This window comes from Pocillopora verrucosa, chromosome 3 (genome assembly GCF_036669915.1).
Source record: "Pocillopora verrucosa isolate sample1 chromosome 3, ASM3666991v2, whole genome shotgun sequence".
Taxonomy (NCBI): domain Eukaryota; kingdom Metazoa; phylum Cnidaria; class Anthozoa; order Scleractinia; family Pocilloporidae; genus Pocillopora; species Pocillopora verrucosa.
Window position 1 is genome coordinate 21,714,539 of NC_089314.1, and position 71,336 is coordinate 21,785,874.

Sequence of the window (71,336 nt, forward strand, 5' to 3'; positions counted from 1 at the left end):
AGGGACTCGGTCCGGTGACCCTTTCAGTGAATATTAATCTCTATTAATATGAATCTGGACATCGATAACTGAGAGGCATGCACTGGGTACAGGCAGGGTGCATGTTAATATTTTTCTTTTTCTTTAAGATTGAGCGATTTGTTCAGCATGTAAGTCATAAGACTTGGGTAGAGCCAATGGCTATTCACCACGCTAATGCGTTTTAATTGCGAAATTACTTTAGTATCACCGCTTAGGTATCTGTGCACGTGTTATTAGTAATCATCTAGCAAGCAAGCAAGCAACAAGTTTATTTTTGCTTTAAGAAAGTTTTAGTTTCCCTCCAACCCACACCATAGACAGTTTTGATTGCATCTTAATCTCATTCGTGTTTGTAATTTATTCTTGATTACTGAACCGTTGGTTTAGAATATACGTCCAATTAACAAATAGATTCCAAGTTGCCGTGCGTCTGTTCAGTAATAGATCACAGATGACGTCAAAATATGGTAAGAACAAAAAAGTGGCACACGAGGCGCAGCCTTATTATATAATATATTTTATGTAATAGTCTAGTGTGTTATTTACGTAGGATATATACATTTAATTAACTGTCTGGTCCCAAAACAAGCCTCTGTTATGGTGTTTAGTTTAACCTTAACCTGAGACATATTTTATGCTTCTCTACAGTTTTCTAGAAACGGGCCTCTTACTCATAACGCAAAGCTATTGTTGTTCACGACACGGTGTTACCTCCTGAGATTGGTAGATTTTTCGGTTCGAGCGAAATGTGTGCCGTTGTTTATTTATTACCGCCTTCCTCACTGAATGGACGTCAGTTTCTGACTACGAGATATCTTAGCAAGGTAACGCACACTTTTAGCTAAATATTTGGTTTAGTGGCATGACTGATTTTTTTCCAGCACAGAAACTCTCAGTTTCAGGAATGCTGTGATTTCACATATGGCAACAGATTGTGACGAGAGTTTGCACTTTCACTTGCTGCGAATCGATTGTCAACTACGTGTGCATTTTGTTGTTTTAGACAACTCAATATTGTGCAAACAATATTGCTGAGAATTACTCACTGCTGAGAATTACGAATTGTATATATGGCAACAGATTGTGACGAGAGTTTGCACTTTCACTTGCTGCGAATCGATTGTCAACTACGTTTGCATTTTGTTGTTTTAGACAACTCAATATTGTGCAAACAAAGCACGGCGTATTTTGCGAGGAAAAAAAACAAAACAAAGGGAGCTAAAATTATAATTTGAGCAGAACATTCCATAACAATAATTAAATCGCGGATGTTATATTTGTTATGATGATTTCACAGGTACAACCCTGAAATTTGTGTCGTTATCAAGATTATTCTGTGTTGTTGAGCGGTAAATGATAGGCAGACACTTCTAACTTGTCATAGGGGTGTTTCTTATTACTTTTGCTCCCACTGCTGAGAATTACGAATTGTACATATGGCAACAGATTGTGACGAGAGTTTGCACTTTCACTTGCTGTGAATCGATTGTCAACTACGTGTGCATTTTGTTGTTTTAGACAACTCAATATTGTGCAAACAAAGCACGGCGTATTTTGCGAGAGAAGTGATTTTGTTGTTTCTGGCATTTTCAGGTGGATCAGGGATACCGGTGTAATCATTGAAGAAGATATGGATGAAGCAAGCACTCGAGGTTATTGAACATGGACCCTACTTCTGGGGGCCTCCCGCTATCTACAATCAGAAGTTCGAAACGGTAGTCGAAAAATTCGAAGATTTATACTTAGCAGTTATCTTCTTTCAGATTACCTTAACTACAGATATATCTATTTATTGCCCTTATTTCCGTAAATTGTTCAGTATTTACTGAAATAGAATCATAAACCTTTCCTCCACGAATCTTGATAGTAAATACGCGTTTATGAATATATTGGCTTTGTTGAAGAGTTGAAATTATTCCTATGTGTCCATATTCTAAGCTTTTTTCTTGAGCTGTGGTTTGGGAGAACATTACATTTCCTTTTTTGGTGAGTCAATACTACTTCTGGATAAAATGTTGATAGGGTAAACACAAAGAAATCTGCTGGACGTGAGAATTTTTATGGATGATTGAGTTTTTACCTCGTCTTTCCTTTCGAAGCGTTTACCAAAGGTTAAAGCTATGAAATTATCACATCAAAATAATTTACTCTGTTATCATATTTACGTGAAATAAATGTTTATCAAGTCGCCTCATAAAATGTGCTCTATTCGGCTTTGCTGCAAAACACAGACTTTCGTTGCTAAACCTTTTAAAACAAAAGAATCTGGGAAAAAAAAACAGAAAAAGGGAGCTAAAATTATAATTTGAACAGAACATTCCATAACAATAATTAAATCGCAGATGTTATTTTTGTTATGATGATTTCACAGGTACAACCCTGAAATCTGTGTCGTTATCAAGATTATTCTGTGTTGTTGAGCAGTAAATGATAGGCAGACACTTCTAATTTGTCATAGGGGTGTTTCTTATTACTTTTGCTCCCACTGCTGAGAATTACGAATTGTATATGATTTCTTGAGATTACATAACATTCCTACTCATGTTATTGTGGATGTTGCACCAAATCATCTAACAATGAAGTAAGAGAGTGTCTTTGGTTTAAAGAAATTTCACATTGTAATTACAAGTGGTGGACATGTTTTGACACATAAAATAGACGTTGATTGAGACTCAGCTGAGTTTTCTCAATTGCATTGATTTCAGTGATATATCTTTTATCATATATCTCACTTTCTTATATTTTGCCTTCTCTTGTTTGGTGCCTTTTCCTTCATGCATGAGGTTACACAACAAGCGGAGTTAATATGATATGCAAGTGAAAAATTTTGCTGATTAGCTATTTGTCAGGATGTTACACCGAGCTGTTTCTAATTGAGTTTATTTGTAGATAAACAGTTCTTAACTACACTGAAACGAACAGCTTCTACTTGGAGCGAGAGAGCACTACTGTTGAAACAACCAGAAAGGAAGGTAAGCTAAAAGTAAGATTTGAAACGCTTTAAATGAAAACAATTCCATCTAAAGTCTTTCAAACATAAGTGTAGTATCGTAGTTATCCAAGATATAGACTGAAACGTGTTTAGAACAACTGAACAAAACTATAGCGAGGATTTTTATCATGGAGAACAGATATCGAATGTTTGAGAATCAGCTATCCCGTCGAAACACATCGAAGCATCATACTGAGGTAAAGATTGTAAGTTCATCTTGCTGATCTATGTCTTATGCCCATGATGTATGTCCGGAGTACATGAAAGGAGACATAAACATCGTCAGAAATCAAGGACATTTCGAGCCCGCTAACGATTATCAGTGGTATATCGTATTACAATCCGGAACATTAGAATATCAAGAGAATTCAATACAGCGACGATCACGGCTCGATCTGCAAAGTAGAGTGTTTCGTACCATGACTTATACAATTTGAGCACCGCAGCGGCCTGCCTTTTGGTGGAGCGTCGAGGGCCGAGGGTTACATGTCGAGGGTAAGGGTGATATGTCGATAATTAAATAAGAAATATTAAAATAAAAATATATTGAAATAGAAAATGGCCACGTGCATGGTTCAATCCAGGGGTTGTCTTATCTAGACTGTCTTCAGAGTCACTCTTGCGTCTCTAAAATTAAAATTGATAAGGGCTACGCAATAAAGGCCATTAAATTGTGCAGTCAATATTTTACAGCAGTCGAGTATTTTGCCCAATTTTACGGAATAATTTCGTTTTTCGCCCTTCGAAAATGGTACAGAAATAGGTGTTCTGTTTGAGATTTATCAACACTTGTCAAGGCACAATGTGGTCGGTTTTCCATAAATAGAAATAGGTGCTTTGTTTGAGATTTATCAACATTTGTCAAGGCACAATGTGGTCGGTTTTCCAAGTATGTCCAATTACCTTGACAACAAAGGCTTTTACCGGAAATCCGCATGCCGGATCAACACCAGAGTTTTCTCTTCCAGAGATGTTTCTCCCGTACGAACATGGTAGTCGAAAGTTGTTTTGTTTTAAATTATATTCTCAGTCGAACAACAATTGTTGGGTGAAGGTACAGTATTCTTGCTTAAAGTATCTAGTTTTTGAATCCGAAACGAGTCGGAAACGTAGGTATGTAGTTCAAATTCCAGAATAGGTCACACGCCGGTTAGCGCTTAAGGCCACACGATAAAGGCAATTATTGTGCAGTCAATATTTTTACAGCGGTCGGGTGTTTCGCTTAATTTTACAAAATAATTTCGTTTTTCGCCCTCCGAAATGGTGCAGTAATCTGTTCTTTCTTTCGATCTATCCTGCAGTTAACTAGGATGTCACGCAACGCTCCCCCAAAGACATGCCCAAAAAATGCTGCGTAGAATACTAGCATTATTTAATTATTAATTTATTATTTATACTTCATTTTTAACTTTAATATTTATTAATATTTCTTATTTTGTGTATATTTATATTTTTTATTTTTATTTTAACATTTTTTATTTTATTATTTCTTATTTAATTATTGATTTATTATTTGTAGTGTTTTTGGACCCTTGACATATTACCCTCACCCTCGACATGTAACCCTCGACCCTCGACGCTCCACCAAAAGGCAGACTCCAATTCAATTGAGGGGCAGCTCAGTTGGCGACGGTATACTGAGGGATCAATAACGTAGAGGGGAGAAAGTTGGAAGAAAACCGCGACAAACTCTTCAAAATAAAATGTTCAACTATGTTTACTAAAAGTGTGAGGCATAGCTACGCCGCCAGGCACTTTCGGGGGATCACCCCTATGACTACGTTCAATTTTGTTGTCCAATTGAATTTGTCACAGTTCACTTCACAATTCCGCGGTCACTACAGTATGTCCTTTGAGGAATTTTAGAAAAAATAAGAGTAAAATCGTGGAACGTTTGGTCAGTTTCAAAGACTGAAAAGGTGGTGCACTCGCATGAAATAGATTCTTCGCAACAGATATAATAAACTCTATGTGTCGGGTTTCATCGATGCTTTGTGCTGACACGACACTCAGGAGAAAGGTTACATACATGTGGTGAGGACAGGCGTGGTTACGAAAGTGTGGCATGGAAGATACTTTCGTAGATGTGTCACGTGTTTCATTTAATGAAAGCACCATTACCAAATCAAAGCGGAATTCTAACGCTATCAGGATGGCTACCTGAAACGTTGATTATCATTCAACTTAAAATAGAACGGTGCCAATTAAAATGACTCATTTCAACACTTATCATATGCTACAAGGAACGAACAAATGTTTCTTAACTTTCTATCGTTAATTTACAGATGGTAATTAGCATGACACAATGGACTTGTATTGTAAAACAAATCGACAAGGACATTTTATTCGATATGCAAATTTGACAGCGCTAGTAGACTGCTGCTGATAATTTTTTTTCCTCCAAACAATGCAGCTCAGAGTAAGGTTTCAGTCCCAAAGAACAAAATCTTAATTCTTGATTATCGAAAGACTATTACCTTAGGGTAATTTAGTAATCTCAACTGAGTTGATAACTTAAATTGGCCACGGGTTTCAATGCTGACGTTTCGAGCGTTAGCCCTTCATCAGAGCTATCACTATTACCTCATCTAATACCTCATCCTCTCATAAAAACTGATCAATTTCTCGATTTTGAATAATGACTAACCGTTCAAAAAAAAGAACTAGGTTCCCTATGATACGTAAGTTGTCACTTTGTTTAACGAGAAATCCTCTCGTGTCGTTCACATGTGCTTTTTGAGTCAATTTTGAAACACGGATACAAAAAACCCTCCTTGACTGCGGTAGGGCTTAACTGCGCATGCTCATTTTTCAGGTACATTTTGCATGCACCTTTTGACTGCGACCTACATGTAGAGGCTTCGCTGCTTGTCATGCAACTTCCTGTTTTCTACGTCGAACCAAAAACCTTTTAGTTATCCAATATATAGATTGACACCGAGCTGTTTTTAAGTGAGTTTATTTATAAATAAACAGTTCTTAACTACAGTGAAACGAATGGCTTCTACTTGGAGCGAGAGAGCACCACTGTTGAAACAACCAGAAAGCAAGGTGCAGTACAGCTCACGAATACGTTAACCGAAAAACGCGAATTATTGGCGATTTATTGTTTTAAAGAATAAGCTACAATTCCATATCACTAAAATACTACACGGCTACCAACGACAAGCAAACTTGTTCGTTGCAATTGCCGTTCGAACCGACCTTCCCAAAATGCTATTACCAATGCGACTTCGTAATCGGAATAAATGAGTGACTTATCATTTTCCAAAGGAATTCATTTGTCAAGGAATTCATTTGTCAAGCTATTTCTCACTTCGTATATAGAAACATCCGTCGCAACGGCTTGGGAATCTGTTCAAAATAAATCTATCCTCAGTGTATTGTAATTCGGTAGAATCAGCTAAGGCGCCCATTTGTAACAAGTTGTCGCGTTCTGAATGCAAACCCACGCACGAATGCTTATTTCATAGCTTTTATCATCGGTGAACATACTGTTCTCACAAACTGGTTCATTCATCTCGCCATTCATACAAAAACTGATAAGTGCTACTCGCTTAATTTAATAGTGTTGTGTTACAGTATAATGATTACCTGTCACGACTACGTCTTGCTCTGACTCGTGTGCATATTTTTTAAGAGAAACTGGATTCGCTTTTTGTTCCGATATTTGTCGAATCATCGATCAATGTTCACCAAATTGCTCGAAAAAATGGAGTGGAAAAATTAACTACAGGATAGATGTAGTTCAAGTTTGCTTGAGACTTGCCGGCGCGTTCAATGAAACTGTTACATTCCGGTGCGTGAACACTGAAGCAGGCGCACCTAAACTCACCGAAGATGGTTGAGGTAGGTTTGCAGTTTCGAAGAAATCATCACCTGCGATTCAAACACCAAATTGTTTAAATTCCGCTGCATAAACATATAAGGGAGCGCCGATTGCAGTAAATAAATTGAGAAGCATATTAGTGAGTATTTATTTCATTACTCGCTCAATGAAACTCGTGTTACGATGCCTCGAGTAACTGACATTTTCCTTCCCAGTGTGTGTAACGTGTCTGTTAATAAAGTTCAGTTAGCCTTTGGCAATGAAAGAGAGAGAGTCTCTTTGTGTCTGAATGATGACACTACTTGTCCAGTCCATTTCATGGGGCAGTACAAGTAAAAATATCTCTTCCAAGTTGATGTCCTTAGTTTTGTAGCTATGCTCTGATTAAACGTTTAACAGAGGAAATAGTATCATGACTATCATCGATACTATGATTAATCATGGTGGAAATTGGAAACAAGTTCTTGGAAATCTAGAGGGAAAACCTGAGACATGGTTGGGTATTTCACTTGTTGACTTGGTTAAAGGGATGAATCCAGGAAGGTAAAACTGTTGCTTAAGGGATAGGGATTTAATATTACTGATTGAATAAAACTGAAACTCAAATACAGTACTTTGTATTAGACTAACTGTATACCCATTTCCCGTAAAACTTTAAGGCAGTCTTATGTCTAAAGGCCATGATGGGTTCATGGTTGTGTGTGAGACAATTTGCACACAACTTAAAGGCAAATTTACTTAGTTTGTGCTTAATGGCATTAATCCAAGGCGTTCTTACTTTTCTTGTTGTGCATTGGATTACAATTAAAGTTTACACATATTGATGCTTCTGGTGATAAATTTGAATTATTTTTTTTCATTTCTTGTTATCAAGGAAATGGGAACCAGTGGAGAAGGAACCAAATTTCAGTGCAAGGTCTGATTTCGTCAATTTATGAGTCTAATTCCCCCTTTTCCTTAATTTTTTGAAATAGTTTTGACACTGTTTTCTTTACTTTTAATTCAAAGCTTGTGGGGATAACAGATGTCATTAGCCCAGAGGGTGTAGATATGTGTGCTGAAGCTTTTGGGAAATTAAAGGTGCAGTGTACCTGTTCATGAGTCATGTTAATTCATGAACTTGATCATGAATCAAAGCTCAAATTGATTTTTTGCCACAATGGCAATTATAAGTGGTGTTATATCCTAAAACATGACAATTATAGGCTGTGTTATTCCTTGAACATGCCAACATAAAACTGCCTGAGTTGCATTATTATAACCTACCAGTAAGTACTAAAAACTTCTCAGTGTACTTACCACAGGCAAGTCTGCCAATATGACAAATTGATACTGCCTATAGTTGATCATGAAAGCTTGTCATAAACTGCCATTCATTCAGCCCAATTTGGTACCAAGCCTCTTCTCTACTGCCTTACCCCAATGCACAGCAACATCTTTTCACTTTTCCCTCTGGTAACATAATAATCTTCTCAGTCCTGGAATGCCAGCAAGTAATAATGTGTGTGGTTTTCATTATTATTATTATTATTATTATTATAATTATTATTATTTTTAATATTTAAACTGGGCTCAGGCAAAGAAAAAGTGGCGGCACAAGGAGAGGGTGACACTGACTATTAGTTGGGAAGGTATCAGGATAGAAGATGAGACTACTCAAGTAAGTGTGCAACTCAGATATTGGAAAAAAGATTTTTTTTCCAGAAGATTAGGAAATCAGAATGCCAAGTAAAACTATGCAGTATATTTCTATCTATACATCTTATACACTATTTTATATTATATTTTTTTATCAAAAAAAAAAAAAGAAATAAGTTAACTCTTAAATGCCATCCAAATATTGTTTTCATTTTTTTCATCTAATCACTAAAGAATATTTTCAAGGGGCAATATATAGTTCAAATGTTTTGTTACATGTTACATTACATTTTCTTTATCAATTTACCCAATGACTTATCCATTCATTTACTTATTTATTCATTTATCCACTCAAGTCAAAAATAGCTAAAGAGTACTGAATAAAGGAGGGGGTGAACAGCAGAAGGGAAAGATAAAATAAAATCTCCAGGTGCCCCTTCTATCTCGGTGCTTTTTTTGTGTTTTTTCAGATTTTACTGATTTATTTATTTTGTTTAGAAAGTGCAGCATACGCACCCTGTCAAGAGAATATTATTTGTGACTCCTGACCCAGATGATAAGAAAATATTTGGTTATGTTTGCAGTCAGCCTGATTGTTCCACTGGATATGAATTGTATGCCCTGAAGTCAGAAAATGTAAGAGGAACTAAAGAAATTATTTGCTTTGTTAAATGAAATACAGGAAATGCTAAATTGCTAATTGTAGGAGACATGATGCATGGTCCTGGTTTGAGACATGTCTTGTTTGCCATGTTTTGTTACTAATGGGATCTGATGTCTCACACTCGCAATACCTCTCTCTGTTAAGGAACATATGGAGCTATTAGAAAACTGCTAAAGAATGAACTTAGCATTAATCCTTACCCTGGTTGAATTCACATTCAAACAGGGTAAGGATGCATGCAGTGCCTCTGGTTATGTCATATGCTCATGAAAGTGGAATGAGCATCTGGCCATGGATCAAGCTCCAGAAGCAAGGGCCATGAGCTTGACAGCAAACTCATCTTATAACCAGTAGCTAATAGTTGGTCTCAGCTATACATATGTCATCACCCTTTATAAGGAAAAGGTATGCAAGTCTACTTTCTACTGTTCAAAGAGATACACAAGGGAATGTATTTTATATCAAATTAAGGCAATACAAATGGACATACAAATTAATCCTGAGTCATCCAAAAATGAACTGATCTCCTTTTCCTACATTCTCTTTTCTGTATGACATTTGGATTAAATTTTTTAGCCATTCAAGGGAATTTCTAAGTTAGCAAAAAAATGTTTTAAAAATTGAGCTCCCCAAAAATTTCCTGTTTCAGTTAATTTATTGTATGTGTTTTTGTGCCTCTGTGAGAGTAGCATTTCCTGTTGAAAGAAATCATTGAGGAGGAACATTTTTGTCAGGGAGCTATGCAAATTGTATCTTGTTCAAGAGGAAAAATACCTTAAATCTACTTTACAATAGTGCACTTTGATTTGAAGGCTTGCAAGACTCAGCTGCAAATTTTTAGTCTCCAATTCATATATGCAAATAAAAATTGTCATAATATTTAATCTCAATTATTTCCCATAAGCACTTGCAAGTATTAATTATTCTAAGCATGTGTTATTAGTTCTTTCAGGCAAAGATCATAATCGATGCCATTACTGTACTTTTGGTGGAATCAGTAAATCTTAGACGAAGGACTGGATCAGCAAAGAAGCAGGTTCCCAGCAATTCATCAAATGGTACTGACTGCAGACCATTGATTTTGTTGAATGATTATAATTACTGTAAGAAGACTGTTCCACAAAAGGAAGCGTTTTGAAATAACTCGTATGTACTGGTCCCAACTTTATATTTTTATTTTAAAGCTACCATGGTGTGTTCATGAGAAAGTAAATTTGTTATTGACTGACAATGACTGATAAGTTAAGGGAATTCCACTCTTCCAACGATCTTACTGATCATTACTTTCTCTTTTGAAGAATGAAGTGATTATTAGGCAAGTACTCCACTCGACTTAGCTCAGAAAGTCCTGCCTCATTTGCATCTGAGTGACGTCATCTGTATCATAATCACTAGTGGTTAAGTGTAATTTTTTTTCCAATGAAGAACTCCACTCTTTTCTACTTTTCCGGTCTGCTCTCCTTAGCTTGTAACACGAACTAAACGTGCGAGAGATTTCCGTTATCTTACTGTCGTAAACTATACCTTTTCGTTAGAGGAAAGTACGCCTGATTAACAACTCGTGTCTCTACTATGTGGAACTTTTTTCAAAAATGGTAAACTAGTGAGCAGCACTGCACGAGCTACAATAGGAATAACTTGCTTCTTGTTGTAATTCGCACTCTTGTCACAACTTTGCACTCGTATTACAGAAGTAAAAGAAACTCTGTCGATTTTTTTTCGCTAGAGAACCAGACCGAGCAGGAACAGCTCAGGGAAGAAGTTAATCAGTTGCAAGAGAAGGAAGGGATGAATGGCGAGGTTGGCGAGCTAGAAGAACAGCTGGCAAGAAGAGACCAGGAAAAGAATGAACTAGAAAGGAACCTTTCAACAGCTCAGCAGATATTACGTGACAATCAGGCTCAAAGATCACTAGAAATGGATTGTCAAGAAGCACACTTCTAGTGGCAACTGGGGATGCAAAAACTGGGGGAGAAAGCTAAGGGAGATGAAACTTTACGAGAACAATTTGAGGAAATGGAACGAAGGTTGAGGGAAGAAATAACTGAAAAAGATGCGAGACAAGTAGTTTTGTGTGAACAGATCACAGAAAAGGACCAGCAGTTGACGGAGATGATATAACAATTGACAGTGACAGAGAAGCGAGAAGAAGATCTTAAGACGCAGATAAGGAATGTAGAAGAACAGCTGAGAGAGAATGAGAATTTACGAACGAACCTGAGAGATGTAGAGAAACGATTAACGCAGAACGAGGCACAAGAAGAAAATTTACGATCAGGCCTAGAGCAGATGGAGCAAAGGATGAGAGAAGAATTAACACAAAAGAAAACGAGAGAAACTCAGTTGCGCAAACAGCTTAGAGAAAAAAACCATCAAAAGGAAACTTTACTAAGACAAATTAGGGAGATGGAACAACGATCGAGAGAGGTTACAGCGCAGAATGAGATGAGAGAAAATGAGTTTCGTGAGCAAATCAGAGAGAGAGAGAGCAAGAACTGAGGGAGATGGCACATCAGTTGATTGAGAAGGAGCAAAAACAGAAGGACTTACGCACACAAACGGAACAACGGCTGAGAGAAGAAATGATAGAAGAAGCTACTAGGCTAGGTGAACAGCTTAGAGAAAGGGATCAACAAATAGAAAACTTTCAGATGCAGTTGCAAGGGCTACGTGAACAACTCAGAGAAAAGGAGCAGCATTTAGCAAACGCTCGAACGCAGGTGGAGGAGCAAGAACTACTCAGGACAGATTTCCAGCACCAACTTGGAGTAATTGTAGCAGAAAATGCAAATCTCCGACAACAGGTTGTTAACCTCGATAATCACACCGGATTACAGCCCCATGATTGGGTAATTTCCCGGGATGATATTCAGTTTAGTGATAAAAGCCTAGGAGTTGGAGGGTGGGGTGAGGTTTTTGAGGGCAGGTACTGTGGCTGTTCTGTTGCCGTTAAGCGAATCCATGAGGCAATTAACTCGCCTCACAACCAGAGTTTGTTCAAGAGAGAAATTGATATTGCTTCAAGATGCCGACACCCTTGCTTGCTGCAGTTTATCGGAGCGACTAATGACGAGGAAATTCCATTGTTTGTTACTGAGCTAATGGAATCAAATTTGCGCGAGCTACTGGGACAACGACCTCTTTCCTGTGAGGAAATCACCGTAATTTCGCTCGATGTGGCTCGAGCGTTGAACTACCTCCACCAAAAGAAACCTTTTCCTATTTTTCACCGCGATGTTAGTAGCGGCAATGTGTTGCTATGGCGACGGGGTGACCAATGGCGAGGCAAAGTGTCAGATTATGGTTCTGCTAAGTTTGAGGAACAGTGCATGTCAATTGGCCCAGGATGTTTCGCCTACAGTGCACCTGAAGTGCAGATACCAGCAAAGCAGACAGCAAAGGTGAGAAAATAAGCTTACAGAATTTCCTTGGAGATATTTTTTCAAAACACGAACCCTTTACAATTAAGGATTAAACAGTACTTGTGTAACTCAGTCTTGAGTCGTGTGCTCGGTCAACGCAAAACGGCAAAGAGTGCACGGTCTACACAAACGGCAGTGTGCTCAGTCTGCACAAACGGCAAAGTGTGCTCGGTCCACACAAACGGCAAATTGTGCTCGGTCTACACAACGGCAAAAAGCTTGTGAAAACAGCGATCTTATTTCATTGTCTCTTCTTGTCCTGCTGTTTAGATTGATGTCTACAGTTTCGGTGTTCTCCTCTGTGAAATGTGCATTCAGACATTCCCAGATTATCAAAACCGTGAACTTCAAATCGCTCAGATGACAAACCAGGTATTGCAAGACCTCGTCCGCCGATGTGTGCGGTATGATCCCACTGAAAGACCAGACATGACAGAGATTATCAGTACATTGGAAGAGTTCAATAAAACGTTGTAAGTTTGTCGGGGCATGTTTTTTTAAACCATTACCGGTGTTCTTTTTTTTTAAGAATATTAAAGATTAAGAGTTAATCTGAGAAAAATGTTATTCGCTACGAGTCGCTTGCAGTGCCTATGGAGGGTCACGAATTGCACAAAAATAGGCTTTATATGCACTTAGAGACAATTATCAAGTTTATGGACGAAGATAGAGCAAGAATTAAGAAAAAACTTCGAAATTCAACAACATTTATTCGCACATACAGCTGTGATAAGTGTTTAGTTATAAAAGTATATAAACAAATCTTACAGTGTTAAAATCAAATGATGTTGTCCTCGATTCTTTGAATTATCCAAGAGTCCATTCATACTCAGTTAGTACAGTGTACGCGTTGGCTTTATAAAGAAATGCATAAATTTTTATCATAAGCATAGAATATTTGATTGTCACCGAGTAAACTAATTTCCCCATGTGCATAAATGTAGCCAATAACTATCCAGCTACAGAGCAGTTATATTAGGCTGTGACATGCAATCCCAGAGTCTCAATCTGCAAAACACGACGGGTGAAAACGAAAAACCCTAGGGGAAAAAACTTATTAAGGAATTTTTTCCGTATAATGGTGTTAATCAATCCATTAATTTTTAATTTAAAAACCCCGATAGACAACGGGAAATCAGTTGCGGACTGATGGTTGGAGTAGCTTTTTAGTTACAGGCAGAACTTTAAAAAGAAAATTCTTTGTATCTTAAAGGCTGAACGGTTTATGGCTCATTCAGCACAGAAACGTCTAAGTTTTTTTATTGGGTACAAATCAGTATTGTTCAAGTGTAAGCACATTTAGACCCAAAGTAATACTCTACGTGTCTTTTTGTTGGATTGATTTCAAAATAGTACCAATAACCGGGTTGAGAATGGTTCGTCCCAGTCTTGGATTTGTTCCCTCCCATATAAATGTTAAGATAAAATTTGTTGACACTTACTCGTTGATTTGTATTTGAGCTATCTGCAATTTATGGTGGTTTGAAAGCTGGTAACGTTACCGCGGAACCCTGTTTTTGTCTTGGTACTTCAGTTCAATTACATATGCTCATCATCAACTGATACAGGGTGGTGCAACTGAATCATTAGTTAAGAGTCATTAGGAGAATTAAGAGTCAGTATTCATTTATAACATTGTAATATACCTGTACGTGTTATGGTGATGAAAAAATATATCCAATAGATCTTAATTTGCCCACCAACAATTGTTTTTCTTTTTGTACCATCTGCTCGTTCGTTACTCTTGATCTTACTTGGATGCGTTTTTCCAAGATTCTCATGCAAAAGAGTTTCCAGCGGGGTGCAAAGAAAATTGTGTACTCATATGAGTAAACTTTTACATAAAAATGTCTGAACTCCATCATCAGGGAGGAGGAACAGAACTCCCTGAGCTTCGCAATTTGCGTTTCAATGCTCCACCAATGAGAGTTCAGCGGTGAGAGAGAAAAACCACTAATATAGGTAAGGATGCTACAAGCGTTTTGCTTCCCTCTAGGATGATGCGCAATGCCGGAAAAATTGTGTGTGAAAAGAATAAGAAAGCGAAGGGCATATGTTTAGCTAAATTTTCTAATGAAAAAAGATGTTACTCGTTTTGTGACGAGAATGGGACTGGAAAACAATCTGCTTTCCTCGTGGAATGGGGTGCTTCACTCGAAAGAGTTTTCTGTTTAGGATAAGCCAAGGGTCAAAAACATCTCACGAGTTAAGGTTCAGAGTTTATTGAGTGTCTCAATAGTATAAAGAACCTTGTAGCAACAGCAGACGTGCATAGCCCAAGTTTTGGGGCTGTGATTGACTCTTTTACACCCAAGATCTCAATAGTAATTCTCCTTACTATCTGCCGTACAATTCTTATGACGTTAGTTTGGAGAATTTGGTCTTGGATCAACTAATAATCCCCAGATTGATATTTGTGTTTATTCTCATCAATTTTCTGCATGATATTGTATCGATATTGTAAGGAGCAATTCTGTCTTGGTCACTCATGGGAGTTACAGGATCAAAAGCCCCGCGTTGAAATTCGTCCTTCAGCAGTTTAGGAATTTATCAGCCTCAGTGTCGGGATAAATTTTGGTCACGCTGGGTAGCCGATTTATTTTCTAAAACGTATATCCAATATTATTCATTATTGACGAATTTTGATTTTGAAGCTCTAGCAAAGGTGACGACACGATAGAAAAAGGAATAAAGTGCTCATACTATACGTAAACAGAAAATGGAAGAGTTGTAGGAGGGTTGAACTTGCTGAGTGTGTCAGGTCTGGAGACAAATATGAAGAACTCGAGAAACATACCACGTCTTAAACTAATCAATCAAAAGACTTTTTTCTTCATCAAAACTTATGACGAATGCGCAGAGAACCCTCTACTGACTGTCATGAAAGTCACCAGTTAGTCTTGTGAATGTGATCTTTTATCAATCAATTTTTGATACCCTGCCCAAAGCCCATTTAGTTTGATCCTTCACTGACTCCTTGCCTTGGCTTAACATCTTCGTTGAAAATAAGTAATATACAAAAGTTAACCCAGAAGATTAGGTAGGGGACAACTTGTTTTATTTCGGGAGCAAATAAATTTATTTGGAATAGTGCTTGCCAAAAATGTGCACCTCCCGACAACAACATTAGCACTTTAAGTCCATAAAGGCTCTTGGATTCACGCAACTATTAGTTCATCATAAGTGCAGCATTTTTTAATGGCTGCGTTACTTTGTATATACTTTATGTTACGGTCCATGGGCGGAAAATCCCTTACAACAATGAGTCACGAAATCTGTGCGGACACAGCACGAACATAAATTAGTGTTAACTTTCTTTGTCGCTGAGATAGCTGTACTCGTTCACTTGGACGGTTGAAAATAATAGCAGTCATAGCAAGAGTCAAAGCTGAGGTCAATTTGACACCAAGCACAGTTTCTATGTGTTTCATCAAAGGTAAATTTATACCGTTAAAACACTTCAGTAAATAACAATAATTGTGTCGTAAAGGTCAAAGTTGTTTGACGTAGCTCTTTCGAACTGTCACGCTTATTTTGGGCATAGCAGTTATTTACGAAGTTATAGAAGAGTCTCCATCGTTTTTTCTGAGAAAAGTCGTATCTGACACTTTTCATGAGTTTCTTATCTTCCTCATCCCGATTCAGCCAACTAAGTGAAACAACGACGTAGCAAGTAAAGAAGAAGAACCTTATTTCCGTTTCTCAGAGGAGCTAATTTCGCTTTCACATCGCACGACCAGACCAATAAAAAAATTTCTCCGCAAGGTACAGGATGGAAATCGACAATGTTCAGAAGGAGAAACCCCGACATAAACACTCTGAGTACTACATTGTCCGCTTTGATCCAATTTAGAAGCTGATGCAGGGAGAGTTATTGAAAGCTTTATCAAGCTCATACGATTTTACAGTGGAAACATTTGTCCCTGTCTACCAAGTCTACCAAGGAGAGCATAAAACGCGGATAATAGAGTGTCCCACCACCAACGAAGCATTTATCAGATTCTCAAATTAAGATGCTAGTTTACTTTTGTCTTGCACTTCACCTGAATCAAGGAATCAAGTACTTAGTCGGCAAGGAATGGCATGTGAACTGTGCATGTGGCATGTGTGGAAGATCTGGGTACGTGACTACTGTACATGTACGTAACTTTCAAAATGCACAATTCCCCCCTAATCTCATACCCAGATCTTACTGTGTAGCTATTATTGTAATCCCTTGGCCATGAAAGGTCTGGGTACGAGACTACAATCCCCCTTCTTTGGAATGTTTTGTTTTATAAATGCTGATGTCCTGTTTCCGAATAAATTAACTCACCCATTCATGCACAGACTGTATTTTGATATATCACCAATTTTACTTAACGTTTTTTATGAGCTTCCCGTTATGTCGCTAAGGAAAGTGAAAGCGGCGGCTGTTAAATGAAGTCAGGCTCATAAGACCCAACCATGACCATGTATATTTTGTTGGTTCGTCAATGTGCACTCTTCTGTGTTTACAGTGGACAGGTAATAGAAAGCTACCTGGTTAAAGAGTTTTAATGCATTTTAAGGATTTGGCATAGGCGAGAGCTCTCATTAGCTTAACCCTTAAACCCTCAAGATCTGATTGTTAATTCTCCTCACCGGCTGCTATACATTCTCCATTAAACTGGCTACAACAAATTTTAACAAACCAATTATCAAAGTTCAAATGCCCCAGGGCTTACCTGGGAAGGAGGGATGTTGACGCTTCAAATGGATAGAGGCATTAAATCTTATTAATTTCTGATTTCTTTCAGCAGATTGAATTGAATTTGGTCATTATCCTCCAATACGTTTTACTGTTTGATCGCCAATTTATAACCCTCTTAAATAAACCTTGAAACCCTATCTTTTGTTAGTGTTATTATGTATATGGTCTAATTGGGGTACACCACGAGCCAGTGGAAGGATATGACGTGGCGTAGGGGTAAAATAAGTTCTCACCACCTAACTCTTTATAATTGAATAATTAGAGATTTTTCAAGCACCAACCCTATCGTGGTTAAAACTGTTTAATAATATCATTATTTTCAATCTATGTAGTCGTTTCCTCCAGATTTAATTAATATATATAATATGGAGGATGGTTTGAAATTCAGTCAGATTTAGCGGCTTATCGATTGTAACTTGATTGAGCTTTTGTTTTCAAGGCATTACCTTACCCCACCCCCGCTGAGAGCAGTACATGCGGTTCTATAGTAAACAGCCGTTAAGGGACTCGATTCGGTGACCTTTTCAGTGAATATTTATCTCTATTAATATGAATCTGGACATCGATAACTGAGAGGCCTGGACTGGGTACAGGCGGGGTGCATGTTGGTATTTTAATTTTTCTTTAAGATTGAAAAATTTGTTCAGCATATAAGTCCTAAGACTTGGGTAGAGCCAATGGCTATTCACCACGCTAATGCGTTTTAATTGCGAAATTACTTTAGTATTACTGCTTAGGTATCTGTGCACGTGTTATTAATAATCTAGCAAGCAAGCAAGCAAGGAACAAGTTTATTTGTAGCTTTAAGAAAAAGTTTTAGTTTCCCTCCAACCCACACTATAGACAGTTTTGATTGTATCTTAATCTCATTCGTGTTTGTAATTTATTCTTGATTACTGGACCGTTGGTTTAGTGTATTCGTCCAATATCTTTTATGTTATAGTCTACTGAGTGTGTTATTTACGTAGGATATATACATTTAATTAACTGTCTGGTCCCAAAACAAGCCTCTGCCTGTTGTGGTGTTTAGTTTCACCTTAACCTGAGGCATATTTTATGCCTCTCTAGAGTTTTCTAAAAACGGGCCTCTTACTCATAATGCAAAGCTATTGTTGTTCACGACACGGTGTTGCCGTCTGAGATTGGTCGATTTTTCGGTTCAAGCGACATATGTGCCGTTATTTATTTATTACCGCCTTCCTCACTGAATGGACGTCAGTTCCTGACTACGAGATATCTTAGCAAGGTAACGCACACTTTTAGCTACTAAATTTTTTGGTTTAGTCCCATGACTGATTTTTTTCCATTACAGAAACTTTCAGTGTCAGAAGTACTGTGGTTTTACGCATGGCAACAGATTGTGACGAGATTTTGCACTTTCACTTGCTGCGAATCGATTGTCAACTACGTGTGCATTTCATTGTTTTAGACAACTCAACATTGTGCAAGCAAAGCACAGCGTGTTTTGGGAGAGAAGTGATTCTGTTGTTTCTGGCATTTTCAGGTGGATCAGGGATACCGGTGTAATCATTGAAGAAGATATGGATGAAGCAAGCACTCGAGGTTATTAAACATGGACCCTGCTTCTGGGGGCCTCTCGCTATCTACAATCACAAGTTCGAAACGGTAGTCGAAAAATTCGAAGATTTATTCTTAGCAGTTATCTTCTTTCAGATTACCTTAACCACAGATATATTATTGCCCTTATTTCCGTAAATTGTTTAGTATTTTAATGATATAGAACCATAAACAATTCAACCTGGAGCACTCACATGAAATAGATTCTTCGCAACAGATATAATAAACTCTATGTGTCGGACACAAAGAAAACAACTTATGCAGGTCACTGACATATCCAACGAACCAAGCAAAACAATCGAATCGTCGAAGCTGACAAACCATAACTGACTTGCGCCGCGTCAGTTTTACAACCATTACGAAATAACTACTGATAAATCAGTCAGTACCTATTAACCAAACTGATATCCCTTGACCGGCAAACATCTCCTTACGTGAAAATGATGATAAAATCTGCCCAGGTTGTCAAAACTTCAGGCAAAAACACCAGTTCCTTTGAGGGCTACCCCCAATTGGACGGTCAGACCTCACAACCGTCTGCTGTCGAACACCAGGAGTATAAGGCCCTTTACTCAGTGTTGGCGAGCTTTTCGGTGGCGGTTTGTTGTGGTAGCGAATTGAGCGGATACCGTTCTGATATCAGCCTTACAATTTAATTGTCTTGTTATTTCCTACAATTAAAACAGGCCTTATTGTATTTTGTCATTTACCTAAGTATGAAGTGTTTAAACTGGTCCAATTGTTCTTGAAGTTAAAAATGTAAGAATGACTGAGTATCTCATATGATTCTCTGATTTCTATATCTATCCTGAAATTGTCTCCCGTATAGCTGAGTAGGTTTCCTGGTGACTTTGTGATATTCTGGTAAAAGTAATTACGGTTATAAAATTCCTTTTTGAACTCCGAATAGGACGAAAGATTCAGCCGAGGTAGATGTGGAAATAGAAATGAAAGACAGCCATTCTAATATTAAGATGATTTTACCGTGGTTATTCCTGTGGAATCTAGAGAGAGAGTCTGACGCTGGACCTGAAGAGCCTGAAACGCCGGAAGAGGACGAGAGTTCTGAGGAATTCGATTCATCAGGTAGGGAATACTAGTCTTTTAAACATAAAGCCAATTGTGCTGGGTGAGCCGTAGAATTATCCATGTATGAGACACAGGCACAAAACTTAGTCATCAACGATTGAGCAACAATAGATAAAAGCTCTCATTATCAAGGAAAAAATCACTGTTCTACCGAAAGACATTTTGTTTTTGTTTTTCCCACGTCAAGTACATATACCACTACTTCGCTACCCTGGGAGTTCATTTGTTCTTCTACTGAGGATGCTTATGGCTAATTACCTGTCATGTTACCCTTTTAAAGCACTTCAAGATAGTGAAAAACAGCAAGAGACTGCACTTCAACAAACGCAAGTTGCCGAAGAGGACTACCAGGAAGACTTTTCCATTACAGCTGTTAGATTCCACGACAGAGAGAAAGAGGAAGAGCGACAAGAAGAGAACTTTTCTTCAGGTTTAAGTGACACTGAACAGAGGTTAAGAGAGGAACTTACAAGAACAGAAATTAGAGTAGTTTTGTTAAGCAATCAGCTCTCAAGAAAGCATCAGGAAGCGGAAAACTTTCAGAGACAAGTTCAGAAGATGAAGCAACAGTTGACAATGAGAGGAGATCGAAAAGAGAATTTTCGAACACAACAGGATAGGGAGCAAAGATTGCGAGCGGAATTAAACGAAAAAGAAACGACAGAAATTCTGCTACGAAAACAGCTCAGAGGAAAGAATTGTCAAGAAGCAAGCCTCCGGCGGCGACTGGGGATGCAAAAGCGACAACTGGAGGGGAAAGCTAAGGGTGATGAAACTTTACGAGAACAATTTAAAGAAATGGAACGAAGGTTGAGGGAAGAAATAACTGAGAAAGATGCGAGACAAGTAGTTTTGTGTGAACAGATCACAGAAAAGCACCAGCAGCCAACGGAGATGATACAACAATTGACAGTGACAGAGGAGCGAGAAGAAGATCTTAAGACGCAGGTAAGGAATGTAGAAGAACAGCTGAGAGAGAATGAGGATCGAGTTGAGAATTTACGAACGAACCTGAAAGATGTTGAGCAACGATTAACGCAGAAAGAGACACAAAAAGAAAATTTACGATCAGACCTAGAGCAGATGGAGCAAAGGATGAAGGAAGAATTAACACAAAAGGAAACGAGAGAAACTGAGTTGCGCAAACAGCTTAGAGAAAGGGAGGAGCAGGCTGTGGACTGTCAGAGACATTTGAGCGGGATGGAACAGCAATTGTCAGAAAAAAACCATCAAAAGGAAACTTTACTAAGACAAATTAGGGAGATGGAACAACGATCGAGAGAGGTTACAACGGAGAATGAGATGAGAGAAAATGAGTTTCGTGAACTAATCAGAGAGAGAGAGCAAGAACTGAGGGAGACGGCGCATCAGTTGATTGAGAAGGAGCATAAAGAGGAGAACTTACGCGCGCAAATAGGGGTGCACTTAATGGAACAACGGCTGAGAGAAGAAATGATAGAAGAAGCTACAAGGCTAGGTGAACAGCTTAGAGAAAGGGATTAAGAAATAGGAAACTTTCAGATACCGTTGCAAGAGTTACGTGAACAACTCAGAGAAAATGATCAGCATTTAGCAACCCTTTAGCAATCAAATTTGCGCGAGCTACTCAGACGACGACGTCTTTCCCGTAAGGAAATCACCGTAATTTCGCTCGATGTGGCTCAGTCTACAAAAACGGCAAAGTGTGCTCGGTCTAAACAAACCTTACAAATCTTACAGTGTCAACATAAGTGATGTTGTCCTCGACTCTTTGAATTAACCAAGAGTTCATTCATACTCTGTTAGGTGCATTGTACGCGTTGGCTCTATAAAGAAATGTATACATTTTTATCATTACCTTAGAACATTTGATTGTCACCGAGTAAACTAATTTCTCCCTGTGCATAAATGTAGGCGATAACTATCCAGCTACAGAGCAGTTATATTAGGCTGTAACATGCAACCCCAGAGTCTCAATCCGCAAAACACGACGAGTGAAAACAAAAAGAAACTTAGGGGAAAGAACTTATTCAGGAATTTTGTGAAAGCATATTTGGACCCAAAGCAATACTCTACTTGTCTTTTTGTTGGATTGATTTCAAAATAGTACCAATAACCAGGTTCAGAATGGTTCGTCCCAGTCTTGGATTTGTTCCCTCCCACCTAATATTAAGATAAAATTTATTGACACCTGGTCGTTGATTTTTATTTGAGCTATCTGCAATTTTTGGTGGTTTGAAAGCTGGTACCGCTACCGCGGAACCCTCTCTTTGTCTAGATACTTCAGTTCAATTACATACAAGTGAATCATTAGTTAAAAGTCATAAGGAGAATTAAGAGTCAGTATTCCATGATAACGATTTATATATCTGTACATGTTCTGCTAATTAAAAAAATGTCCAATAGATCTTAATTTGCCCACCAGCAAAGTTTTTTCTTTTTGTACCATCTGCTTGTTCATTACTCTTTGTCTTAATTGGATGCGTTTTCCCAAGGTTCTTATGTAAACGAGTTTTTCGCGGGGTGCAAAGAAAACTGTGTACTCAGATGAGTAAACTTTTACATATAAATTACTGAACTCTATTTTCAGAGAGGAGGAACAGAACTCCTGAGCTTTGCAATTTGCGTTTCAATGCTCCACTAATGAGAGTTCAGCGGTGAGATAGAAAAACCATTAGTATAGGTTAGGATGCGACAAGCGTTTTGCTTCCCTCTAGGATGATGCGCAATGCCGCAAACATTGTGTGAGTGAAAAGGATAAGAAAGCGAGGGGCATATGTTTAGTTAATTTGTCTAATGAGGAAAGATGTTACTCGTTTTGTCACGAGAATGGAACTGTAAAACCATCTGCTTTCCTCGTGGAATGGGTTGCTTCACTTGAAAGGGTTTCCTGTTTCGTGCTTAGGGTAAACCAAGGGTCCAAAATATCTTACGAGTTAAGGTCCAGAAAATTATTCCTTGAGTGTCTCAATGGTATAAAGGAACTTGTAGCAACAGCGGACTTGCATAGCACAAGTTTTGAGACTGTGATTAACCCTTTCACTCCCAAGATCTCGATGGTAATTCTCCTTACTGTCTGCCGTACAATTCTTGTGATGTTATTTTGGTGAATTTGGTCTTAGATCAACTAATAATCCACAGATTGATATCTGTGTTTATTCTCATCACTTGTCTGCATGATATTGTATTGATATTGTGAGGAGAAATTCTGTCTTGGTCACACATGGGAGTTTAAAAGTAGCTGATTTATTGTCTAAAACGTATATCCAATATTATTCATTTTTGACGAATTTTGATTTTTAAACTATGGCAAAGGTGACGGCACGATAGAAAAAGGAATAAAGTGCTCATACTTTACGTAAAAAGAAAATAAGAGAGTTGTAGGAGTGTTGAACTTGCTGAGTGTGTCAGGTCTGGAGACAAATATGAAGAACGCGAGAAACATACCACGTCTTGAACCGATCACTTAAGACTTTTTTTCTTCATCAAAACTTATGACGAATGCGCAGAGAACCCTCTACTGGCTGTCATGAAAGTCACCAGTTAGTCTTGTGAATGTGATCTTTTATCAATCAATTTTTGATTCTATGCCCAAAGCCCATTTAGTTTGATCCTTCACTGACTCCTTTCCTTGGCTTAACATCTTCGTTGAAAATAAGTAGTATACAAAAGTTAACCTAGAAGATTGGGTAGGAGACAACTTGTTTTATTTCGGGAGCATATAAATTTATTTGAAATTGTGCTTTCCAAAAGACATGTGCACCTCCCGAAAACAACACCAAGCTACACTAGCACTGTTAGTCCATAAAGGCTTGCCCAATATGCAATGTCTTAAGTAACTTCTACCCTGTATTTGAACAGAATTTTCTCTTGGCATGTTGGTCAGTCATAAGGCAGACGAAACAAATAATGTTCTATTACCTAATCATAATACTGAGTTACACAGCTTATACAAGCATTTTAACAGGGATAGGTTTGAGACAAGGTGAAACATTTGGTCGCGTAGTCTGATCGTCCGGGTGAGAGTAGTCTTGAAAATGTTGTAAGTTGTTATAAACTGTGCTGCTGCGTCACTGGGAGATATTACAAGATAATGTGGTTTCATCAACGGCGTTGATGATGAAAATTGGCCACCGTAAAGAGTTTCTAAAGCTGACTTTTCGAGCGTCAACCCTTCGTCAGATTAAACCAAATTTTCTGATCTTACCTCCACCAACGCAGCACCAAAGTTTTTTTTTTAGAAAAGGTCTGTTATCGGTAAAAGTGACTGCCGTTTCGACAACCTGAGCGAAAGTCATCAACGTAGTTTCCATCAAGGTTGCCGTTTGTCATTCACTATCACAACGAGAAATCCTTTTCAGTACTATTCCCACCCCGACGATCAGACTGCCTGATCAACTAACCTATCTCTAAAATAATAATAACAGATAGAGCCTGTCTCAATTGATAAATTAATTTCTAAATTTAAACTAATTATATGAAATGAGAATAAGACTACCTTCTATCATATAAACTACGGTGTTATACAAGGATTTCCAGCCCTAAGTAAAGCTGTAACTACACAAGTGGAAAAATCAGCTGCTGACACGTCACTCGTCTTTCGCGCCACTCGGTCAGGATGATGGATGAAAGGTCGTCTGTCAGAATTTTTCCGGATTATGGCTGCTATAGCACCGAAAAATCCGTACTATACAGACAGCGGCGTTCAAACTTCTCTAGAAAACAATGTCCGAAAAGAAAAACCGATAGTTACGTAGTCAGTGGCTGTGATAATGGCATTTCTCGCGGCTGAGAACGAAAATCAATGGCTGAAAGATTAGTGACAGGCCGAGTTTGGCCGTGTACCTGAAAGATGTCTTCTGTCGGTAAGGACTTAGTCAAAAACTGAGAAATTTGTGTATTGAAAATTACGCTCATTGTTTGGTTTTGTAATGTTTCAACGCATTTTTTCATCTTGAGCCTTAGCACGAACGCACTTTACGATTTTTATTCGGGGATTGTCGATCCCTACACTTTCATTCATTAATAAATTCGACTTTTGTTGTCAGTAAAGGCTTATTGTGTTAATATTATGCTTGGTGAAGTTCTTCAGACTGAACTGATGTAAAGGGTTGGACTATGATCATGATTGGCTATCTTTATGGCCTTGTTATTAACGCTTGTCAAAGGGAACTGCATGCTTATTCTGAGATCTCAAATAAAGTGATTAACCATGCAAAAATAGACAGACGGACGGAAATAAAAAAGGTCTGCGCGTTCGAAGAAGATTTCTACCCTTAGTTTTAACCAAAAGGTAGCTAAATTATCATTCCATCTATTTCTTTCCCTCTCGATTGTACTTTTCACTACTTCATTTGAGAGCCTGAGACAACAAGACATCTTATCCTTTCTAATTAAGCAGGTAATATTTGTTGATAAGCTATTCAAGGAAATGTCAGTGTCCAAGCGTTAACGACAATGCGAATTATTTTGATATTCAAGTGTCTCATGAACTTTCTCTTTTATCACTCTTTTACCACTTTAAATAGTATCGAAACTACTGCTTTGTAACTCAGTAACTTAACCATACTTCAAGGGCAAGGTTGCATATAAGTGATGTAGTAAGGCAAATAGGCACACAATATATCTCCTTACCTTCCCCGTCTGATTCAAAGATTTATTTACTTCGGGAGCGCTGTAAGCAAAACAGCCAGGACCAATCGACATCTTCTGTTCCTTGAATTTGGCAGCGCCGTAACCAGAAACTTTCCCTCGCCATCGATTTCCTTGTCGCCATAGCAACACATTGCCACTGCTGATGTCACGGTGGATAATCGGAGAAGGTTTCTTTATGTGAAGGTAGTTTAAAGCTTCAGCCACATTCAGAGCAATAACATATTTCGGTCTTGGAAGGAGGTCGCTGCTTTAACAGTTGCCTCAAACTTGTTTCCATGAGCTCCGTGACGTAGAGGGGAATTCCCTCGTCATAAGTTGCTCCGATAAACGGCAAGGATGGCGGCATCTTGAGGGGATGTCAATCTCTTGCCAGAACAAACTCAGGTTATAAGGAGAAACAATTGCTTCATGGATTTGTTTGACAGCGACGGAGCACCCACAATACCTGCCTTCAAACACCTCTGCCCAGCCGATATTTGAATCTCACCTCGAGGGATAACCCAGTCGCAGAACTGTGACTCCAATTTATCCTCAAGAAACAAGATATTTCCATCTCTTAATGAAACTATAGTAGTTCCATACCTTTTTTGAGTAAGCGAGTGTGTAGGGATCATTTATTATCTATTACCTTAGGAGGAGGAGAGAATTTTCTTTTGGGGGGGTTACATGGGGGTGTTACGTGGGGGTGTTACATGGGGGTGTTACATGGTTTTCAGGGTGAACAGAGGGGGGATCAACCGTTGCTAAAAGAGCATAAAGGGGGGGGGGGACTACTTAGCATTGACTGACCATTAACTACTGCCAATGAAGGAGGATCATAAGAATATTACAGAGCCAGTTATGGGGTACATTATATCGTGACACAACCAAAATCTTCAAAATAATTCTATTTGTGATGCATACAGCTGTTTCACATGTCTTGCTTACTAAAGGGAAAGTCAAGTATAAATGAAACATTTGAAGAGGATGGGTAAGAGGGAAAAGTGCTGATACCTGACTGCTGGGAATACCTGAGCCATTACGAGGGAGCCTTGTTTGAAAAACGTTAGGATATGCTATATAATGCTATAAAGTTTGGATGGGAATCTGATTGTATTGGAAGAACTAAAACGCTGCATGGAAATTTTATGTTGGAATGTTATTTTTCCCCTGCAGATTTACGCCATCTAATCTCGTGATTTGTACATGTACAAGTACATTACATTCACGGGAAACTCACATAGAATACTTGAGATGAATCGTTGTCTGTTTTTAGCCGACACTTTTAATCACACAAACTTCACCAAAGGTTTAACCCTTAAACCCCTAAGAGTGACTGGCATGTTATTCCTCCTTACAAGACTTCACCCCTGGATAAAACATTAAGGTCGTGAGAATAAGGAAAATGATCAACAAAATGATCTTTGTTTTTGCACTGTGATGCCCAGCTTCTCGGCAATTTGGAATGCTTCTTGAAACCATTTTGCATATTTCTCTTCTACCTTTTGGCGCACAGAAGATAACACTTTAACTACATCCCCCCTTAACGAACGCTAGAACTGCCCGGCGGACTGTTAAGGTAAGAACGAGGTCAAAATAAGCGATAGCGTGGTAATGGCTAACCGCTATCTTACTTGAATCTGCATTCATTTTGGATCGTCTTAGAGCGGTATGTTGCATTTCTTGGGCCGTTGGCAAAATGATTTGCTAGCACTTTATCACCAGCTTTTGCTCTGAAATCTATCAGTGCTTGAAAGTTTCCTGGGTTGTCTGAAGCTTCGTCTATGTGTGACGAGTCAGCGCAGTGGTCTCGTAATGCTAAGTTCTGACTACCACAAAGCATAACAGTTTTTATGATAGATCGTAACTTCTGTCTGTTAAGTTCGACAGTGTTACGATAAAGATCACTGAGCTGCTGTGAGATAGACGGCATTTTCCCTTCCTGTGCCCGAAGGAAATCCTCTGCGCAACCAACCGCTGCCTTGTAAAATTCGGAACTAAGCTGGTGTTCCTTGAACTTCGTGCTTGCGGATACCCAGTTCTTTTAAGGACTCTTATATAGTTTGTCAAGGCGGTCACTGTTCTTTCCTGTCAGGTGTCCAAACAAAACACAAAAGCTGAAAAACGCTCCATCCCGAGCCGCAGAGTAGACCAACCACAAAACTGAGTAAGCCACTCGAAACAAAATGCTCTGATTTTTCCATGAAAAATGGGTTTTAGGGAAATTGTAGCTTCAAGGTGGTGTTCAAGAATTTTTTAGGAGTTCTAGCTTTCGGTCATCAGATGGTGACTGTGCTATGGTATAGTACAATCGTGTTTGATAGAATTCTCCAACGGTATGCTGGTATCAGCATCCGCTGTGGTGGCTGAAAGATATAGACAAAGAGGCTTTTACAATTTATGCTAAGTTGGTTAGGTGATCTAATCATTTAAATATTGCACTTGTAAAATCGGTTTGATAATAACATCCAAACATATAACAATTATTTAGTGCAATTTTTTAATATATGTAAAATAACTCAATTATGGAATTACAAAGCAGCTTACAGTGTCTTTTAAAAACTCTACTAGTATATAAATAAGGAAACATCACATTCTGACGCCAGAAGACGGCATTCGTCGTCTCTTTCATCGGCACTGTTAGACATTTCCATAACTTTTAGATTTTTGCACCCATCCACAATAAATCTAACATCAATCGGCGACAGCGTTATTCCTTTTACACATAAGGAAAACCACGAAGGCAAAGAAACTGCCAATTTAACAGCTTCATTGGAACAAAGCTTTGTTCAGTTCATAGATGAAATGTTAATTTTACTCATTCGTTTTATTATGGACTCGCTGAAACTATTTTCATCAACATATAAGCGGTCATTAAGAATTAGCACTTCAAGACCAACAGCTTCAGACTTTTGGTTTGGTAAACAATTTAAGGTACGTATTGGCTGACCGCTTAAATCTAAGTGTGTCAGCTTGTGAGCTACTCGTAAACAGTTTTGTAGTATCTCATTTAACATGGACTGGGATACTCTGACGTCGACATAAGACATAGAAAAATGCGAAAAAGCCCTGGAGTGTGAAACAATGTTCAGAAACTGAGCTTCGGTCAAATGATAAACGTTCCATTTATCAAGAGGTAGACTATGCCAGAGGCCATCTGTCTGTGAAATGTTCCACCATCTCTTTGAAACCTTGCTTAAGGTTCCGAAAATTTCCTTTAGGCCAAAATGCCTAAAAACTGCTACAAGCAGTTCATCCGGTAGGGCTGTACAAATCAGAAAATAAAATCTTGATCACGTTTTTACTCTTTGTTTACCGGTAAATTGTTGTACAATCATGAAGACACATTTTATATGTCTAACATTAACAATAATTCTTACTGGTCAGTCAGACTAGTTCGCTGGCTGTTTTAAAAACTACATAATCTGAGAATTAGTTAGGTATCCTAACAACCAGGTTGCCCTGACATCATTACTTTTGGCGCTAAAGCTCGGGTGAGCTGGAAACGAAAATTAAAAAGTTCCCGGCGGGAATAATCAATTTGTTTTTCCTTTTCATAAGCTTTTCTTCTTGCTAAATCTAAAAACCAAAATCAATGTGAAAACAGGAGGTGATTTATATCGGCGAATTCTTGCACAAATCTAATGAAAGCTACCTAGGTCTACATATGTATAAGTTTCAATATACATCTGATATTCTTTGGTTCGATTTTACCTTCAATCTCTGGTGATGTTTGACTTTCCTCAGAAGACCTCGGTTGCTTGGCAGCGGGACGGTCGTTACTCACGACCTCTACAAAAAAGACGATTTTCCATAAATATCACTTCAAAAGCTGAGTATTATATTTCGAATTGTGTAATCAGCGGGCCTGGAAATCTTAGGTCATCTTAGAAATGTGTTATACCCTCCAGTCCAGACAATCGATCTGCGTTTTCTCTTTCTCCATCTTCATTGCTAGAACGAGTTTCCACTGCAAAGATAAATCATTTGTTCAAAAAATAGAAAGAGGACAAATTTCAACCCAGACAAACATGTCTGGGTATCACGTCAGCCAGGTGTGTGCATACCGAACGAAAATAACTTTTCAGAAAAAATTATTTTGTCTACCATCAACGATTATTAACAAAGACCCGAACTAATCTTTTTTCCTGAAGTAGTCAGTAATTTGTGACATCTTGACGTTGTTATGTGTTCCACACTCTTGTTGAAGTCGTTGTCCAAAGACGTTGAATGATCATACAAGCTAACCGAGTAGCAGAATTGCACAAATCGCCTGGGGAAATCTAATTTTGGTCCAGACGCTCGCGGCGATAATGTGATGGCGTGACCGCCGTCCGGAAACTAGTGATTTCCCGGCTGTAAAATTTTGCCGCCAGAACGTGTCTATGACCCTTGTCTACTTCCGGTAATTGGCAAAATGAATAAATAAAAAATAAATGTCAAAATATTTCCGAGATTCAACTTGCAGTTTACTTTTATTAAAAATATATACATATCTATTTTTTTTATTATGAAAATTCTGACCGATTTTTGTAAAATAGTGGAAACCGGATCCGCGCCTGAGGAACAGGAGACTACACAGTTTTTTGGAGATACCATGTTTTTAAATTTAAAGGGACGATTGGTACCCACACTCTCCGGTCTGATCTCTTTGATGAGGCCTCGCTCTCACGGATCCAATCAAATATGATACTAACTGTATTTTGCTTTGATGTTCAAATTTCTTTGGAGTAACCTGACTTATCACTAAAACGAAACACATACCACTGAAGTTCTGTTTCTTTAAGAAAATGAGGAAATACGGTTCAGTGCATAAAATTTCTCAAATTCTAATACTGATTTCATACTGATACTGATAGACATGGGATATTGATAAATTCGCCAATGAGGAATGCTCAGGAATCTTATTTGACATCTGATACTTAAGTAGTTTTCTCCCGCATGGACGGGCTTGTCATTAAGAGATACTTACACTCTTCAGTTCCAAACCGAAAAAGGTTCCAACTTTAGTCACACTTGTACTTCACGATAGTACTCCAAGGGCATTCTGCAACGGGGACAAGCACTTCCGTTCCCGGCTGAAGACGTCGCCCAAAAACAACCATTCCTTGCCGACTAAGTACTTGATACCTTGATTCAGGTGAAAAGGCAAGGCAAAAGTAAACTAGCATCTTCGTTTGAGAGCCTGATAAATGCTTCTTTGCTAATGGATGGTACTATTATCCGCGTTTTACACTCTCCTTGGTAGACAGGGACAGATGTTTCCACTTTAAATTCGTATAAGCTTGATAAAGCTTTCAATCACTCTCCTTGCATCAGTTTCTGAAATGGATCAAAGCGGAGGATGTAGTACTCAGAGTGTTTATCTCGGGGTTTCTCCTTCTGAACATTGTCGATTTCCATTCTGTACCTTGCGGAGAGAATTTCGATTAGTCTGGTCGTACGGTGTGAAAGCGAAATTAGCTCCTCTGAGAAACGGAAATAAGGCTCTTCTTCTTTACTTGCTACGTCGTTGTTTCACTTAGTTGGCTGTATCGGGATGAGGAGGATAAGAAACTCATGAAAAGTGTCAGATACGACTTTTCTCAGAAAAACCATGGAGATTCTTATATAACTTCGTAAATAACTGCTATGCACAAAATAAGTGTGACAAATCGAAAGAGCTACGTCAAACAACCTTGACCTACACGACACAATTATTGTTATTTACTGAAGTGTTTTAACGGATAAAAATTTACCTGTGATTAAACATGTTGAAACTGTGCTTGATGTCAAATTGACTTCAGCTGTGGCTCTTGCTATGACTGCTATGATTGTCAAACATCCAAATGAACGAGTACAGTTATCTCAGCGACAAAGAAAGTTGACACTAATTTATGTTCGTGCTGTGTCCGTACAGACTTCGTGACTCACTGTCGTAAGAGGCTTTCCGCCCAGGGACCGTAACATAGAGTGTATAAAGTAACGCAGTCATAAAAAAATGCTGCCCTTATGATGAATTAATAATTGCGTGAATCCAAGGGTCGGATCTGCTGTCAACTCCTCTTTTAACCTTGTAGTTGTCGTAAATTGCATTTTGGTTAAACACCATGGAAGAAACATTTCAGTTCTGGCCCAACTTATCATCAAATCCCCAACGAAATAAGCCCCAGCATTTCGTCACTTATTTAAACGAGACTCTGTTGCATTTGGAATGCTATAATAATAGCAGACTGTGCATTGAGGGTAGCCCTAGGAAAAATTTTCTCGATCAGCCGCCCCTTCTTTCTGTCGAAGACTAACATGACTTTTGTCCACAATCTTGAGGTAAGAGGGTCTCGATGGGGTCAACCATTAGCCGTAAAACGGCATAAGATTGTTGAGCCTTTAGAGGTAAAACTGACGAAATTTAACGGTTCGACGTAAAAACAGTGAACTTTAAAAGTTTTCCTCGTAACCTCAACGAAAAGAAGTAAACCGTAAGCCGTAAAATGTCCATAGTTTTAACCGTTCGCCGTGAAAGCCAACACCGCAATGAGAGCCTCAGTTAAGAGCCGTGAACTTTCTTGAAAGTGCTACAAATTCCGTACAAGCCTGAATCTTTTTCAGGCCTTATTTTCACTATTGCTCAAGTAGTGTTCATTACTACGAAGATCACTTTCATATTAAAGTCTTTATCCGCAGTTCAAACATGTGACTTTCATATATTCATAGTCGTTTATTCACAATTTCACGGGTTTATTTGGAACCAATATAATGACCAGCTCACAATTGGCTTGTTAGCTCAGTTGATAGAGCGCTGCATCGGTATCGCAGAGTTCATGGGTTCAAACCCGTACAGGCTTGAGTCTTTTTCAGGCCTTAGTTTCACGACTGCAGCAGTGTTCATTACTGCGAAGATCCCTTTCATATTCACGTCTTTATCCGCAGTTCAAAAATGTGACTTTCATACATTCATAATCGTTTAAAAATAACTTTGTTCGTAACTACGTTCGTTCCCACGAGATGTCGTTGATTGATCCGAAAAACAAAACAAAAGGGAAGTCAACTTCCTGTGTGCATTCAGAACTCGCCTCCATTACACTTACTTCCCGCTGGGACAAAAGGTATTTCGTGACAAGAGCTTACGTTGGTTATTAGATTACTTAAGAAGTTCCGAATGCCTGAAGGTGGCGGTATGATTCAAAGTATATTTTGCGCGGAAAATGCTTCGCCTTACAACTATGTAGATTTATTTGTGACGAGTGGCAGTTTTATCTCCCAATCTCTCCGTTGAATATTGAGTGACTCTTTTGGAAAGTCTAGAATTAACAGGTAGCGGCCGGTCGTCACAAATGGCTTCATATTCACCCAACAGATCACCTTGATACTTTGCTGCGTTTCATTTTGAAGGTAAGATGTTTTAGTCATGCATTTAATGTTTTCGAACTAAATGATTCTCAGCTGCGCAATTCACACACCGAACTGTTTATATGAATAGTTGAACTTGAATGACTACCTTACATCGAAGGATCGTTTTGGAATTGCTTAACCCTACTCATTTTGTTGTGGTAGAAACTGCACGTGTCAAGCAAATATGCTGGAGAGCATTCGAGTTATACTCGGGGTGATTTGAATGTAGTATATGTTAATAAAAATTTGGTAGTCAAATTCAAACGATTATTCGGCTGGCGTGTGAAAGAACCAAATCTCTTTTCTAAGGGGGTGTATTATGACATAATATGACGTTTCTAAGTCGCGTAGTCCAACCACAGGCCACCCAAGCTCACGTCTCAATTCATGAAAGCGTTACGCGTTGTGTGACTCGGTGTTCAGTTACGAGGAACCGTTGAAAATTTGAACACGTTATAAGGAATAGTATGGAGAACGAAATATGGTCGATTTACAACGATAAATATTTCGAAATAGGAGGATTTTACGTGTAAAATCAATAAAACTTACTCACATCCTGTGTGTCCGTTGTAGTTTCTGGCGATTTCTGCTGTTTTAAGCTTGATTTACCATCACTGTTATCCCTGTCAAAGGACGACGTGAAACTAAAAGGTGAAACTAAAACAGATAAACAACGGACAAAATTTGAATATTATGTGGCGTTTGCTTTGAATACTTGAGCTTGATTATTTTCGCTAAAATGCTATCAAAGGGGAAGAGATGCGGTGAAACTGACCGCGAAACGAATCAGAAGAGAGTTAAGAGTGGCAAAGTTTCAAGATGAATATTCTAAGATTTTATTTTGGGAACTTTAGGGATGGATTATTCCTTTTAAAATCACGGGCAAAAAGCTCACATTAATAGAGAACAAATTTTTAAGTGCAAACCCAGGATAATCCAAGCTTAAGTGCTCACAGGAAACCCCACAGAATAATGAAATCTTGTCCGTTGTTTATCTGTTTTAGTTTCACCTCGCTGTCTGATTGGTTGATCAGTACATTATATTTAGGCGAGGTGTCTCTTTGAGGATGGGGTAAGTATTGTACATTAATCGAACGTACCACTCACGGTAGAGAGAAAATTGACCTCGCACCCAAGTCTCTTCCGCGGCTGTGCCCAGTCTGCTTGTTCAAAGCATAGCCAGAAAGAACTTGAAAATGCAGGTAAAAAACGCTCATTTCCAGCGAAATGCGCAGAGAAATTTGAGAGACGACAACATGTCACGTACATGAAATACGAGAATCCGAACAAAACCTCCACCTCCCCCTGAAATCTTACACTCTCTGGTCCCTTGTATAATCAACCATCTCACGAAATGAAAAGCGAGAGTATGCTAATTATATTTTGTATTCCCTCAATAGTAAAAGGCTTAAAGAACTTTACAAAATGAACTGTCAAGTTACAAGAAATAATAAATGAATAAATAAATAAATGCCTCCATTGCTTAATACAGCAGTAAAAAATGTATGTACAATCAACACTTTTGAAAAATTGCTTAACATTTTATTTAGCGAAGTATACTGTCACATGTCGGCTTTACAACACTACTGTTTTCTGTAACTACAACTGATATGTCTCTATATGAAGTATTAAAGTTGTTTCCCCGCTAACCACTGGTATTTCGGTCTTTTTTTCTTTCCCCGCTCGTCGCCCGTGACGTAGTAACTCCCCAGATTTTCAACGGTTCCTCTCGTAACTTAACACCGAGTCACACAACGCGTGACGCTTTCATGAATTAATCGTTGGCTTTTTCTCGAGACGTGAGCTTGGGCTACCTGTGGTAATGTTTGCATGGATAGCACAATACTTGGGATCAGAGGGGACATGGTGGTTCGATAAGTTATATCTATGTTAGCATTACAATAAAAATACTTAGAACTAAAGCTGTATGATAAGGAAAGATCCCTAAAGTACAAAGATCAGAAAATTCTTGTAAAAAGAAAATCAACCTTTAAATAATTGTGAAGGAAACCGTTATTTCACCAGTTTCTTGAAATTGAAGCTAAACTTCTACCATAATTTTTTAAGTCTTTCTTTAAATCTGATGGCCCTCAAAACAAAAATAAATGGTCCAGTTCATTTTATGGGGCAATAGTAGTAAAAATATCTCTTCCAAGTTGGTGCCCTTATTTTGAAGCCATGCTTTGATTAAACATTTAACACAGGAAATAGTATCTTGGCTATCATTGATGCTATGATAGTGGAAACTGGAAACAAGTCCTTGGAAATCTAGAGTGGAAACCTGAGACATAGTTGGGTATTTCACTTGTTGACTTGGTTAAAGGGATGAATCCAGGAAGGTAAAACTGTTGCTTAAGGGATAGGGATTTAATATTTCTGATTAAATAAAACTGAAACTCAATTATAGTACCTTGTTAAACTACATATATGCCCATTTTCTTTAAAATCATAATTGTTTAATTCCCATGTATGGTTTTGTGTTTGGGCAGTCTTAAGTCTAAAGGCCATAATGGTTCATGGTTAGGTGTAAGACAATTTGCAGACAAATTAAAGGTGAATTTACTTTGTGCTTAATGGCATTAATCCTTAAGTGTTCTCATTTTTCTTTTGTGCATTGGAATACAATTGAAGTCTTCATGTATTGATGCTTCTGGTAATAAATTTGAATTATTTTTCTTCTTTTCTTGTTTTTAAAGAAATGGGAACCAGTGGAGAAGGGACCAAATTTCAGTGCAAGGTCTGACCAATGTTCTTGCAATTTTTACTGATATTGCCAATTTATGGGTCAAATTCTCCCTTTTCCTAAGTTTCTGGAAATAGTTTTAACAATGTTTTGTTTACTTTTAATTCAAAGCTTGTAGGGATAACAGATGTCGCTAGCCCAGAGGGTATGGATATGTGTGTGGAGGCTTTTGGGAAATTAAAGGTGCAGTGTATCTGTTCATGAGTCATGTTGATTCATGAACTTGAATCAAAGCTCAAATTTATTTTTTACCATAATGGCAATTATAAGTTGTCATATTTCTAAAACACAACTTATAATATGCTATTATTATTGATATTCCTTGAACATGCCACCATAATACTGCCTGAATTGCCGCATATTATACCACAAGCAAGTCTGCCAATATGGCAAATTGATACTGCCTAATTGATCATAAAAGCTTGTCATAAACTGCCGTTCATTCAGCCCAATTTGGTACTTGGCCCCTTCTCTACCGCCTTACCCCAATGCACAGCAATATCTTTTGCTTTTCCCTCTGGTAACATAGTAATCCTCTTAGTCCTGGAATGCTGACCGGTAATGATGTCTGTGTTTTATTATTATTATTATTAATATTATGATTGTTACTTAAACTAGGCTCAGGCAAAGAAAAAGTGGCTGCACAAAGAGAGGGTGACACTGACTGTTATTAGTTTGGAAGGTATCAGCATAGAAGATGAGACTTCTCAAGTAAGTGTGCAAATAAGTCAAATATTATTTAACCACCTTGTGATCACCATAGACACAGTGACATATAAGCTGCACCCATGGGTGTGCAACTTAAATTTGGTAAAGGGAGTTTTTTTTTCCAAAGTTGGGAAATTAAGATGCCAAGTAAAACTATGCAGTATATTTCTATCTCTACATCTTATCCAATATATTTTTTTTGATTAATATCAGTATCTGGGCAACTGCCCACCTACCCCTCCCCTAACCCAACATTAACCTGAACTTGTTATCAATTGACTGTTGTTGAGTTAGGGGAGGGGTAGGTGGGCAGTTGCCCAGATACTGATATTGATCCATTTTTTTTTTTTATCAAAAAAAAAAAAAGGAATAAGTTAACTCTTAAATCTCATCAAAATACTGCTTTCACTTTTCCCATCTAATCACTAAAGAGAATTTTCAAGGGGCAGTATATGGTTCAAATGTTTTGTTACATGTTACAGTACATTTTCTTTATCAATTTACCCGTTGAAATATCTATTTATTTACTTATTTATTCATTTATTCACTCAAGTCAAAAATAACTGGAGAGTACTGAACAAAGGAAGGGCTAAACAACAGAAGGGAAAGATTCAATGAAATCTCCAGGTGCCCTTTCCATCTCAGTGCTTTTTGAGTTTTTTATAGGTTTTACTGATTTTTTTTGTTTTAGAAAGTGAAGCATATGCATCCTGTCAAGAGCATAACATTTGTCATTCCTGACCCAGATGATAGGAAAATATTTGGTTATGTTTTCAGTCAACCTGATTGTTCCACTGGACATAAATTTTATGCCCTGAAGTCAGAAAATGTAAGAGGGACTAAAAAAAATTGTTTGCTTTGTTAAATGAAATACAAAAAATGCATTGGCTAGTTGTAAGAGACGTGATGCATGGACTTGGTTTGAGACATGTCTTGTTCACTGTGTTGTGTTACTATTGGGATCTGATGTCTCACACTCGCAATGTCTCTCTCTGCTGAGGAACATATGGAGGCATTACAAAACTGCTAAAGAATTAACTTAGCATTAATCCTCACCCTGGCTGAATTAACATTTAACCAATGTAAGGATGCATACAGTGCCCCTGGTTATGTCATATGCTCATGAAAGTGGAATGAGCATCTGGATCAAGCTCCAGAAGCAAGGGCTATGGGCTTGACAGCAGACTAATCTTATAACCAGTAACTAATAGTTGGTTTCAGTTATACATATGTCATCACACTTTATAAGGAAAAGGTATGCAAGTCTACTGTCTACTGTTCAAAGAGATACACAAGGGAATGTATTTCATATCAAATTATGACAATACAAATGGAGATACAAATTAATTCTGAGTCATCTAAAAATAAAACTGATGTCCTTTTCCCACATTCTCTTTTCTGTATGACATTTGGATTCAATTTTTTAATAATTGAAGGGAATTTCTAAGTCAGCAAAAAAAAGTTTCAAAAATTGAGCTACCCAAAAATTTCCTGTTTCAGTTAATTTATTGCATGTGTTTTTGTGCCTTTCTGAGAGTAGCATTTCCTGTTGAAAAGAAATCATTGAGGAGAAAAATTTTTGTCAGGGAACAATGCAAATTGTATCTTGTTGAAGAGGAAAAATACTTTAAATCTACTTTACAATAGTGCACTTTGATTTGAAGGCTTGTAAGACTTCTCTGCAAATTCTTAGTCTCCAATTCATATATGCGAATAAACATTTTCATAACATTTAATCTCAAATATTGTCCATAAGTACTCACAAGTATTAATTATTCTAAGCATGTGTTATTATTTCTTTCAGGCAAAGGTCATAGTTGATGCCATTATTGAACTTTTTGTGGAATCAGTTAATCTTAGACAAAGGGCTGGATTAGCAAAGGAGCAGGTCCCCAGAAATTCATCAAATGGTACTGACTGCAGAACCATTGATTTTGTTGAATGATTATAACAACTGTAAGAAGGCTGTTCCACAAAAATAAGCGTTTAGAAATAACTCGTATGTACTGGTCCCATCTTTATATTTTTATTTTAAAGCTACCATGATATATGCTATATTGTATGATGTTATAATAGTGTGTTCATGAGAAAGTAAGTTTGTTACTGACTGACAATGACTGATAAGTTAAGGGAATTTCACTCTTTCAACGATCCTACTAATCATTACCTTCTCTTTTGAAGAATGAGGTGATTCTTAGGGAAGTACTCTACTCGACTTGAGTAGAGTCCTGCCTCATTTTGCATCTGAGTGACGTCATCCGTATCATGATCACTAGCAGTTCAGTGTAATTTTTTTTCCAATGAAGAAGTCCACTCTTTTCTACTTTTCCAGTCTGCTTTCTTTAGCTTTTAACACGAACTAAACGTGCGAGAGATTCCTGTTATCTTACTGTCGTAAACTGTACCTTTCCTAGAGGAAAGTACGACTGATAAACAACACATGTCTCTACTATGTGGAACTTTTTTTAAAAATGGTAAGCTATAGTGAGCAGCACTGCACGAGCTAAAATAGGAATAACTTGGTTCTTCCTGTAATTCGTACTCGTGTTACATGAAAAATTCACTCGTTTTCCGCCAATCAGACGCGCTTAATTTTTTCATGCATAACATTATTATTAATAGCTTTAGCTCATTTTGAAGACAACTTCCGTTTGGTTCGGTCATAGTCTTGTATCCAGACCTTTCACGGCCAAGTAGTTGAAAGGTCCCCACATTTCAGTTACGGTTAAACGGTAGAATCTGAATGCGAGATTAGTTCGGTCAGTCTTTTGAATCTCTAATCGCGGTTAGTAGTAACTGGTTGGCACGCACTTTTGCTAAGATAGAGGTCATTTGCATGCAGCCAAGGATCTTCTTCCGCTGAGCCCTTGCTTATGTAAATACGCAGTACGTTTAGAGAGCCAACATTTTTTTTTGGCTGTGTGCTACTGTGTTTATTTTTTGTTTTTTTTTTAATTAGAAAAAGAGTAATTCTATGTTTGCGTATAAAGTGTTATGTTGCTCGCACCAATCAGATCGCCGCGTCAGGATTTGTATCTCGCACCAATCAGATTGCCGCATTAGGGTATTATCTCGCACCAATCAGATTGCTTCATTAGGGTATATTCCTCGCATAATCATATGACAGCATTTGAATATCTTGCACTAATCATAGCGTTTGGTATTGCTTTGTTATAAATGATGTCATGGATCAGGGGGCTGTGCACAAAAAATGACATAAAGCAGAAATTTTGGGCTCATTTGTTAAGTGTAATGGTTTGTGGCCTTCGCGAGAGCCTCGTCGATTAAGGTCGAGAATAATCGGGATATGAAAGGTTCGCATTTAAATTTTTAATTTAACTCGTGAGCGAAATCTCTTTCGCAACCGTTATTTGGTCTCGTCACGCAGTGGCTCTCCCTTCAATGTGGAATAGAGGGCGTTGAATGACAAGACCAAGTGACGGCTGCGAAGGCGGTTATAGTAAGCGTGTCACTGATGCATTTTATTTTTGCTCAGAACTAGTTAGAGAGTAGAGACAATAGACCACAAAATACCTGTGTGAGTTTGCATAAATTATGTTTTTCATCTTTCTCTTAAAGCGAAGAAATGCGATATTTTCGTTCTTCTGAAAGTTATGAAAATATTAGAAACACAAAGTGTACCATTTCGACCTACTCAACTGAAAAAAATAATTCTTGCATGTTACACATGCCTATGTTTTCTTTTTCCCACGAGAATTTCTCAAGTGGGTGCTGTGGTGAATTCGTTATATTTTTTGACTTCCAGAAGTAAAAGAAATTCTGTCGATTTTTTTCGCTAGAGAACCAGACCGAGCAACAAGAAACGAGAGCTCGTTTATCCAACTTACAGAAACAGCTCAGGGAAAAAGATGACCAGTTGCGAGAGAAGGAAGGGATAAATCTAAACCTGAAAACTCGCTTGAATACAGAAAATCAACAACTGGAAGAGAAAATTAGACAGGAAGAGAATTCAAACCAAAAAAAAGAAAAGAAAGAGGATCGAGTTGAGAATTTACGAACGAACCTGAAAGATGTTGAGCAACGATTAACGCAGAAAGAGGCACAAGAAGAAAATTTACGATCAGACCTAGAGCAGATGGAGCAAAGGATGAAAACAGAATTAACACAAAAGGAAACAAGAGAAAATGAGTTGCGTGACCAGCTTAGGGAAAGGAAGGAGCAGGCTGTTGACTGTCAGAGACATTTGAGCGGGATGGAACAGCAATTGTCAGAAAAAAACAACCAAAAGGAAACTTTACTGAGACAACTTAGAGAGATGGAACAACGATCGAGAGAGGTTACAGCGGAGAATGAGATGAGAGAAAACGAGTTTCGTGAACAAATCAGAGAGAGAGAGCAAGAACTGAGGGAGATGGCACATCAGTTAACTGCGAAGGAGCAAAAAGAGGAGAACTTACGCATGCAAATGGATGGAATGGAACAGCAATTGTCAGAAAAAAACAACCAAAAGGAAACTTTATTGAGACAAATTAGAGAGATGGAACAACGATCGAGAGAGGTTACAGTGGAGAATGAGATGAGAGAAAACGAGTTTCGTGAACAACTCAGAGAGAGAGAGCAAGAACTGAGGGAGATGGCACATCAGTTAACTGCGAAGGAGCAACAAGAGGAGAACTTACGCGTGCAAATAAGGATGCACTTAATGGAACAACGGCTGAGAGAAGAAATGATAGAAGAAGCTACTAGGCTAGGTGAACAGCTTAGAGAAAGGGATCAACAAATAGAAAACTTTCAGATGCAGTTGCAAGGGCTACGTGAACAACTCAGAGAAAAGGATCAGCATTTAGCAAACGTTCGAACGCAGATGGAAGAGCAAGAACTACCCAGGAAAGATTTTCGGCACCAACTTGGAGAAATTGTAGCAGAAAATGCAAATCTACGACAACAGCTTGTTAACCTCGAGAATCAAACCGGATCACAGTCCAATGATTGGGTAATTTCCCGGGTTGATATTCAGTTGACTGGTAAAAGCCTTGGAGTTGGAGGGTGGGGCGAGGTTTTCGAGGGCAGGTACTGTGACTGTTCTGTTGCTGTGAAGCGAATCTATGAGGCAATTAATTCGCCTCACAACCTGAGTTTGTTCCACAGAGAAATTGATATTGCTTCAAGATGCCGACACCCTTGCTTGCTACAGTTTATCGGAGCGACTGATGACGAGGAAATTCCATTGTTTGTTACTGAGCTGATGGAATCAAATTTGCGCGAGCTACTGGGACAACGACCTCTTTCGCGCAAGGAAATCACCGTCATTTCGCTCGATGTGGCTCGAGCGTTGAACTACCTCCACCAAAAGAAACCTTTTCCCATTTTTCACCGCGATGTTAGTAGCGGCAATGTGCTGCTATGGCGACAGGCTAGCCAGTGGCGAGGCAAAGTGTCAGATTATGGTTCTGCTAAGTTTGAGGAACGGTTCATGTCAATTGGCCCAGGATGTTTCGCCTACAGTGCGCCTGAAGCGCAGAGACCAGCAAAGCATACAGCAAAGGTGAGAAAATAAGCTTACAGAATTCCTTGGAGACACTTTTTAAAAACATGAACCCTTTACAATTAAGGATTAAACGGTATTTGTGTAACTTAGTCTTAAGTCGTGTGGTCGGTCGACGCAAAACGGCAAAGTTTGCTCAGTCTACATAAAACGGCAAAGTGTGCTCAGTCTACACAAACGGCAAAGTATGCTCAGTCTACACAAACGGCAGAGTGTGCTGGGTCTACACAAACGGTAAAGTGTGCTCATTCTACACAAACGGCAAAGTTTGCTCCGTCTACACAAACGGCAAAGAGCTTGTGAAAACAACAATCTTATTTCACTGTCTTTTCTTGTCCTGCTTTTTAGATTGATGTCTACAGTTTCGGTGTTCTCCTCTGTGAAATGTGCATTCAGTCATTCCCGGATTATCAAAACCGTGAACGTCAAATCGCTCAGATGACAGACCAGCTATTGCAAGACCTCGTCCGCCGATGTGTGCGGTATGATCCCATTGAAAGACCAGACATGACAGAGATTATCAGTACACTGGAAGAGTTCAATAAAACGTTGTAAGTTTTTCGGGGCATGATTTTTTTTAAACCATTATCATTGTAAATTGTCAAGTTTATGGATGAAGAGAAAGCAAGACTTAAGAAAAAAACTTCGAAATTCAACAACATTTATTCGCACATACAGCTGGGTTAAGTATTTTGTTAGAAAAGTATATAAACAAATCTTACAGTGTCAACATCAAATGATGTTGTTCTCGACTCTTTGAATTATCCAAGAGTCCATTCATACTCAGTCAGGAGCAGTGTATGCGTTGGCTTTATAAAGAAATGCATAAATTTTTATCATAACCGTAGAACATTTGATTGTCACCGAGTAAAATAATTTCTCCGTGTGCATAAATGTAAGCGATAACTATCCAGCTACAGAGCAGTTATATTAGGCTGTGACATGCAATCCCAGAGTCTCAATCTGCAAAACACGATGAGTGAAAACAAAAAAAACCTTAGGGGAAAGAACTTATTCAGGAATTTTGTGTAAGCATATTCAGTTTGGACCCAAGGCAATACTCTACGTGTCTTTTTGTTGGATTGATTTTAAAATAGTACCAATAACCAGGTTCAGAATGGTTCGTCCCAGTCTTGGATTTGTTCCCTCCCACATAGTATCAAGATAAAATTTGCTGACACTTAGTCGTTGATTTGTATTTGAGCTATCTGCAATTTTTGGTGGTTTGAAAGCTGATACCGCTACCGCGAAACCTTGTTTTTGTCTAGGTACTTCAGTTCAATCACATACGCTCATCACCAACTGATACAGGGTGGTGCAAGTGAATCATTAGTTAAGAGTCATTAGGAGAATTAAGAGTCAGTATTCATTGATAACATTGTAATATATCCGTACATGTTATGGTAATTTTAAAAAAATGTCCAATAAATTTTAATTTGTCCACCAGCAAATTTTTTTCTTTTTGTTCTATCCTTTGTGTACTACTCTTGGTCTTATACTTAGATGCGTTTTCCTAAGGTTCTTATGTAAACGAGTTGCCCGCGGGTTGCAAAGAAAACTGAGTACTCAGATGAGTAAACTTTTAGATATAAATTTCTGAACTCCATTTTCAGAAAGGAGGAACAGAACTCCTGAGCTTCGCAATTTGCGTTTCAATGAGAGTTCAGCGGTAAGATAGAAAAACCGCTAGTATAGGTTAGGATGCGACAAGCGTTTTGCTTCCCTCGAGGATGATGTGCAATGCCGCAAGCATTATGTGAGTGAAAAGAATAAGAAAGCGAAGGGCATATGTTTAGTTAAATTGTCTAATGAAGAAAGATGTTACTCGTTTTGTTACGAGAATGGTACTGGAAAACAGTCTTCTTTCCTCGTGGAATGGGGCGCTTCACTTGAAAGGGTTTTCTGTTTCGTGCTTAGGGGTGAAACCAAGGGTCAAAAATATCTCACGAGTTAAGGTCCAGAAAATTATTCCTTGCATGTATCGATGGTATTGAGAACTTTGTAGCAACAGCAGACTTGCATAGCCCAAGTTTTGGGGCTGTGATTAACCCTTTTACTCCCAAGATCTCAATAGTAATTCTCCTTACTGTCTGCCGTACAATTCTTATGAGGTTAGTTTGGGGAATCTAGTCTTGAATCAACTAATGATCCCCAGTTTTATATTTACGTCTATTCTCATCGCTTGTCTGCATTATATTGTATTGATATTATGAGGAGAAATTCTGTCTTGGTCACTCATGAGAGTTTAAAAGCCCCGCGTTGAAATTCATCCTTCAGCAGTTTAGGAAGTCATCAACCTCTGCGTCGGGATAAATTTTGGTCACGTTAAGTAGCCGATTTATTGTCTAAAGCGTATATCCAATATTATTCATTATTGAAAAATTTTGATTTAAAAGCTCTGGAAAAGGTGACGACACGATAGAAAAAGGAATAAAGTGCTCATACTATAAGTAAACATAAAATGAAAGAGTTGTAGGAGGGTTGAACTTGCTGAGTGTGTCAGGTCTGGAGACAAATATAAAGAACTCGAGAAACATAACACGTCTTAAACTGATCACTAAAGACTTTTTTTCCTCATCATAACTTATGACGAATGCGCAGAGAACCCTCTACTGACTGTCATGAAAGTCACCATTTAGTCTTGTGAATGTAATCTTTTATCAATCAATTTTTGATGCTATGCCTAGAGCCCCTTTAGTTTGATCCTTCAGCCATGCCTTGGCTTAATATCTTCGTTGAGAAGAAGTAATATACAAAAGTTAACCCAGAAGATTAGGCAGGAGACAACTTGTTTTATTTCAGGAGCGAATAAATTTATTTGAAATTGTGCTTGCTAAAGGACATGTGCACCTCCCGAAAACAATACTAGCACTGTTAGTCCATAAAGGCTCTTGGATTTACGCAATTATCAATTCATCGTAAGGGCAGCATTTTTTTACGACTGCGTTACTTTGTGTACATTCTCTGTTACGATCCTTGGGCGGAAAATCTCTTACGGCAATGAGTCACAAAGTGGTTGCGGACACACCACGAACATAAATCAGTGTTAACCTTCTTATTCGCTGAGATGACTGTACTCGTTCATTTGGATGGTTGACAATTGTAGCAGTCATAGCAAGAGTCACAGCTGAGGTCAATTGATATCAAGCACAGTTGCAAAATGTTTAATCAAAGGTAAATTTATATCCGTTAAAACGCTTCACTAAATAACAATAATTGTGTCGTAAAGGTCAAAGTTGTTTTTCGTAGCTCTTTCGAATTGTCATGCTAATACGCTTATCTCAGTATATGCTTAGCAGTTGTTTAGTACGAAAGTTACATAAGAGTCTCCGTCGTTTTTCTAAGAAAAGTCGTAAATGAGACTTTTCATGAGTTACTTATCTTCCTCATCCCGACGCGGTTTACTAAGTGAAACATCGACGTAGGAAGCACTGAAGAAGAACCTTAATCTCTTTCCTTAGAGAAGCTACTTTCGCTTTCATCTCGTACGACCAGACTAATCAGAAATTATTTCTGCAAGTTGCAGAATGGAAATTGACAATGTTCAGAAGGAGGAACCCCGAGATAAACACTCTGAGTACTACATCGTCCGCTTTGATCCATTTCAGGAGCTGATTCAGGGAGAGTTATTGCAAGCTTTATCAAGCTCATACGATTTTAATGTGAAATCATTTGTCACTGTTTACCCTGCTTACCAAGGAGGGCATAAGACGCGGGTAATAGTACGTTCCACCAGCAACGAAGCATTTACCCGACTCTCAAACGAAGATGCTAATTTACTTTTGCCTTGTTCCTCACCTGAATCAAGGTATCAAGTACTTAGTCAGCAAGGAATGGTTGTATTTGGCCGACGTCTTCAGCCGGGAACGGAAGTGCTTGTCTCCGTTAAAGAATGCCCATGGAGTTTAAATGACGAGTTTATGAGTGCTATCGTGAAGTACAAGGGTGAATTGCCGTCTGAAACTGGAACCTTTTTCGGTTTGGAACTGAAGAGTGTAAGTAGCTCTTAGATCATAAGAGGAACTTTGAGGAACTAGGAATTTACAATTTGGAAGATATTTGTATCCGTATGACAACTACAGAAGTAGGCAGACAGCCCGTTCATGCGGGGGAAAACTACCTAAGTATCAGATTTCAAACATCTTTCCCCGAGCAGAAAAGATTACTGTGCCATCTTTGCTTATTGGCCAATTTATCAATATCCCATTTCCATCACGGTCTCAGCATCAAATCAGTACTAGAATTTGAGCAATTTTATGCGTTGTACCGTATCTGCTTATTATCTTAAAGAAACAGAACTTCAGTGGTTTATGTTTCGTTTTAGTGATAAGTCAGGTTAATCCTAAGCAATTTGAACATCAAAGTAAAATACAGTTAGTATCATATTTGATTGGATCAGTGAGAGCGAGACCGCATCAAAGAGATCAAACCGGAGAGTGTGGATAACAATCGTCCACTTAAATTTTTGCTTTAACATCGTATCTCCGAAAACACTGTGTAGTCTCTTGTCCCTGTACCGGCGATATCACTCTCATATGCCCCTAGTTTGTACCTTTTCGATCATTTTCACCACCTTCCATTTCATGTTAACAAAAACTCAGACTGGACAATTACAGGAACCGGAAGTTGTTAAGGACGATCAAAATTTATTATCATGCAGCAAATTCATTCATTTTTGATCATTGATATTAAAATCGTTGTTATTAATTACCGCTGATTTGGGTTTTTTAAAACTGTTTTCGGTCGAAACAATCGAATATTCTCAGTTTCTTCGTGGCAGATTTTTATTGATGAGGGCCTCCTTAATCAGTTAAGATCTGCAAATAGAAACTGCACGTTGATTTTTAAATATTCATCAATGTAATCTGCAATATCCCGTATTCCCCTGACGTTTTCCATCGGAATACTTAATGATTCACTTATTTTCTTGATCGTATCAACTGCGCAAACAATTCCAGTTTTGTAACTGCCACAATCTGCTTTTTGACCCTTATCCAGAGCAACCATGCAAAGGGAAATTCTGTCGGCAGTCATTCAGCAAAACCGTCTTTCTCTTGGGCATCACCAACTGGTATTTTTGTTGGACTGGACAGGCTAAAGCCTTTACACTTAGATGCAGAAGAACCTGACTATCCAGAACCAAGGGAATTCCAAGCTTATAAAATACACCTACAGTCTGTTACAAGGAGGCATGATCCACTTCATATACCCCAAAAGAGAGCTGACAAAGCATCAGTACAGACTGGTCAAAACATCGTGACTCTTGTCGTGGATGTTCCATCCAGAGAAACTAAACTACAAAAGAGCAAAGAGGGATCTATAGAGATAGGCCTGCCTCTGGTAAGATACATTACATTTAACTTTGTTTGTTCTGTTTTATTAACCCTTGACAACCGAACATCAGTTTGCATATTTTACATACTTTCTCTCTACATTTCTTACGGTTCCGAAAAGGAAAATTTGTTGAACAATCGAGAGCGTCTTTAGTTGTTGATCATTTCAATTAATGTCTTTCACACGACCTTAATGTTTTATCCAGGGGTGATGTTGTAAGGAGAAATTACATGCCAATCACTCTTAGGGGTTTAAGGGTTAAACTATTGGAGGTGAAATTTGTGTGAATGAATTTGTCGGCTAAAAACAGACAACGATTCTTCTCAAGTATCCTATGTGAGTTTACCCTTGAAGGTAATTAGTTGGCATAAATCTTCAGGGAAAAAATAATATTCTGGCATAAAATTTTCATTCAGTGTTTTAGTTCTTCTAAGTATAATCAGATTGCCATTGAATGGCTCATGCGGGTATTCCCAGCCATCAGGTATCAGCACTTTTCCCTCTTACCCATCCCCTTCAAATTTTTTTCATTTATACTCGCCATTCCCTTTGGCAATCAAGACATGTGAAACAGCTTTATTTATTCACAAATGAAATAGTCTCTGTGATACTTTTGTACCGAACGGTTTGAGTTATGGTTTGGTTTTTTCCCCTCAGGATGAGAGGGCTGTTACAGCTGAAACTGGAAAAGGAAATGCTAAGAAGTTGTTAAGGAATGAAGAGCAAATTGAGGAAATTGAAACACACCCTGATACAAAGTCATCAGGTAAGCACAATATGCCACAAATTGTTTAACGAGTGATGATCTATGGGACTCGATGAAAAACTTGGTGAATCAGTTTTTTTCGGCGGCTGTACATTCTTTTTGTAGACCATGAACACTATGTTTATGGTTAGGTTGTACTTCTTTCCTGGATTAAATGAAAAGACCTATTTAATGTGCACTTCAAGTAACTCAATTTCCAGCTATTTTTTACATACCTTATTTACTTGATTTAAACTCTCCCGCGATTGGAAGCAAATTGACCAATGAACACCACCCTCGAATAAATGCCACGTCTAATCAATCAGATAAACGAGGAGTTTATTTCAAGTTTGAAAACTCTAAGAAAACAAAATATCAAGGAGGTTTCAACCCAGTAATCTACTCAATCAAAAAATGCAAGGGAAGGGAACTTATTACAGATGTTGTTTACAGAAATTTACCAAAGTCAGTCACCAAAGAAATCTGGTCAGTTTGAAGAAAAGGCCACCCTCGAAACGCCAAAAGTCTTATAAAATTGCTGAGAGTATTTTTATCAAACGTGGGAGGCACTTCCATAATTACGTAATAGACCAAGGAACCATCAGATGATTCAACTTATCAATCTTCCATGAGTTTTTGCTAATACGATCCCTTCCAGTATTAACGGTATGGGGAGGTTGAACTTGCTTGAGATCATGGAATACCAAAAGAGCCAGGCCACCAAGCTATTAGTCATTATCTATCGCCGGTGGGGGGGATGGGGGAGGGGGGAAGAAGAGTTTGATTGTGTCGCGATAAAATTTACCCCATAACTGGCTATGTGATATTCTTATGATCCCCCTTCATTGCCAGCAGTTAATAGACAGTCGATGCTAAGTAGTCCCCCGCCAAATCCTCCCCACCTCCCATGGTAATAGATAATAAATGATAATAAATGATTTTTTTGGAAGAACCTCTTCCATTATTACTGACTTGAATACTTTAATCGTCGCCTATAGTGTTTAAAACTTTCTATAAATTTTGAATAAAACCGACTCTCTTTTAGAGCATCAAGGAATCTATTCAGTTGTGCAGTCGGCGGAAATAAGACTAGTAGAAAATCAGCCGAACACATCCAAAAGAAGAAAAGAGAAAACGAACCAAGAAAAGGAGCCTAGACAGGAAGAGGTACGAGAAGAAATGTTTCGAACAGACTTGAGAAAAATGGAGCAGAGGATAAGAAGTCAATCGGAAATAGAATCGACAGTAACTGCGTTAATCCGACAGCTCGAGGAAGGGGACCGGCGAGTGATTACTCTTCAGAAGCAACTAAGGGAGACGAATCAACAGTGTTTAGAAAGAGAGGAACGAGTAGAAATCTTACGAACAGACTTGAATGAGGTGAAGCGCGAGTTAAAAAATAAAATGATGGTGAATGAGGCAAGAGAAAATGAGTTGCATCAACAGCTCGAAGAAAGGGATCAGCAAATAGAAAACCTTCAGATACAACTGCGGAAACTGGAACGGCAGCTGAGAGAGAAAGACAAAAGAGAAGAACTATTACAAAGAGATCTAAAAGAGATGGAGCAACAATTGCAAAACGAAATGACGAAGAAAGAGTCGAAAGAAAGGTACCTACATAAACAGCTGCAAGGAAGAGATCAGTATATAGAAGACATTCAAGAAAAACTGAGGGAGATGGGACAACAGTTGAGACAGGAAGAAGAACGAGAGGAAATTTTCCAGGTGCAGCTTAAAGAGATGGAACGACGACTGAAAGAGGAAGAAACTACGTTTAATATACGGCTCAAAGATAAAAACCAGCAAATAGAGAACTTGCAGAAACAGTTGGCTGAGAAAGAAGAACGAGAGCAAAGGTGGAAAGAAAAAATAAAGAAAACTGAAACGATAGAAACATGGTTTCGTGATCAGCTTATTGAAAGAACCCAACGAGTATCAAACATTCAAAGAAAGTTGAGTAGAAAGGAGCTGGAGTGCAGAGAGAAAGAAGAACGAGAAGAAAATTTACGAACACATCTTGGCGAGTTACAGCAGCAGTTACGGGAAAGGGAAAATTTGCAGAGACAGGTCACGGAGATGGAAGACCGATGGAGGAATGCTCAACGACAACTTGCAGAGAGAGAAGGGGAAAGTGCTAATTTAAGGCAACAAGTTGCGAATCTGGAGGATAAATTGGAGTCACAGTTCTACGACTGGATTATCCCTCGAGATGAGATTCAAATATCGGATATCACTCTTGGAGCTGGAGGCTGGGCAGAGGTGTTTGAAGGCAGGTATTGTGGGTGCTCCGTCGCTGTCAAACAAATGCACGAAACCATCGTTTCTCCTCATAACCAGAGTGTGTTCTGGCGAGAGATTGACATCGCCTCAAGATGCCGCCATCCTTGCTTACTGCAGTTTATCGGAGCAACTAATGACGAGGGAATTCCCCTCTACGTCACGGAGCTCATGGAAACAAGTTTGAGGCAACTGTTAGAGCAGCGACCTCTTTCCAAGGCCGAAATATCTGTTATTGCTCTGGATGTGGCTCAAGCTTTAAATTACCTTCACCAAAAGAAACCTTCTCCGATTATCCACCGTGACATCAGCAGTGGCAATGTGTTGCTATGGCGACAAGGAAATCGATGGCGAGGGAAAGTTTCTGATTACGGCGCCGCCAAATTCAAGGAACAGAAGATGTCAATTGGTCCTGGCTGTTTTGCCTACAGCGCTCCCGAAGTAAATAAATCTTCGAATCAGACGGCGAAGGTTAGGAGATATATAATGCACCTATTCGCCTTATTGCGTAACTTACATGCAACCACTATTGCCCTTGTCGTATGGATAAGTTACTGAGTTACATAGCAATAGTTTTCGACACTATTTAAAGCGGTAAGAGTGATAAAAGAGAAAGTTGATGAGACACTTGATAAAATAATTCGTAAAGTCGTTAACGCGGGAACACATTTCCTTGAACAGCTTACCAACAATATATTTCCTGTTTAATTGGAAAGGAAAAGATGTCTTGTTGTCTCAGGCTCTCAAATGAAGTAGTTAAAGTACTTTGGAGTGGTAATTTAAATGGAATGATATGATGGATTGTTTATCATACAGGTGGAATGATAATTTAGCTCTTTTAGCTCGCATTTACATTTTGTAAACGTGACAAAAAGATTACTTTCAATGATTTAGAAAAAAACAAGTTACCTTTTTGTTAAAACCAAGGGAAGAAATATTCTTTAAATGCGCAGACCTTTTTTAATTTCGTCCATCTGTCTATTTTTGCATGGTTAATCACTCTATAATACTGCCGAGTGATGCTATCACTCGGCAGAATAAGCATGCAGTTCCCTTTGACAAGCGATAATAACAAGGCCGTAAAGATTGCCAATTATAGTCAAACCCTTTACATCAGTTCAGTCTTAAGAACTTCGCCAAGTACAAGAAATAGGTACTAAAAATCTCGTTACACTAATCAAAGACCTAGCCGAGCATCTAGAACAAAGATCAATAATTTGAACAACCTTGAAGGGCGATTATAAAACACAAACGCACAGCATTGTACCGTGAACGACAGCAAGTCGCTTCCACGAACTCTCTTGATCGTGCCTGGTATTCGTCTAAAGGGGAGGGAAAGTATTCCAGATTCAATAATATTTAAATTATTCCCGAGACCCGAATGATAATTAATTTTAGTTTAATTTTTTTGTTGCTGTTTTTTTTTTTAAGATTGATGTCTACAGTTTCGGTGTTCTCCTGTGTGAAATGTGCTCCTCTAAGCAGTTTCCAGACCCACAAAAGCGCCTAGCGCAAGTAAATATGGTAAGAGACCATGGCCTGCGAGAACTCGTGCGTCGATGTCTGAAGACAAATCCCAGGGAAAGACCAGACATGACAGAGATCATAAGTGAACTGGAGAGGTTGCGTTGAAACCGACAGTTAGGTCATAGCCTTTTTATTCGATGTGTCCGAAATATGCCTGGCTTTGCAAGTTCTCTCGTATCTTGTTGCCGTGAGACTTGCGTTTATTTAGTCTTATCTATAATGGTTCATAATTTTGCAGGAAGACTATTTTCGGGCTATGTCTATGTGGAATTATTTGGTAACGATATTGAGCAAATATGATAACAATTATAAATTTTCTTTGATAGATATAGAAAAGAAACCTTATTGTCAACATGTCATTACTTAATAGATGCTGCTTTGAGGAAGCAAGCGGTTTATGGTGCAAACGGGTTCTCTGTTGTTTGAATTTGGATCGCAAACTTTATGCGTATTCCATGCGAAAATACGTTTGCGCTTTGCCAACTCTTGGATCAAAGCTTTGGATGTAGAAATAGTAAAAAGAAAAGCCATCCAATAATCAAGAAAAGAGAGGATATCGTTTTGTTATCACGGAGGTTAATGTTTTAAGATATCATAGAGTTGCGTAAGAGTGTAGTGACTGCCGTCATTTAGCAGATATGGTTCACTTTGAATTATGTTTCCTAAACGTTGGTTTGCAGTAAGAACCCGCGTAAAAGAATCTATCAGTTAGGCTAAGATGTTCATTTTTACTTCCTTTTATACGTATGGACCTGTTTTCAACTTTAAACTAACATTTAAAATAACATTAAAATAACATTTAAAACGGGTTTTTATTTAATGATGGCGGGTTTTTTATTTTTTTTTATTAAAAAAAATAACATCTATGTTAGCGTACAGAGAGTGGTATGTTGCTCGCACCAATCAGATAGTTTAGCGTATGTATCTCGCACCAATCAGATCGCCGCATTAGGGTATTTATTTCGCACCAAACAGCGTCGTTTTTGTTGCGCTCTTTGGTATGCTCTCGCATGCATAGCATGCCTATATATGTTTATCTAATGATAACGAGTTTTTACGGTTTGTGTCACAAAGTAGTAACTTCTGGTGTGGATCGCAACCGCATACTGCCAGTCTTCCTCAAGTGATGAGTACGGATATGATTACGTAGTTTTTCAACATTGTAAATGACGAATTTCGATTATCTTTCTTTCAGCTCTGCGCTGTCGTAAGGCTTCCTTCCTGAAGGGTTCTTATCTTTTTCTCATAAGTGATACATAGAGAATAATACATGGGCGCGCATAGATATGGAATTTCTCTTCGAGTTGAACACAAGAAGAGGAATTTTACATCTCCAAGCAACCATGTATTATTTTGTTTATCATATAAACACAACAGCCCTTTACTGACAACAAAAGTCGACTTTATTGATAAATGAAAATAAAGGGATCGACAATAGCCGAATAAAAATTGTGAAGTGCATTAGCGTTAAGGCTCAAGATGAAAAAATGCGTTGAAAAACCAAACCATGGGCGTAATTTTCAACTTACAAAATTCTCAGTTTTCGACTTAGTCCTTACCGACAGAAGAAATCTTTCAGGTACACGGCCAAAATCGGCCTGTTACAAATCTTCCAGTTGTCGATTTTCGTTGTCAGCAGTGAGAAATGCCATTATTAAAGCCACTGAATACGTAACTATCGGTTTTTCTTTCCGGACATTGTCTTCTAGAAAAGTTTGAACGTCACTGTCTGTAAGCAATACGGACTTTTCAGTGTTTTAGCAGCCATAATCCGAAAAAATCATTCCGACAAACGACCTTGGATTGAGAATGGCGAAGGCTTCACCGTTCATTCATCAACCTGACCGAGTGGTGCGAAAGGCGAGTGAATTGTCAGCAGCTGATTGGCTCTATCAAACACACGTGAAACAATATGGTATTTTTTCACGTGTGCTGTTACCGCTTTTCTCAGGGCTGAAAATCCTTGCATAACACCGCAGTTCACATGATAGAAGGTGGTCCTACTCTTATTTTATATAATTAGTTTAATTTAGAAATTAATTTATCAGCTGAGACAGGCTTTATCTGTTATAAATATTTTAGAGATGTGTTTGTTGATCGTGCGGTCTGATCGTCTAGGTGTGAGTAGTACTGAAAAGGATTGCTCGTTGTGACAGTGAATACAGCAACCTTAGTGGAAAACTCCTTTGATGACTTGCGCCCAGTTTGTCGAAACAGCAGTCACTTGTACAGACAACAGTCCTTTTCAGGACTAGAAAGGGTAAGTTTCTGAAAAAAAGAACTGAGGTGTTGCGTTGGTGGAGGTACCATGTATCAGAATATTTGATTTTATCTGACGAAGGGCTGACGCTCGAAAAGTCAGCTTTAGGAACTCTTTACGGTGGCTAATTTACATTATCAACGTAGTTGATCAAACCAAATTACCTTGTGATATCCCTCAGCGACGCAGCACCACAGTTTATAAAAACTTACACCATTTTCAGGACTACTCTCGCCCGGACGATCAGACTACACGACCAAATGTTTCACCTTGTCTCAAACCACTCACTGATAATATGTTTGTATAAGCTGTGTGACTCAATAATAAAATTAAGTAATAAAACATTACTTGTTTCGTTTGCCTTATGACTGACCAACATGCCAAGAGAAAATTCTGTTTAAATATAGAGTCGAAGTTACTTAAGACATACAAACACCTTTGTTTCTTACAGAGGTCATGGAAATAAGCTTGCGAGCACTGTTACAGGAAAGATTTCTTTCACAGACAGAAATCCCCGTTATTGCTCTGGATGTGGCTCGACGACTAAACTACCTCCATCAAAAACACCCCATCCCTATTCTTCACCGTGACATCAGCAGTGTAAATGACAAGGTACTCAATGGCGAGCTTAAATGTCAGATTATGGCACTGCTAACGTCAAGAAACAGACCATGAAAGTTGCACCTGGGGCTTTAATCTACAGTGCACCTGAAGCACACGCTACAAACCAAACAGTCCAGGTTTGCTCAGATTGATGATCTTAATTCACTTTTTTGACTCGATGAGATTATTCGTACTTTTTTATTCCAATTTATTTTATGTGCTATACCTTTAGACATCGTAACATTTTGATGGAAAGTAATATAAAAGCCTCCTTTCTCTGTAACTGGGCATTTTTTTCCCGGCTAGTTCTCTTCTTTACGATGGTCGCCTTTATTACCTCAGTTTTGGAACTAAATCTTTCCAAAGTGGAACCACCAGTCGAAAAAATTGCTTTCCTCATATAGAATGGTGCTCTTATATGTAAAAGACATTTTGCAAAAGTAAGAATCTGAAAAGTAAGAGTTGTCTCACTAATTCATAGTTTGTTCGATAATGGGCAAGTGCCTTCGCTGTGAAATATAGATAACAGTACGGTTACTGGCCTGAGTCTTTTTAACCTTATTAGAAGCTCAAAAACTTTAAAGTGAGAGAGGAAACAATGCTTGAATGTTGTTTCCTCCCTCACCTCAAAGTGCAGGAGGGGATCTCTTGGGAAAAGGTTAAAAACGAATCATCTCTGTTACTGCATTCGCCGTTAAAAGCGTTGGTTTAATGAGATTCCCATGCAGCAAGAGTTACTTTCTTTATATTCCGCCTATTCTAGGAATTTTCCCACAATAGCCTTAAAAGCATGCACGATGTTGCATCTCTCTGTGCTGTCATTTATTTCTTCATTTTCTGTGGTCAGGTTAATGTCTACAGTTTTGGTGTACTTCTTTGTGAGATGTCCATCCGTGAATTACCAGATCCTGAAAGACGAGAACAACAAGTAGCAATGTTGGCAAACAATGTACTTCGAGCTCTTATCCGAGGATGTCTGGAAACAGACCCTCAAGCCAGACCAACTATGGAAGAAATAATTAATGAAATAGAACCGGAAGTGCAAGGCACCTTTTGATAGAGTTTTCTAATCAACTTCAAACATAATGTTGTCTGTATGGTTTGCAGTATTGCTACTGTACCGGACGATCACATACAAGATCCTGCAAAGAAAACTCTATCTTTCCCGATGTAACTTAAGTGTACGGATGTATCTTCAGAAAACCTTGTAGACTTTTTCTGTCTAGGCGTGTTCAGCTTTCCATCATTCCTTACCTAGGTAGTTACACGCTGATCTCGTAAGGATTTAGATGAAAGCGTCCGTTTGGTGTGTATCAAGCGGAAGCGTAAAAGAAAGAAGGCACACTCCGATACCACGAAGAAGGAGTCATGAAGAGTCCATTTTCAGGCACCTGCTTTAATCGATAAAATCAGGCTTGGCATGGAAAGGCCTGACTGAGCCTTTTCAGTGCAAATCATCAATTTTATTGTCAGACTTATTTATCGTCTGCAAATGTAATAACGTATCATTATGATTTTTTTACCTAACGTTTCATTACAAAACTTTCGTACGTCGATAGAAGTTTTTGTGATGATATTTGTAGTGTGTTGGTTTGGTTGGACTAAATACAGCTATCATTTTGAATTTTTGTTTTTTTTTGTTTTTCGTGTGTTCTGGTCGTTTGGGTGAGAGCGGTACTGAATGGATTGCTCTTGGTGACAAGGAATGACCTTTAACAAGCTGAGCGGACGACTCTGGTGATGACTTCCACTCAGGGTGTCGAAACGATGGTAACGTCCACTAGAAAAGATCCTTTTAGGACTTCTCTAACCTGTTCCTTCTGGGTTCAGACCATTTACTGTAAAAATACCTCACGATGTTATGCGACTCAGTGTTTTCGTGAAAAGTGACAGTAATGATACTTCTCACCAAAAATGACAATTGTTCACTTATGCCTTGTTACTGACCAGATTTCCAGAAGAAAAATTTGTTCCAAAACCGAGTAGTGGTTATTCATCAGAATCAACAATAAGTAAGACCCTGATCTAAGCGTTCAAAGTAACAAATCAGTAAAGACATGATCCTTGCAAGCGAACATCAGTAAAGAGATTCAAGAAAAGAAGTTTGCAAAATTCAGACTTCGATAGGATTCGAATCCGAGCACTTCCGGGCGCTATAACCAATTGAGCTGCGGATCCTCAGGTTGGAATTATTGCAAATTCTAGTGGGACTGTTATTCTCGTAGAGGATTATATTAAATGAAATAACTAATATTTTGATCTGAGGATGAAATACAATGAAAAGAACCAATCTTTGCAGGTGAGCTGCAGCTGAAGAAATTGCAAAATAGAAGCTCTTCCCCTCGTCCTATCTACAAAATTTCTGTGGTCTTCTCTTAAAAATCAGTAGAACTTAGAATTTCAGAGCTTTCTTAGTTGCTCATAACTTTTAATTTGGCCATATCTTATTTCCTTCAGTTCTATAAGCACTTATGTTGTCAATTTTGATCCTCATCTGTAAAAGATCGTCCATGTTTTTGTCAATAGTTGTTGTTGCATGGCGAAAGCAATATGTTTAGTTTTTTACCCTTAGATCCTTGTAAGAGTTGTTAAGCTTGTTCTTGTGAGGGAAACAAAACTTAATAAGATAGCAGCTCTGCAAGTTAACCTTGAAATCAACTTAGACGTAAAACCAAAGACCTCAGTCGTCAGCAAAAGGTGTCAGGCTCGTACCAAGGTGATCTCACATGATAACCATCTGCTATGAAGCGAAGAAATTCTAGTTTGTAATGATAAGCCTGGCATGACATAAAGTATGTATAACTCATCTAAAACATCTCTTACGCAATTAAGTTAAAGTGTAAAAAGGAATCAGTTCATTTTTGAAACTAAAACTTGAAAATTAAATTAATGTGCATGTTAACTAAGAGCCCAAATAGAGAGTTTAATGCCTACTTCCTCTATGCCCAAACATAGAGTTTAATGCTTCCTTTCTCCAAGTTTCGCGTCCTTCATATCGCGAAACTACCAACAAATGTTGCGCTCTTTCCATCGCTCGCAGTGCTTGTAAGTTTGATTTTCCATGGTAGTAGGGGCGGCTGTTTTTGGAATATCGATGAATGTAGACTTATTTAACCATAAGTAGCAGTAATGTCGCGATCTGATCGGCCAATTTGCCGTTGTCGATGAGAGTAAAGACAACGCCCCTCACGTCCACTTGTCACGCAAAGGTCACGCAATGGTCACGCACTTAAAGAATCGTTTTATTTGACGTCGATATTGTGGCCACTGAGATGACAATTACCGTTGACGATAAGAGAACAGACCATGCTAAACCACTGCCGAATTGTTTAAATATTGAAAAAGAAGATTTCTTTCGTCTGCTCCAAATCACTTTCTTCTCAGAATACTTTTACAGTGAGACATTTTTCATGGTGATAATTTTATTAAGAGGATTGCAAAACATCTCTTTTTGATATGAAAACATAATGAATCCTGGAGAAAGCAAGTTGTTTCGATATGGTTGTCCAACGGTCAACTCATGGCGAAGTTAATGATTGAAGAGATTAAAGCTTGACAGTGATTGAAAAGAGCCCTTTACCGAGACACCAGAAAAGAGGGAAGATTTGGCTTTCGTAAGTGCTGTAGTCGTTTTTTGTTGATAGAAAATTGTAAACTATATCGTGGATTTTCAGTAAACACTTTTAACAAGAGCCAACATAGAGTAATAACATATAGAGTACTTCACATTTAGCACATCATTTGGGCTGAAGTCAAACTTAAAAGCCGGCAACTTTATATTAGGAGGCTTTTCTCCAAGTGTTTATAATTTTCAAATTATGAGCGATTTGCTAGAAGGCAGGCACCCATCTGCTCTCCTTCCAGCCCTTATGTCTATGACTGAGACATCAGGCATCCCTAATTTACACAACCACTAACACTGGCGGCGGAGCGCACCATAAGATTGCATGAAACCCTTAAAATTCAATTCGGTACGGCGCTAGCAGATTCCTCCCCCTTGCTAGCTACGTCCTCGTCTCCGGTTTTTAGGAAGCGGAAAGCAGCTCACTTTTGGGGTCTCTAAGTTTCACGATAACCGCTTAGGAACGAGGCCGAGTGGCAGAGAAGAGTATTTTTTCAGCATCTCTTTTATCTCAGGTATTACTTAATTTTTCTGTATCGATTAACAGTATACATTCTCAATTGCTTTCCGTTTCCCTTCGAGCGACTGATCAGTTCGTAATCAGTTCTTAGCAAACTTTAAAATATTGGCGTATTTGCTGTTTTTGTTCCACAATGCAACTAAATTGAGTTTTCATCCTTTCATTTTGTGTAAATACGTAAGCGTTTCAGCTCCACTCTAAATAATATCAGGTAGGCTTGATGGTGAGTCTTCCCAGGCAATTTTAAGAGTGTTGGGGTCTTGTAAATAAAGGAACTAACCCGGCTTCTAAAATTTACTTCTCATGATTCAATTGACGAATGGTTTGGGTATAAGTCCTAACATTCTTCTTGTGTTTCTTTCAGTTTTAAACCTACGGAAACAATTAAATTTAAACCTTTCAACTTGGTTGACTTGGTTAGCGCTGGCCGTAAACGAGCCCACAGTGCGGTGCGATGATCCCAGAGTGCAATACGCTCGTGGCGTCTGCGAAACGTTATGCGTACAGAAGAAATTGATCTGCACCCTGTTCTGACTGTGGTGTAACATTAGGGAACATCGTACGCATCATTTAATTTGTCCATTCAGTTTCCAAGCGGATGCTGTAACAGGTTATAGAGCCCGGAAAAAAGTATTGTATTGCTTAAATATTTTAATTTTTGAACTTGATCGGCTGAAGTATAAAAAACTGTTTTTTTTCCACGCAGCTGAGAAAACTATCCAAGAGCCAACACAAGGTAGCACTTCACTCTATTTGCTTTAGAAGACCTTTATGAAGCAAAGAAATCGGTAAGTCACCACTCCTAGTTGGTACTATTGTAATTGAGGGCTGATCATGATATTTTTCATTGTTTGAAGAGCATCTATGGATTATCTGATTCAGTTGTGACTCGACATTCTATAATGACGGTTTCTTTAATTAATGGCCACAGAAGCCAAAAGGCGGAAGAACTTTTATTTATAGTCTGTCTTTAAAAAGAGTTAATTACAAAACAATTTACACTTTGCTATAAAGCTCAATTCTTTCTGTTAGTTCAAAGAAAAATAAAGTTTATACAGTGAAAAATTTAGATAAGTAACCCTATAATCATTGTCATGCCAATGGATTTGAAAGGCTTTTGGTAATACTGAATTCGGAAAATGGGTGATCTGTCGCTGGGTTTCAATGTTTCAATGTTGTGTGTGTGGACACGAGACAAGCATGATACTCAAGTTTTGTTGCACTTTGACTGGAGTCTTTGATCTTTGCAATTCTTGCATTCACTAAAATCCTTGAGGGGAAAGCCAAAATGTTTTTCTCAAACATCAAAGAAATCACTCTGGATATGTTTTTTGGCATACCTCATTACACTGAGAACTTATAGAAAATCACTGTCCGCTATGAAAGTGTTGTAAAGAGTAGGAAGCTAACTACTGTAACATTAGTACCAAAATGGCTTCGGCATAAGGAAAGTTATAGTTGTAAGCTAGTACATGAGTGGTCAATTTAATTTGTAAACCCCTAAAATAATTGTTCTCCACAGCATAGAGTCATAAGTACATTCTTAAGGTGATATGACCCAGCAACTCTGATAATAGGACTGCAGTGCAATTCTTTGGTCACCTCTTTGCTGATTGATTCCAAGGTAAAAGTTGAAAATTACTAGGTATGCTTTGTTGCCAGCACAAAGTTAAAGTGTTCCTCCTTTATGTTGTCCATTTATGTTGCTTTTAAAAACCTGGATTTCCTCTTTTTTCAGGGATTACTAAGATTAAGGAAATGGCAACAAGTTTGCTTCAGAAGCCATCCAGTAAACCTGACTTCACATTCAGTTGCCAGGTTTGATCCTTATAATTTTAATTATCCTTTTAATTATCACCATTAAACTTATTATTTAAGTGTTATTATTGTTATTGTTCTTGATATTATTATATCTCTCCTCATGAATTAACTGCTCTATAACATGGATTTAAAGCATTTGGTTTATTTTCTGTTATATTATTCTCTGGTGAGTAAACTGTGGTTGACTCAAGATAAAGTAAAGTACTTTGTGCAGGTATAATCACATGATTCCAATTGGAGTGTGATATAAATATACCCATGGTATTTTCTAAAATTTATCAGTTCTCATAAATTTATTCCAAATAACACAGGAAAACTCATGGGATTACTTACTAAATAATATACAGTAATAATCACTGAGTCACCTCATAAAAGTCACATAGAGGCAAAGCTCTCAAATCATAATAATAATAATAATAATACAAGAATTTATATGGCACCCTCTCCATGAGCTCAAAATCATGTGCAAGGCTCAAAATAATTTCCAGCTGTTGCTGGTCAAGTTGTTCAGTCACACCTACTATTGCTCAGACACCAAGTTTTGGCCAGAAAAATGTCTATTGTGTAATACCTCAGTATATCCTGGGCTCCCCCCCCCCCCCCCAGTATATTTTTCTGGCATTTTCCCTCCTCCATTACTATTGTGCTGTTTACTATTTGTTCCATTTTACCAATGTTCTGATCAAGTAATATCTGCCTCTCCTTATATTTAGGCAGTTCAGAAAGCCACAAAACTTTAGAACAAAAGTTTATCAACGAGCACTATTCGTCCAGCTAATTTATATTTTTTTTTTTCTTGTGACCATGTTCCCACCAATAGCGTAGCTCCTTTTTCTGCATATAAAGACACATGCAACCCACAATTCCTTAATTCACTCTGACGCAGGGCTAATGCTCCAAATGTCAGCTTTGAAACTGGTAACAGAGGCCAATTTATGTTATCAACTAAGTTAATAATACCAAATTACCTTCCTATACTCTCCCAATGATGCAGCACCACAGTTTCTTTAGAAACTTACCCCCTTTAGACCTACTACACTGAGCTACACCTGCTACACTTACTGCACCAAACTACACCAAACTACACAAAAAATAAACCTACTACACTAAGGTACACTTAGTTTACTGAATACTTGATTTTATGATAGAATAAATGTTAGTTTTTTTCTTAGGTAGTGTAAAACCTTGCCACATTTTTGTGAAAGTAATCATGGATCTCTTATAATTATAATCTGATCGAGATTCCTCCAAAAAGAATTATGTAAGATTGGAGTAAATTAGACATATTCTTCTCAAAGTTTGTAGGAGCTAAACGCATCATAAGAAAAGACACCTCCATTAAGGCTGAAGACATCAGAATGATACCCTTCTACATTGGGGCTTATAAGGAACTAAAGGTAATACACCCTTGAAGTGTTGGATCCCAAAGCTGTAACAACACTTTAACATATTGTTATACAAGCTAAATTACTTAAAATGGTTTCATAATTGATTCTTTGATGGGTCAGTGTTTCAACACTTTTTTACTCCTAATCCCTGAAAAATCGAATCACAAACATTGCTCATCAATTTTCTCTCAATAATTAATGATGATGTGACAGGAACAATACAGCTTGCAAGATACAGCCTAATTTTACATTTATGGGCCTGCAACTTTTAAGAAACAAATGGTAATGCCAATTTTTTAATATTTAATTGCAATCAGCATATCAAGGTCCATCTTACTCAAAGTTACCTTTAACCCTTTAACTCCCATGAGTGACCATGAGAGAATTTCTCCCTACAATATCCATACAATTTCAAGCAGACAAGTTATGAGAATAAAGAGAAATATCAAATAGGGGATTATCAGTTGATCCAGTAACAAATTCTCAGAACTAAAATCATAAGAATTGTGCAGCAGTCAGTAAGGAGAATTACTAATAAGATCTTGGGAGTGAAAGGGTTAAACTCCATCACATGTTGCTGTTTTGTTAACATTCCACAATTATTCACAGAAGGTGAGGTGAGTATCGTTGTAGAATATTCACTGAGCATAAGGCAAATAATTGTTTTAGTATGGTTGCTTGTAGGTGCTTTTGAAATCTGTTGTAAATGTTTGTTTTGACATTGAACCCATTATGTTTCAATTGTTTTGATTACTCATGTTAAGATAAAGAGCCAGTTTCCGCTAGGATTTGATAAGTTTATTAAATTCAATCAGCAAAATCTTCATGCCTTTCTTTTGAAAAGTGTCACTCAAACCTTACTAGCATCTTTTGTGCTATTTGGAATTGAATTTGCTTTATCATGTTCATTACTTCTTCTGTAACACTAACAAAACCTGACGCAGCCATTTTGAAATTTAGTGCTCCTGCCATAATCGCCTCAAACAAGATATGATGCAATCCTCTACCAATCAGAGGGTGTACATAATCACTGGAGCAACTATAGTAATATTAATTATGTTCAGTGTGTGTGAGGCAAAATCACTGAATTCAAAACTGCATTGTAACTGAAGTTTAAACAATCTGTGAAGTTTGTTCAGAGCCACCTTAAATGCATAACATTGTTGCAGAATTAAGGTGGCACTGAGACCACAACACACCTTTATTTTGAACTTTGCAAAAACAATCCAATTTGATATGTTAATGTAAACATTAGGAGCTCACACATACCTGGGTTTATGTACTTGTAACATTTATGTTTGGGAGCAGAACATGTGGTTCATTTATCACATGCATGAATATAAATTTGGCAAGGGCTGCAACTTTTCATGCATAAATCAATCTGATTGCTAAATGTTGCTGTAAATTGTAATTCGTCTTTGTAGGGACAACCAGTAGAAGACTTTTTGTCAGTATACATATGGACACATTGTGAACTATGTATTAATAAGACTGGATATGTCTGGATAGAGGAAGAGGGTTTTACAGTAAGAGAACAGAGTTTAGAATTTGTTTATCATAATATTGTATAAATTTTATCCACACAATTTAAACCAGTTCTCTAATCCAATGTCAATTTTTAAAGTCTATCTATTTTGTCAGAATTTGTGCTGCTAACTTGCTTGTTTGAATTATCTCACACAATGCTCAGAAAGTCATAGTTAAGTTTCCTTAAGAGGTGCCGTCTTGGACATCTTAGAAATCATCTTCTAGAAGTGTTTTAAGTTTTTCTTTGGCTATATTTTTGTAGGCTAAAGTGTGTCCACCCAACTGGAAAATAATATGCACTATTCAAGATCCAGATGACAAAACAGTATTTGGTTATGTGTACTGTTCAATTTCCTCCATTAGGCATATGCTTTATGTTTTGAAGTCCAAAGAAGTAAGTGAAACCAAAGAGGCCCTATAATAATTTAGCTGAATTATTATGAATTAGCCTGTTTATTTATGGACGAGTTTAGACTGGGAATCTTGTCTTCTTTAAAGAAAAACAATATGCAAGACCAGGCTTTGGAACTCATGGGGGCTCTTTCATCGGAACTAATAAAGATTGCCCAGTTATATAGGGCTAAGGTAGAGAAAGCTCAGATTGTCAAAGCAATGGATTTGTTCCAAGGATTCTAGAGGGGTTGCGTACATAGCCTTAGAGTGGAGCCATGTTTGACAGCCATCACTTGGCAATAAGTTTGATTTGATCCCCAAGAAGTCCCTTGGCACAGTCCTGTCTCTAGGATAACTAATATCAACCGGTTTAGTACTCGGGTTGCGGTAAAATCGCAAAATATCTCCTTTTCACCGTAGCGGTGAAGGTTTTATACTTTAAGAAAAAAGGCTGTGGACCGACCAGAATACTTACAGACTCTGTAATTTCAGAAGTATAAAGATAATTTTTTGTGATGTCATTACGTTTGAGCCCCAAAAAGTTATCTTCCTTTGCCAACGTTCTACCGGAGGAAAGGTATTCCATTTGATATCCAAATCAGACACCTATTTCAGCAAAGGCATAAACATTTGAGAATGAAAGGTTCGTACGTTCTTGGTTACACATTTCTCTTTGATGATTGAGGATGATTACAAGGGTAAACTGTTACAAACGTATCGGCCAGTTTTGAAAATGACGTTACTAGTCAATTTTCTGTGTGCAGTTTTACCCCTTGTCTTAGAGGTAAAATGTTTTGCTTTAGACGAACATCCTTCATTTATAATACATATTACAACTTAAAGGCTCGCAAGTGCATATCACGATGAGTTGCGAGCTTTTGATGTATTGCACAACGTTTTTGCTCTTCAGGTCGAGGTTATCATTAGAATCTTGAACAAATATGCGGGAGCTGAGACTATCCTGACAGGGGCGGCCGGATCATTATATGGTATGTACTACTGAGCCAAAGTGCCCCATGTACTTTATTTGACAGTCAGACAGGTTAGTTTTTTACTGCATAAATGACCTATTGATTTTCTCGTTGCCTGTGTCTTTTTTAGAGCGCGCAACTCTTTGATATCAGCTCGCTCTTGTGCAGGATTGTAATTAGTTACAGAGTGCTTATCATCACCATCATAATCTTTATCACTGTTATTTTTTTTGTCCATCTTATCAAGTCTAATCAACCGTAATCCTTTACGTGATCTAAGGGCACGTGTATAACGGAGGCGTCTAACCACTTTCATGTAGGTGCTCTGTTCAAAGAGCAGTCAAAGTACGCGCAGATAAATATCCAATTGGACGTGGCTACAAGTGCCACTCAGTTTACTTACTCCAACAATGAGTGACGAAGGATAACAGCTCGGCTCAATTTCATCACATTTCAAAGTTTCCAGTTACTGCCGACCTGCACCACTTTCGAATGAGTTCTCCTTTAGCCTTTTAGAAAGTTAAAATGTATGACTGAAATATACAAATACACAAGCAAAACCGGGCAAGCCTAGAAAGCTATTTCATAAAATTTTCAAATTTTCATGTTGTATTTTTCAATTTAAAACATACATATTCGGGTCTCGATCTTGATTCATAATCCCATTAATTTTCTAAATTTGGATCTTTGTACCTTTTACAAGGAGCCGGAGACCTCTCTCAGAATTTGACACATCTACAGGAACAACTGCAAGAAAAAGAAAGGAAAGAGGCCAACCTCTTGAGGCAATTAGAAAATTTCCAAAACCAGGTGGCGCGAAAAAATGATGAGTGCTTAACATTGCAGAGTGAACTTCAGCAGTTACAGAGTGAAGTTTCCATCTTACGGAGACAGCGAGCGGAACCATCCCAGGAAGTAGATGACATGCGTCGTCAAAAAGCAAGTGTTGAAACACAACTAAGGCAAAAGGAACAGCAACAGCTCCGGGAAAGAGACCAAGTGGCAGCCCAAAACCAGCGAGTGAGAGAGATGGAACGACAACTGGCGCAAAGAGAGAAGAGTTCCTATGATTGGATTATCTGCCGTAATGAAGTTCAAGTGACCGATAAGCGTCTTGGGTCTGGAGGTTGGGGAACGGTTTATGAGGGCAGATACTGTGGTTGTGCTGTTGCCGTGAAACGAATCCACGAAGAGATTGCATCACCCTTTAGACTTAAAATTTTTCAGCGTGAAATTGACATGGCTTCAAAATGCCGCCATCCATGTTTGCTGCAATTTATTGGAGCAATTATCGACGAGGATTGTCCTCTCCTGGTGACAGAGCTAATGGAAACAAGTCTACGGCGACTTTTGAATCAAAGATCTCTGTCCATCCGAGAAGTCTCCATAATTTCGCTGGATGTGGCTCGGGCACTGAACTACCTTCACCGAAAACGACCTGTACCGATGATTCATCGTGACGTCAACTGTGCTAATGTGTTGTTATGGCGACAGGCCGGACGGAAGACAGACATTCAAGAGGTTCAATGGAGAGGAAAGGTTTCCGATTATGGCACTGCCAAATTTGTAGAACAAGTCATGACTCGAACTCCAGGATGTTTGGCGTACAGTGCACCTGAGGCGCGTACAACGACCCAAACAGCGAAGGTATCATTACTAGTGGTTTGTGGGCAATGTACACTCTATTTTGGCCAGAAAAGCAGAATTAGTTAAATGATCCATTTAATTAATAAGCACCCGGTATTTTTTTGTCGGCAGTGACCAAATTATAGTGAACAGTATGAGAGCATAGATAATATAAAAGCAGGGTTTTCTTAAGTACACAAAAGAACGAGGGTTGATCCAGTAGTTTATGATAACTGCACTCTATCATTTGAATTGTGTACTTTAAGCTTATCTTGTTTTTTTTTGTAGCAATTCTATCTATTCAAAAGGAGAGGGAACACATGCGGATGAAACAATGTATTTCTGTTCTGCTTATAGTCAATGGCACTAGAAAATTATCGTATGTTAGGTAGCTCGCTATACTCGACTCGAAGTGACCTTATCTTTACCTAGTCATGTTGTTGAATAATTTTTAGATCGATGTCTACAGCTTTGGTGTTCTTCTGTGTGAAATGTGCATTCAAGAACCTCCAGAACCTGAAAGGCGTGATGAGCAAGTCGACAAGATGTCAAACCGAACGCTGCAAGAGCTCGTGCGCCAGTGTTTGCAAACGAACCCAGATGATAGACCAGATATGACAAAAATCATTGACAAACTTGAGAAGTTCCAGGAAATGCTTCAGGAGTCTTAGTGTCATATTTTTAAAGAGGGGAATGTAAGTTTTAACACCAAAAATCTTCTCAAACAGCCAGCACAATCACACACGTTTCAGTACGTTTCTATGTCAAGGAGAGAAATTAGAATCAGTCAATCAAACATATCATTCTTTTCCTGGCGCGTGATAAGTTTATGTGATTTTGTTTCCTTGTTTGGTTTTCTTATGTTTTTGGTGTTTTCCTCAAGTTACAATACGTATACAATACTTATGGCATTCAATTTCCTAACGGAATCGAGTTTATATGCGGTTTATTAACGGTTCACGGGAAAAAAAACACAGGCCTCTTGACTCTGTACGTATCGTTTTCTGCACTCGTGAAATATGCTTAGCGCACCATTTGATTGTCTTTTGGCGAAACTGCTTGTTTACAAACACCCCAAGTTTCGCACCTTTTAAAAGGGTAGATGTCAGTCTTTATGTTATCACTAGGCTTTCCCTTCAGTCCTAATTAAAACTCTCCGATATATATATGTCTAAGACCTTTTTTATCTCCATCTGTGTGTTATGTGCATTCATTATTTGCCAAGGTATCAAAGGCGTGATCCTTAAGTCGAACGGGTAAATTAGTGCTGATGGTGCACAAGAATCATGATGACACTCCAATAAACGTTCATTTACTCCGTAGGCTGTGACGTTTCATCCAGAATTGTCTCCAAGCAAGGCCTGAGACGAGATCAAGTATGGAAGAGAACATTTTCCAATGAGAACAACTATAGTAAGATTGTAGATTTAAGCTGTTAGCGTGAGGTATATGTAGTTTCTAGGTAATATTCTAGCATTCTTTACCAAAAATTGTAGATAACGTGGAAATTCATCTTAAAATTCACGGTCATAATTCAACATAAAATTATAGCACAGGTAATAAAAAACATATCAAAGAGAAATTGTAGCTGGTTGAAACTGTAATTTTTGATTTGCTATTGTCAAGTGTTCCAAGTGGTATTGATGACAATATAATTTCCTTGGTGATGGGGATTTATGATGAGTAAGCGACAGTCTTCTGTCATTACCTTTTCGCTTGCTGGATAAGCTCCATCTACTTAAAAGTACTCAACCTTGGTCTTCTCTGCAGATATAATGCTCCCACCTGATTGAGTGTCCATTTTAAGTCTTTCTGTGAGAACCTAGGGCGCCCTCAGTCAGAAACACGAATTACATTCGCAAAAAAACTAGTTGTTGCAGATACCTTTAAAATAATAAGAAATCTGTCAAGGCTTAAAAGCCCTTCTAAGACAAACAACCTCTTTAGATGACTGCTTTATTAGTCAAGCGTATTAAAAGACGAGGTAACACAAAAGTAAGAGCCAAAGGCATGTATGTGACAGAAGCTATAGTCCAGGAAATGGATAATAAAATTTTTTTTCTTAAAAGGTCAACACTTTATAGTAATTGTTTTCCTCCTCCATGCGTTGCATGACAATTGGTTCACGGTAGTCGTATGTACCTATAGACAGACGGCTTTTTCTGGTGCTGCTAGCGCCATCTGCTACCTTCATACAGGGGGATTTTTTTTTTGCGTTAAAAATGTGCCTTATTAAGCCGCATGGGTCATTAACATCTTTTGTTATGATCCATCAAATATTTTTGCTCGGGCGCGATTGGTATAAACGGAGCACGTGATCTAATAGCCCCCAGCTAAAACTGGTTGATATCCGAGAACATTACCTCAGCGATATCCCCCAATTTTTAAACCTCACGTCCAGTACGATAAGTCTTCGTTTGAAATTTAATTCAAGATGAGAGAGGGTTTTATGGCTGTTACATGGAAAGGAAACTCTTTTTCTGTTCTTCAAGTCGTACCAGAGAACACTCAAAAGAAAACATCCCACGCTGCACACAGTAAGCTGTTCGTAAACATGGATAATAAACACAATAGCCTTTGTAGAGCGCGAAAATATATCTATATGTTCTTCACCAGAGGGGAGGTCCGTATTGGGAAAAACTGTGCCTGAGGTCTTGGATACCGCCTGAGGGCGGTACACAGGACAGAGGGCACAGTTTTTCCCAATAAGGACCGACCTTAGCTAGTGAATAACATTTTTATTTTTTTCTAAAACCTAACAAATGGTTGCGAAAAGAACCGCCCGCTGTGAGCGGGCCGGATGGGGAGAATACTGCCCGCTCTCGGAACCAATCAGATCGCAGGATTTGTAGAATACCGCCCGCTCACGAACTGAGAAAGAAATAAGTACGGATATTTTCCCTTTGCACTCGTTACCGGTCGGTTGGGGGAGGGGGGGGGGGCAGATTGAGTTTTTCCTCACGATATGAAAGGGATGTCCAATCGCATCAAGTCAAGAGCGAGCATAAGCCCATCTTTGTTCCCTAACTCTGGCCATTTTTAGCCTCAAGTATCGACCGTGTCTTGGTGTATTGCTGGCATGGCTTGGAAAAATCATGGCTTGGATGCACTGTCGAGTCCTCGCGCGGTCTGAGGTTGCCGTCCATGTTCACCTGTCCCAATGTGCGAGGTCTTTGTTTACCCAGATATCGCATTACGACTGTCAACTGTTTAATTTTACTGGGATCTCCATGTGTAATGGGCAGTTCAGCGATGAAGTAAATTCTTCGTGATCATATTGGAAGCACTGGTAAGAACAGTAATACTTCTTTGCAAACACAAGTGCTGGGAGGCGAGCTGTTAACAACTACTCTTGAGTGTCTTCAGCCGACAGATGAAAAAAGAGTAGCCCTTGTTCCAATTGCCGTACTCTGTTGAATCTTAACTGTATTAGGGATTTAGGATGTTGTTGAACTTTCTGACGAAAACGCTAATTTGCTTTTAGCGATTTCATCGGACGAATCAAATCATCAGACATTTGTTGAGGGGAAACATTTGATAACCGCACCTAATATTTTTTCCGGAAGAGAGGTTCTTGTTTATATGAAAGGATTACCTAACGAACAGCCTGGGATTGTGCGATACAAAGGCGAATTATCACCTAGCCTTAGAACTTGGTTTGAAGTTGAACTGAGAGTAAGTGTCACTTGAATTTCTAAAGAGGTTTTTCGAAAGACGAGAACAGGTTCATTTGGCAATAAATAACAAGAAAAAAAATTAAAAACATGAGGAAGCTCTCCTTAAAAGCAATGCAGCAAATTAGATCATTGTTACGTTTTAGCGAGAAATGGGCGACCACGTTGTCTTTTTCGGGACTTTATTTTGATGCCGTTGTTCGTTAATAAGATGCTTTTCATTTTCTATTTTTCATAATGGAAAGCTAGCCGTGTAAAGTATGCAGGATTTTGTTCACTAAATTTTGTATGATTTAGGTCGTAACTATCAGCGTTCGCTGTAGGAGCCATTAATTTCAGCAAATTAATTAAAGGAGATCAGCAAAATATTGACGATAACTACCCCAAAGTAAGGGAGAGCCTTCTAATTTAAGCAAGACTTCCAAACAGGAGCCTATTACAGAGAGAGGGTATTTTTTTAGGGCCACGTGTGTTCTGAAATGTCCCCCAGATTTATCAAAACCCTGTGTACCGAAGAGTTGGAATTTAGTTTTTGGAAAAAAAAGAGCACACTGTACATGAAAGTCTATAGAGCACGTCATGTGTAGCAGAAACTTATGTGTATTAAATGCAATTTCTAGACAGTTATAGAGACTTTGGGATACCTCAAAATTCTAACGCCACGACATGTATGATTTAAATGATTATTTAGTCACCGAGGAGCATCCCGAGTTTCACTCTTAAATGAATAGGATTTCGAAGTGTGCTACCTTTTAAAGCAAGGTACCAGACAAATCCTAACATAGAGACGGCATGGTTGTATATTGCCTCCAGAAGGAGGTGGGAGAATCATCGTAATTAGTGCAGTATTTTTCCGTTTAAAAAGATTTCATATGGATCAAATTAAGGTGTCACAGAATTGAACGAAAAATTGATAATTAACTTAGCACTTTTTTTGTGAAAAAAAATGTAGAATGGTATTGCGCATTTAATAAAACAGTTAATAGCAGTTCCTCTAATTGTTGGAAATCAAGAGTGTTGTAATCACCACGCAAAGCTGAAGAATCTACTTATTCCAGAAAACAAAGCTGTCTTTGACTGCTATAACAGAGAGTAGTACTTCGAATATAGAGGTCTCTGTGATGAGGAAAATCAACACTCGA

General features: G+C 38.3%; 5 protein-coding genes and 1 pseudogene across 6 annotated transcripts; 5 read left to right on the forward strand and 1 right to left on the reverse strand.

Moving 5' to 3' along the window:
• Positions 1–7,620: 7,620 nt before the first annotated feature.
• On the forward strand, positions 7,621–54,324 carry LOC131771119 (trichohyalin-like). Its single transcript, XM_066163588.1, has 13 exons — positions 7,621–7,758; positions 7,851–7,922; positions 36,311–36,403; positions 37,092–37,229; positions 38,205–38,310; positions 40,201–41,906; positions 42,255–42,457; positions 43,175–43,227; positions 45,411–45,901; positions 46,905–47,246; positions 47,898–48,006; positions 49,031–50,733; positions 51,694–54,324. The coding sequence occupies exons 1-13, from the start codon at positions 7,666–7,668 to the stop codon at positions 51,892–51,894; spliced, it is 5,310 nt and encodes a 1,769-aa protein (XP_066019685.1). The 5' UTR covers positions 7,621–7,665; the 3' UTR covers positions 51,895–54,324.
• LOC136280017 (probable serine/threonine-protein kinase DDB_G0281745) lies at positions 8,265–14,257 on the forward strand. Its single transcript, XM_066164604.1, has 8 exons — positions 8,265–8,297; positions 8,419–8,502; positions 8,979–9,116; positions 10,097–10,202; positions 10,871–11,087; positions 11,276–11,285; positions 11,622–12,545; positions 12,837–14,257. The coding sequence occupies exons 1-8, from the start codon at positions 8,265–8,267 to the stop codon at positions 13,041–13,043; spliced, it is 1,719 nt and encodes a 572-aa protein (XP_066020701.1). The 3' UTR covers positions 13,044–14,257.
• LOC131771018 (golgin subfamily A member 6-like protein 22) lies at positions 19,851–21,468 on the forward strand. Its single transcript, XM_066164611.1, has 2 exons — positions 19,851–19,962; positions 20,246–21,468. The coding sequence occupies exons 1-2, from the start codon at positions 19,851–19,853 to the stop codon at positions 21,466–21,468; spliced, it is 1,335 nt and encodes a 444-aa protein (XP_066020708.1).
• On the reverse strand, positions 27,209–36,219 carry LOC136280018 (uncharacterized; annotated as a pseudogene).
• Positions 54,325–54,681: 357 nt separating the features above from the next.
• Positions 54,682–55,709, forward strand: LOC136279650 (nuclear receptor-binding protein-like). The gene is made up of 2 exons (XM_066163589.1): positions 54,682–54,789; positions 55,500–55,709. The coding sequence occupies exons 1-2, from the start codon at positions 54,682–54,684 to the stop codon at positions 55,707–55,709; spliced, it is 318 nt and encodes a 105-aa protein (XP_066019686.1).
• A 3,573-nt stretch (positions 55,710–59,282) lies between these two features.
• On the forward strand, positions 59,283–68,586 carry LOC131771407 (uncharacterized). Of its 2 annotated transcripts, none has more exons than XM_066163042.1 (11): positions 59,283–59,404; positions 59,501–59,582; positions 60,317–60,418; positions 60,533–60,612; positions 61,914–62,012; positions 63,428–63,529; positions 63,793–63,924; positions 64,834–64,912; positions 65,598–66,541; positions 66,976–67,215; positions 67,844–68,586. In XM_066163042.1, the coding sequence occupies exons 4-10, from the start codon at positions 60,553–60,555 to the stop codon at positions 67,189–67,191; spliced, it is 1,632 nt and encodes a 543-aa protein (XP_066019139.1). In that variant the 5' UTR covers positions 59,283–59,404; positions 59,501–59,582; positions 60,317–60,418; positions 60,533–60,552; the 3' UTR covers positions 67,192–67,215; positions 67,844–68,586. The 2 variants fall into 2 exon arrangements, with proteins under 2 accessions (XP_066019139.1, XP_066019140.1); XM_066163043.1 differs by having other exon boundaries at positions 59,302–59,424.
• Positions 68,587–71,336: the final 2,750 nt, after the last annotated feature.

Excerpts from the sequence above, each read along its gene's own strand:
- LOC131771018 (XM_066164611.1), top strand. The coding sequence starts at position 19,851 with ATGATTTTACCGTGGTTATTCCTGTGGAATCTAGAGAGAGAGTCTGAC. Across the intron at positions 19,963-20,245 it reads TGAGGAATTCGATTCATCAG|CACTTCAAGATAGTGAAAAA; the intron begins GTAGGGAATACT and ends ACCCTTTTAAAG.
- LOC136280017 (XM_066164604.1), top strand. The coding sequence starts at position 8,265 with ATGCACAGCAACATCTTTTCACTTTTCCCTCTG. Across the intron at positions 10,203-10,870 it reads TCCCAGCAATTCATCAAATG|AGAACCAGACCGAGCAGGAA; the intron begins GTACTGACTGCA and ends TTTTTTCGCTAG. Across the intron at positions 12,546-12,836 it reads CAGCAAAGCAGACAGCAAAG|ATTGATGTCTACAGTTTCGG; the intron begins GTGAGAAAATAA and ends CCTGCTGTTTAG.
- LOC136279650 (XM_066163589.1), top strand. The coding sequence starts at position 54,682 with ATGTCAGATTATGGCACTGCTAACGTCAAGAAACAGACCATGAAAGTT. Across the intron at positions 54,790-55,499 it reads CTACAAACCAAACAGTCCAG|GTTAATGTCTACAGTTTTGG; the intron begins GTTTGCTCAGAT and ends TTCTGTGGTCAG.
- LOC131771407 (XM_066163042.1), top strand. The coding sequence starts at position 60,553 with ATGGCAACAAGTTTGCTTCAGAAGCCATCCAGTAAACCTGACTTCACA. Across the intron at positions 60,613-61,913 it reads ACTTCACATTCAGTTGCCAG|TTTGTAGGAGCTAAACGCAT; the intron begins GTTTGATCCTTA and ends TTCTTCTCAAAG. Across the intron at positions 63,530-63,792 it reads TAGAGGAAGAGGGTTTTACA|GCTAAAGTGTGTCCACCCAA; the intron begins GTAAGAGAACAG and ends ATATTTTTGTAG.
- LOC131771119 (XM_066163588.1), top strand. The coding sequence starts at position 7,666 with ATGCTTCTGGTGATAAATTTGAATTATTTTTTTTCATTTCTTGTTATC. Across the intron at positions 7,759-7,850 it reads GAACCAAATTTCAGTGCAAG|CTTGTGGGGATAACAGATGT; the intron begins GTCTGATTTCGT and ends TTTAATTCAAAG. Across the intron at positions 43,228-45,410 it reads ACTGATACAGGGTGGTGCAA|AAATTATTTCTGCAAGTTGC; the intron begins GTGAATCATTAG and ends CAGACTAATCAG.